General features: G+C 44.2%; 1 long non-coding RNA gene and 1 pseudogene across 1 annotated transcript; both read left to right on the top strand.

The window, feature by feature from the left end:
* Positions 1-6,474: 6,474 nt before the first annotated feature.
* On the top strand, positions 6,475-6,591 carry LOC144690237 (U2 spliceosomal RNA; annotated as a pseudogene).
* Positions 6,592-37,437: 30,846 nt separating this feature from the next.
* Positions 37,438-53,894, top strand: LOC144690155 (uncharacterized). The gene is made up of 3 exons (XR_013578776.1): positions 37,438-37,482; positions 41,097-41,166; positions 53,267-53,894. It is a non-coding gene; the product is annotated as an uncharacterized LOC144690155 (long non-coding RNA).
* Positions 53,895-72,089: the final 18,195 nt, after the last annotated feature.

Raw genomic sequence — 72,089 nt, 5'->3', positions numbered from 1 at the left:
TGTTGTGATGTCGTTTGAGGATAAATATTGGCCAGGACACCATGGGTAGAACAACTCTACTCTTCTTCAAAAATAGTGCCATATTTTGCATCTACCTGAGAGAGCAGGTGAGGTCTTGTCTCATCTGAAAGAGGGCACCTCTGACAATGCAGCACATGGTGCTGCACTAGAATGTCAACCTAGATTTTGTGCTCAAATCTCTGGAGCGAGACTTAAACCCACAACCTTCTAACTCAGAGGAAGAGTGCTACCAACTGAATGATGACTATACTTTTGGTAGCACTTGACATTCATACATTCCAGGAGGGATGGCAGGAGTGGTAGCACTGACTAACTTCTGCTTCCTAGTCCAGAGGTACTGAGGCCAGTGTCAGCAGTTAAAATCAGCCTCATAGTTTCTTCTTCATGAGCATGAATAAGCAGACATGGCCTTGATTTAATGTCTCATCTGAAAGAAGATACCTCTGAAAATGCAGCACTAAAACTCAAACGAGATGATGTATCCAGGAGTGAAATATGAAACTACACCCTTCTAATTCAGAGATAACAGTGTTACCACAGAACCAACCTAACACTTGGCAACCTTAACATCCTCAGTCTAGGGAATATAACAACTTGCATTTATATAGTGCCTTTAAAGCAGCAAAAATGTCCAAAGGAGTTTAATCTAAATTTACCGAGGAAATTTACAGCAGGGTTTGTTTTACTGAACCTAGGACTCTTCTGGTCTGTACTGCTTAAATATTCACTGCATGAACTGGGTCATTTGGAAGAGCATATACTCCAAAAGCATATGATTTTACTTAGTGCATGCTATATGCGTGGTTGAGAAAAATTGTTTCCTATCAATCTCCAGCATATCATTCACTATAAAGAAAAATTTTATGACTCCTATGCACCATGATCACTCAAGAATGACTAAGCAATATTAGCAGAAACAGCCACTGAGTGTAGATGGGTGTGTTAAAATCATTGGGTTGAATTTTGCCGTCGGCTCCCCGCCCGCCGGAGATTGGGTTGCGCCCGCCCGCCCAGTATGCAGAAAATTCTGCCCATTATTAGTTCTGGATTGACACCATTGTGACTCAATGGACACAGCACTAGGATAACATTAAAGTTGTGCTGCATTTAATAGTGAGCTGTAGACTTTTTTATATATAATCCTGCACATCTCAGATCTCAAAATCCAACCCTCCAGGTGCAAAAGATAGATGGCAGGGCAATACATTAACCTATTATATTTACATGTTTTGTAGCTTGGGGACATTCATAATATGGCTCTAAGACTGATTCCAGCATGTTTTCAGATTCACATTTGTACTGTTTCAACTTCACACTCACTGTCAATGTAATTTCCATGAAATGGCCTTATCATCGGTTTGTACAAAGGTCAAAATTTTGATACATTTTACAGGATTCATTATAATCACAAGAAAGCTACAGTCAGAGAAATACATTTTATTGATTAATTTGATGTCAATAATGAGAGATTCTTATGCAAATTTCACACTGGAATTGAATATATATTGGGAATTCTTTCAGAGTCAAAAGGGAACAACTATATGGAGCAGTCATCAGTGTTCATTAACTCCATTGCTATCAGAATTTGTTAGGGACACAGCCATGGAAGGAAGAAATTTATGTTGCTTTTGACCTTTGTACATGTCAACCATTGGGCCATTTCACAAGGGTACATCTGATTGTGAGTAATCCAGGTATGTTATTTTGTTGACCTAATTCCATGAGTTCATGCAATAGATGGTACTGAAGCCAATTGTTTAATTTTACTTTGACACAATCAAGATAATTATGAATGAGGATAGCTTCCTCCTTGCTGGCCATTTTGCCTCAAACATTTATAGCATTTCAGCTAATATGGAGCTTCACTCTGAGTATCCACTTCCAAAATTCTTGACCACCTATTACTTCCTCCTTTGCCAATCTTCATAGGCTCCCCAGTAAATCAGCTTCAGGATGATGGCCTGATTCTGAGATCAGCAGCGATGAAAGGGAGACAGAGATGTCAGTTTGAATCTGGTGCCAAGTATAGGGGATCACCAGGCACCCAGCAACAGTAATGACTTCGAGGTGGGCAAGCAGCCACTCATATTGAAGTATTCTTACAAACAGCAAACCAGGAAGTAAAATACACAGATATTCTTCACATTCAATTAAATTTTACCGAGAGCAAAGTAAGTGTCTAGGACATGCACAAGGAATTAAGGTAGAAGCTGAAATATCATAAACAAACTTCAAAAAAATATTGGACAGAATTGAATGCCTTTCATGTGGTGTGTTAGGTGGCGGGGAGGCATTTAATCGGGTGGGAGTGAGCTGGGTGGGGACCCCATTGCCTCCCTGCCTCTTCCCTAATTAAGCCCATGGCGGGAAGGCCCTTGGATGGCCTTCCCACCCCACTACTAATTGAGGGAAATGAATTAATATCCACTTAAGGGTCTCATCCTGCCGACACTGGTATTCACCTAGCAGAAAGCGGGGTCTCACCATATGGAAAGCCTGAAAAGCAAACCCTGTCGGGGTTGCTTGTGGGCTTCTAGGATGGTCCCTCAGTCAAAGGCACTCAGTGCCTAACCGAGGGACTCAACATTGGAAAAGAAAGACTTAGAGCCAACCACCTGCCCTCGCTGCTGATCCCACCAGTTCTCCCTTAATGCTGCCTCCACACCCCTAATCACCCCTCTCCTGCCACCATTCATTTGTGGCTGGGTCCATCAGTGATTCTGGGCCTCCAGTGGGTGCATTACCGGCAGCAGCTACTCCCTCTCCACTGGTGCTGCTGAGCAATAATGCGCTGCCTGCCTTGGACTGACTGGCAGCTCTCAGCGGGTGAGTCCTCCATCCCCAGGGCCCTTGATCCGGGGGAAGGCCTGCTGCTGCCCAGTTAATTGCTTGATAATTCAGTGGGCCTTCCTGAAAAGAGGCAAAACGGGTCTCTCGCTGGCTTTCCAGCTGGTGGGCAAGACCCCCGTTGCCTCCATTAAATGCCGTCCATTATTTTAAGAATGTAAAATTCTTCATCAAACGGAGAAATTTGACATTCTAAAAATATAAAATTAGTATACCAGGGCCAGAGGGGCTTTACAACAGTAATTATGAACTTAGTATGATTTTACAAACTTAGTAACGGCTCATTCAACAGGGCATAAATTTTTCAAGGGTTTTTACAAGACTAAGAGCATAAAGGGCAAGTGACTTCTACTTGATTGTGCCCTGGGAGAACATCAAGAGTGTATCCTTTGGGGAACCGTAGAATCGCTGACAGCAACTTCTGGATTTCCGCATTTAACTAGACATGTGCAGTCTCTAGAAGTTGCTGTCAGTTTCAGAGAAATAATGACGGTAAATGCTGACAGCTTCGTCATCATTACTACCACAAAATTTTGACCACCCGAGTCTCTCCACAGCCCTATTCCAACCAAGGTGAGCAGTTTTCACTGGTTATACATCCCCCACCCTCACTCTCTGTTCCGGTTATATTCCCATTGGGATTTCAGGCAAGGATAGGAGTTGGCAACGCTGTGATCTGCCCCAGTAAAAGAGACTGCTGATCCACTGATGAGACTGACATGAAAAATGATACTGAGTAAGGCACCAGGAGTCTGTGATTGAAGCACACTGCAGTATGAATCCTGATTCTAACCTTGTGGCCTGACAAGAATGGAGCATGCAATGGGTTAAAATAGGGGCACAGTATTTACCTCTTGATTCACATTGCACTGCTGCTCAGGCTTTGGGAGACATATAAATATTCACTACAGGATGGTGAGGGGCCTCATAACTATTCAAAGGTTGGGATCCAATGAAACCTTTGGGATCCCGAACACGATTTTAATCTCACGGAAGTGAGTCATGTGCTTTGCTGACGGCACCAGGCAAATTTGGCTGCAGATAGATTAGAATTAGAAGAGTCATTTGCAAGAATATCTTTTTTATTTAGTTTTACTGGTTTCCTTGGGGAAGAGGAGGAGCATGGGATCCTCATCCATGTCTCCCACAAGGAAACCATAAGTCTTCCTTCATTTCACTGATAGCAATTGCTTCACAACTACCCTGCACCTCCGCCACCTGCTCCCCCCACCCCAAACCATAGTGACTGACCTTAGTGCCGGGGACTGTTCGCTCCACTTTGGCAGTGGTCTCCAGCCACCTGAAATCCTGCCCCCACCTGTTGGGCAGGGAATGGTTCCAGCTTAGCTTGAGCAAAAAACTTGGCTTCAGGACATGGATGAAGCCTGAGGGCTAAAATGACCTAGGCTGCACACATCATGACCTGGCGAGCTTGACACTCGCCCCACTCTCACTCCTCCCCCACCCTTACCAATGGTATTATGCCACGAGCTAAAATTGGTGCTAAGATGTTGTTAACATTGCAGCTCTGGAAAGTTGATGTGGCCGGCAGAAAATGACTTTGCAATCATGCCATATCAGCAGTGATTTATTGAAGCTGACAACTTGTCCCCACTAATCATTACGTAAGGCAACTGTAGGTTATACATTAACACATCCATTCATACATAGTTCAGTAATAATTTTTTAAAATTCATTTACAGGATGTGGGCTTTGCTGGCTAGGCCAGCATTTATTGTCCATCCCTAATTGCCCTTGAGAAGGCTTGAATCGCTGCAGTCCATGTGGTGTAGGTACACCCGCATTGCTGTTAGGGAGGGAGTTCCAGGATTTTGACCCAGCGACAGTGAAGGAATGGCGATATATTTCCAAATCAGGATGGTGAGTGGCTTGGAGGGGAGCTTCCAGGTGGTGGTGTTCCCATCTAACTGCTGTCCTTGTTCTTCTAGGTGGTAGTGGTCATGGGTTTGGAAAGTGCTGTCTAAGGAGCCTTGGTGTGTTTCTACAGTGGCATGCAGGTCTTGTGACATTCAATACAGGTGTGATGACTAAAAGGCAAAATCAACTTTGTCAGTCTTCCACCCTAATTTTTATTTGGCAATATATCACACATCAAACATAGTACTGTGTGGAACTTTAAAAACTTTGGAAGAAAATTTGAAAAGACTCAAAAATAGGCTCAGGGATCATGGTACAGTATTAACCTGTGCCTGTTTTTTGCAATATCAAGTTTGTGCTACCTGCTGATTTAAATGATAGTATTATGCAGCCCAGCACTAAATGCGCTGCTGAGCAGTTGCATGTCTCAGCAGGGGGCCCAAGTTTATGTAAGTCTAGCACCACTTAAAGCAAACCTCCATTATTTGAAGCCAGCCTGCACTTCTTATAGGGGGAGGTCTGGCTACAGCAGGTGCTGAAAGTGGCTGGGGAAGAGTATCTGACCTGCAAGAAGAGCGAATATGGCAGAGTGTGCTCCAAGGGTCTCTGATGCAACACTGAAGGCCTTGCTGCAGGAGAAGGATGAGAGGAGAGAGCTCCTTTATCTACTTGGGCCCAGGAGGCCCTCCAGAGAAAGTGAAATGGCAGCGGGAGCAGATACTATCGGGGTCATGCAATCTCAGATTGGTGCCATAAAAGTGCACCTTGCTGTCATGTGTGGATACTCAAATGGCCTTGCAGGTTCTTACAGTTGTCAAGCAATCTGTCCTCCAACAGTTTACCAGGATTGCTGAGGTGTCACCCTGGGGGACTAGCAGTGGTTCTGTGGATACGAACCTGCTATTCTTTCTCAGGATAATAATGTTCTTCCTCCCACCGCCATGCCATCAATACCCCTTTTTTTGCCAGTCAGTCAGCCAGCCAACCCTGACTGCTGTCGCCCATCCCGAGCCGGTACAGTGCCAGGGAATGCTGCTGGGTGCTTGATAGGGTGTGGTGCATTGAACAGTGAGAGATGGTGGTGTTGTGTGTATGAGAAGTAAAAAAAAATGAGATGCATTCACTCACATTGGCCACTTGTGTGAGGACATTGTACTTCTGGCACTGCTGCCATGCCCTTGGGGCCAGACAATGGGTACTGGTCTCCCTTGCAACATGCTCCCATTCCCTTCTGAAGTTGGTATGTGAGAACTTCCTACCTCCCAGGGTACATTGCCTCACTCTGGAAGTCCACCTGGTTCACCAGAGCCTTCAAGGCTGTGTCATTAAATATTTCAGTCCTCTCCCTTGACTGATGTGCTAGGCTTCTTCAACTTTAGTCTTCCCAAATGATTTTCTAGCAGCCTTCAGTTCATGTGTGCAACGTTCCTTTAATAGGGAGTGAGCCTTTAAAAAAAGCAAGCTGGCTGCAGCACACGGTTTGTGAGCAACACTACTTGGCTTCCCAGCTGAGTGCAGAGGATGTTGGGAAAAGAAGCAGGATTGGATTCGCTCAGCCAGACACTACACTCCTGCAAATGAAGTGTTGGTCACCGACCTGAATGGGGATGGGCAGCTTGTGATTGATGACCCCTGTGCGCAAAAAACGTCACTGACCTATTTTTACCCTATTATTCCTACTTTTCTGCACAACATACACTGGTTTTAACATTTTCCTTTTAGTTATTTATTTAATCATGCAGGCCTTTTGGCTAAGACCAAGTGTAGTATCTGTTCTTATCAGTTTAATATCTGATAAGTCCCTTATCTGGGGACCATATATTAAATATGCACCATGCAACAATCACATATGGGATCCCACAAACACAGTGCATTCTTTAAGCAATGCCACCCATGTTGGACATTATACCATGTAACTGATCGTAGGAAAGAGAAAAAGGTTTGCATTTATAATTGTACTAGTTGAAGAAACTAAAACTTTAGGATCTTTTTTAGCACTACTCCTGTCTCTAGGCAATTTATTAAAACTTGGATAGCAATGTTCTTCTGAACTTTTGCCCTTCCTTTCACTTCGATGGAATGAAAATCTATGGGTTCTATAGCAACTGAATTATTTTTATTCATTCATGGGATGTGAGTGCCTCTGGCCAGCCTGTGTTGCCCATCCCTAGTTGCCCTTGAAGTGCTGGTGAGTTACTTTCTTGAACTGAAACAGCCTATTTGGTAAAGGTACTTCCACAGTGTTGTTAGGCCAGGAGTTCCAGGATTTTGACTCTGAGGCAATAAAGGAATGGTGATATTGTTCCGTCAGGATGGTTATCAATGGACCTGAATTCACATCTTGCTCTAATTCCTCTCCCATCTCCTTTCACACCGTCTCCAAGATTATCTTGTCCATGGCACTGACCCACTGCTCCCTCAGCTACATTTCCACTAAACTCTTGATGACCTACATTCCTTCCTGGCCATAATGCTGGCTGATGCTGCAAATGTTTTTCACTCCTCATTGTTCCACTTCCTTTCAAAGTATGGATGTTGCAATTGGTCACATCACCATGGTGTTTAGAGTGGAAAGAAGCTGCCTGCCTTAATTGTTCATTACCTCATGTGTATGGACATGTGTCTACTGGGACTCAGTTGTAACTCTCTTGCCTCTGAGCCAGAAAGTTGTGGGTTCATAATCCCACTCCAGAGCTTTGAGCACAAAATCAGGCTGACATTCCAGTGGAGTACCAAGAGAGTGCTGCAGTGTTGGAGGTGACGTCTTTCAAGTGAGGTGTAAAACCGAGGCCCTGTCTGCCCCCTCAGGTGGACATAAAAGACCCCATGGCACTTTTCAAAGAAGAAGAACTGGGGAGTTCTCCCTGGTGTCCTGGCCAATATTTATTACTGTTTTTAGTAGCTTGCTGAGTGCAAATTGCCTACTTGGGATTTCTGTTACAAGAATCCTGAGGTTGTGAAAGACATTATATAAATGTAAATCTTTCTTTCTTGAGGTGAAGACAGCTTTAGTTGTGCCTTCCGTGGACTCTCATACAGCACTTGGAAGAGCACCACGTGATGTGCTCTTAGGAGCAAACTGGATAAAATAAACGAAAAATTGTTACTTTGTCAAACGTTAGAGGCTGGAATTCAGTTCAATAATTGTGCTGGAATTGCAACTGAGAGTGAAATCTGAGTGGCTTATTAATGTCGGCACAACCCTGTGCTTGAACTATGTTCTTAAACATACTTCAGCTATTTATAATTCTATGAAATGCATCATAGACATTTTATTTTTTAAATAATCATAAACATTTTTTTTCTACTTTTTGCATAGCACATGATTGATCAGTGGAGGGAGCATAAGTAAAAAGTTAATGAAAATGACAGTGACATTAAAATAAGAAAGCTGTTTTTGCAACAGGTTCTTGTTAAATTAAGCATCATAACTTACTGATATTCTGTGTGTAGACCCAGCCAGACTCTTCCTTTTTTGAGGGGAGTATCTTTTCGTTTTCCGAACTGATTGCCAAGACACAACAAAGGCCTGAGACTTCGCTCCTACTGTGTCCTTAAAAAAATTCGAAACACTTTTTAAAATGATGTGTGTTAACTTAAAATTGCTCAATGCAGCGTAACGAAATACAATGATTATCATTGAGAACATACTTATTAGCAAACTTGCACATTCTTTGCTGTATCTATTTTATCCTTAGCTCTTTATGTACTCTATTTTAAGCTTTCACTGCAGTTCAACCTCCCAAAGACTCAGTTAGTTTTCCCAGTGGTTAATTGTGCTATTTAGACTTTTTCAGCTTAGATCTTTGGTCTCCAGTGATTTAGCTGACCTGAGCTCTGGCAATGAAATTGGCTTCAGTGCTTTAGGGGTGCATGCGGAGGTGGGGGTGCAGAAGGGTAGCAGGTTGAAACCTCTGTAACTGTTATGTGACCTGATCCTCCTCTTCCTCCTATCATCATCATTGAGTGTGATGAGGGTACACAATGAACTACTCTGCTCCCCCTCTTCATCATCATCATCTTCCTTCTCCTTGTGCCCCTCTTGCTGTAATGGGTGTGCAGGAAGCCTTTGACTCTGTCAACCTTGAAGGCTTATGGAGTATCCTCCTCAAATTTGGCTGCCTTCAGAAATTTGTCACCATCTTTCGTCTACTCCACAATGACATGTAAGCTGTGACCCTCACCAACAGAACCACCATAAACCCTATCTCAGTGAAACTGGGGTTGAACAAGGTTGTGTCATTGCACAAACTCTCTTGTCCATTTTCCTCGCTGCAATACTGCACCTTATTTCCAGCAAATTACCCAAAGGCATAGAGATAATCTACAGAACAGATGAGAAACTGGTCACCCTACACCACCTTCAATCCAAAACCAAAACCACTCCAACCTCAGCCATTGAGCTTCAGTATTGTTATGACCAGGTGAGAAAAAGTGAACTGCCTCCCCTCTATTCAGCCTCCTTGGTTGGTCACAACAAAAAAATGTTTTAAATTTCTTTCCCGAATCCAAATGTAATTTTTTTTACTATTTATGCAGCGAACAATAAGCCAATCAAACATGGTTTTCTTGAGTCAAGGAAAGAGCAAGTTTATTAGCCATTAAACCCAAGAAAAAAATAACAAAAGACACGACGTCACACATACACAGGTATCAGAAGTAAGGAAAGTTAGAGTCCAAATAAAAGTTAAAAGAATATGCAATTAGATGCCCTTTGCTTGTATTTGAGACATAGACTGTTAAATGTTGCGGCCAATTTAAGTTATCTAGTTCCTTTGAGCAGGTAGATGTAGAAAATGTTGCAATTCTTACGAGATCTCGGTTTGTTGGATTTTGGGTACACTGATTTCTGGAACTGGGTGCTGTACTTATTCCTGGGGCGGGGGGAGAGAGAGGGAGATATCTCTTAGCCTGATTCTCTGCTGAAGTCTTTTTCCAAAATCTCTCTGATGGTATCTGCTTTGACTTGGTAAAACCCAGTTCTTAAAGTCCTGCTGTAGATGTATATCCCAAAAGAATTTGATTACCATACCTGCTGTTGTCATTGTTGTAGAACAAGTTTTGATGTCTCAACTCAGGAACTTTTGACATGTTTCAAGATAGCAGAAAGCAACAGGAAATGGGGTTCTTTCATCCTCTGCAGGGATTTTGAGTGTCTATGGGTTGCATATCCTGGCTGGCTAGCAGTTCTCTGTTGTGTTAATAATATTACAGTTGATTAATGTCCAGCACTTTGTATTTTTAATATCTCCGTGTTGGGTCTCAACATTTGTAGATTACCAGAAATCTCTCTCTCGCTTCACACTCCCTTGGTGGGGTCTTGTTTGCTTTTCTCACCTTCACCTTGGAAGGTGGCCTCGCATTTTAAAGCAGTTTGTTCTCTCATTTTAAATTCCAGAATTTCAGTTGAAGGTTTTTTTTAAAAATCATTTTTTTCAAAAAAACACTGTAATTTCATGATAGTTTGCAGATGATGCATGTGTGTGCGCTCACTCAGAAACTGAGCTCCAGGTCATTGTCGACTCCTTTTCTGAAGCATATAAGAAAATGGGCCTTTCACTAAACACGCAAAAAACTAAGGTCCTCTTCCCCACAGCACAACACCTTCCCCAGTCGATTAAGAGCAATGGCAAGATCCTGGAAAATGTGGACCATTTTCTGTACCTTGGGAGCCTCTTCTTAATGAAGACAGATATGGATAGTGAAATTCACCCCCAATGTGCCAGTTCAGCCTTTGACTGACTGAGGTAAAGAGTTTTTGCAGGTCAGGATTTCAAACCCGAGGTCATAGTTTACTGGGCTAAAAGGCCCCCATGTTCCTATATGCTTCAGAGACTTGGACAACCTACAGCAGGCACCTCAGAGCCATGGAGAAGCACCACCAGTGGTGCCCTCACAATATCCTTCAAATTTGGTAGCCAGCGAGGCGGTCCAACAGCAGCATCCTCTCCCAGGCCTACTTGCCAAGCTTTGAGGTACTAATCACTCAAAACCACCTTTACTGGGTGTGACATGTCATTGGTATGCCTGACACCAGACTTCTGCAGCAATTGCTCTACTAGGAACATGTTCATGGCAGAAGAATCCCAGGAGGATAGCGGAAACACTTTAGGGATGTCCTTAAAGCATCTTTTAAAAATATTTTTTCATGGGATGTGGGCGTCGCTGGCTAGGCCAGCATTTATTGACCATCCCTAATTGCCCTTGAAAAGGTGGTGGTGAGCCACATTCTTGGAATGCTGGAGTCCGTCTGGTGTAGGTACACCCATAGTGCTGTTAGGAAAGGCATTCCAGGATTTTGACCCAGTGACAGTGAGGGAACAGCAGTATATTTCCAAGTCAGGATGGTGTGTGGCTTGGAGGTGAACTTGCAGGTGGTGGCGTTCTCATGTATCTGCTGCCCTTGTCCTTCTGAAGTAGCAGAGGTCGTGGGTTTGGAAGATGCTGTCGAAGAAGGCTTGGTGAGTTGTTACCATGCATCTTGTAGATGGTACACACTGCTGCTACTGTGCGTCAGTGGTGGAGGGAGTGGATTTTTGTGGATGTGGTGCCAATCAAGCGGGTTGCTTTGTCCTGGACAGTGTCAAGATCCTGAAGTGTTGTTGGTGGTGCACTCATCCAGGCAACTGGGGAGTATTCCATCACACGCCTGATGTGTGCCTTGTGCTCGATGCAGAATTCCCAGTTTTTGACATGCTCTTATAGCCACAGTATTTACATAGCTAGTCCAGTTCAGTTTCTAGTCAATGGTAACCCCCAGGATGTTGATAGTGGGGGATTCAGCAATGGTAATGCTATTGAATGTCAGGGGGAGATGGTTAGATTCTCTCTTGTTGGAGATGGTCATTGCCTGGGTCTTGTGTTGTGCGAATGTAACTTGCCACTTATCAGCCCAAGCCTGAAATGTTGTCCAGATCTTGCTGCATATGGACACGGACTGCTGAGGAATCATGAATGGTGCTGAACATTGTACAATCATCAGCAAACACCCCCACTTCTGATTTTATGATGGAGGAAAGGTCATTGATGAAGCAGCTGAGGATTATTGGGTTGAAGACACTACCCTGAGGAACTCCTGCAGCTATGCCCCTGGACTGATTTGATTGACCTCCAACAACCACAATCATCTTCCTTTGTGCTAAATATAACTCCAACCAGTGGAGAGTTTTCCCCCTGATTCCATTTACTCCAGTTTTGCTAGAGTTCCTTGATGCCACACTCAATCAAATGCTGCCTTAATGTCAAGGGCAGCACTCACCTCACTTGTGAAGAAGTCAGACATACCTGTCAACACATGGGAGTCCCTGGCTTGTAACTGATCAAAATGGAGAAAGCTCATTCAGAAAGGCACTAAACACATTGAGAGGCTTAGATAAAAGCAAAATACTGCAGATGCTGGAAATCTGAAATAAAAACAGAAAATGCTGGAAAAACTCATCAGGTCTGACAGCACCTGTGGAGAGAGAAACAGAGTTAACGTTCCGAGTCTGTAAGACTTCTTCAGAGCTAAAGAGAAGTAGAAAGTGATGGAATTTATACTATTTAAAAGGGTGGAGCAGGTAAAGCAGGATAGGTGGGGGTTAAGGAGAGATTGACAAAGATGTCATGGACACAAGACAAAGGGAGAGTTCAACAACTTCAGACCATGAACTCTTTCCTCCACCTTCACCCCTTTTTTAATCCCCTTTTTAAATTTATTTTTTATTTACTTATTTTTATTTTTATTAATTTATTCATTGTTTTATCCCCCCTTTTTATCAATTTTTCTATCCTTTTCCCCCAACCACCCCCCCCACCCCCAAAAGGGCCATCTGTCATTTATTCTATGTTGTTCTTTCACAGAGTGCTGACCCCTTGTTCTGCCATTCACATGTTTTGCTTTCTTACCTTTATGCCACTATCAGCACCTTTTTCTGCCCTTACCACAACCATTATCACTCCCTTTGTCTTGTGTCCATGACATCTTTGTCAATCTCTCCTCATCCCCCACCTATCGCTGACCTTCTATCCTGCTTTACCTGCTCCACCCCCTATTAAACATCACTTTCCACTCCTTTTTAGCTCTGCAGAAGAGTCATATGGACTCAAAACAATAACCCTGTTTCTCTCTCCACAGATGTTGTCAGACCTGTTGACATTTTCCAGCATTTCCAGCGGTGGCATAGTGGTATTGTCACTGGACTGGTAATCCAGAGACCCAGGGTAATGCTCTGGGGTCCTGGGTTCAAATCCTGCCATAGCAGCTGGTGGAATTTGAATCCAATAAAAAATCTGGAATTAAGTCTTATGATGACCACGAAACCATTGCCAGTTGTTGTAAAAACCCATCTGGATCACTGATATCCTTTAGGGAAGGAAAGGCTGTCCTTATCTGGTCTGGCCTACATGTGACCCCAGATCCACAATAATGTGGTTGACTTTTAAATGCCCTCTGAACAAGGGCAATTAGGGATGGGCAATAAATGCTGGCCTAGCCAGCGACGCCCATGAATGAATTTTTTTTTAATTGAGAGACTTCATTGGGAATGTGCAGAGGCAAAAATTGAAGTGTCGGAGGGATCGTGCAAACCTCCAAGCCATCAAGCCTGCCTGCCCCACATGTGGCAGAGTCTGCAGATTATGCACTGGATTTATCAACTATCTCAGAACCCATCTAACCGGAATGGAAGCAAGTCATCCTCGATCCCGAGGGCCTGCCTAAGAAGAAGGACGTGTATGTACAGCAACAGGAGGGCTGAAGGTATGAATGGGTATTACCTTCTTGATTTTAAGGGACAGATAAAGAGGGTGGAAGCTTCAGTGTCTCTAGTCTATTGCTTCATAGGGGTGCCAGGGCAACAGTATATCTGCTCAGATGCAAACCCGGTGCTAGGAGATACTGCCAGCCTCACCATCTGCCATGGTACGAACAAATGGGTGCTCATGACATGTGTGACCTTGTCCTCATAGGGAACAAGGGAATTAAATGTGGGTAGTATGCTTAAGGAATGTTGTCAAGTCCTTACTGGAGAGGATGCAGAGGTTTTTTTTTAGGATGATAGCATGGATGAGGGACTTCAGTTATGTGGAGAGAGTGGAGAAGCCAGGATTGTTCTCCTTACAGCAGAGAAGGTTGAGCGGAAACCTAATAGAGGTATTCAAAATTATGAGGAGTTTTAACAGAGCTATTAGGGGCAAATTAGTTCTTCTGGCAAGTGGGACAGTAACCAGAGGTCATAGATTAAAAATAATCAGCAAATTAACATGTGGGGAAAAGAGAATTTTTTGACACGTAGTTATGATTGGGAATGTCCAATCAGAAAGAGTGGTAGGTGTGAATTCCATAAGAACTTTCAAAAAGCAATTGGACAAATACTTGAAGAGGACATGGTTATGAGGACAATCTTGGCGTGGGGTTATTTTGGACAGCTCTTTCAAAGGGCAGGCACAGGCACATAACTGCTTTCCGTGTTGTAAGATGCTATGATTCTATATGGGTGCCAGTGAGGACATAATTGGCATGGGTGGTGGTGCTCTAGCAGTCACTATGCAGATTCCTATCTGAAGAAAGACCATTTTATGTACTGGGGTGGCACTGGCTAGCATATAACCATACCCTAAACTGAGTAATTATTGACTTCAAAATAGTTAAAAATCTGGAGAGGGAAACAAAATGATAGGAAAAGTAAAGCTAGATCAGCATTAACCTGATAATAGCTATCCAAATATATAATCACCCGTAATGGAACTTTAGCAAAAAGCCACAATTTTAACCAAGTGTAGGTGTTTTTATGTGTGCCAAATGCATCACACAGGGATTTAAAGAAGGCCTACATTGTTTGCAGTGATTCGGCAGCAGTCTTGAGTTTTTTTGGCAAAGGTTCAAAATTTTTTGTGACTGTCAGGAAATCCTTTTACTAATCCATCACAGAAAGTTAAAATAATGTTGCTTCCAGATTTTAAAAAATCAGAGTTTGAAGTGAACAGAGTATCAGTTTTCTTACCTTCATCATACCTTTAGAATGACCCAATTCAGAGTTCAGTAGGATATTATGTGGCAAGAAGCAATTGAAAAGTTTTTGCAGTCACATGCTTCGATAGATGTAGAGTCAGTAATTGAGTAGACCCTTTTAGTTGTAAATTTGTTTAACTAGAAGATGAGATTATGTTGTCTGTTCATGATGTAAATCCTATGATTTCAGTTAAGCTTTTAAGAAATGAAAACTCTCTTGGGTATTTTGGAATGAATTTGGTTGTCAGTCAATAGATGGAAAACACCATATGTTCTTTTACCTCTAATAATCTGCTTTTATGTCTCTTCCAGAACCAATTATTTTTACTTTCTTCCCCTTTAGGCTCTTCCTTTCTTTCACTTCTCTCTCTCTTTCTTCCCTCTTTCCCCACCACACCACCAACCCCCCACCTCCACAACTCCTCCTCTGTCATAGTAATATACTGCCCAGGGTCCTGATGCCCAATATTCCTTTGGATTGTGGCATCCAATTGATCTGCTATTTTGTAGGACTTTGGACCTCCAATTTCAGCCTAGCCAACTGTGAGATGTTGCTTCAGTTCAGTGACTCCTGAATGTGTGTGAACAGTGAATTCCAAGGTGGAAAAGAAACAAAAACATGGTCAAACTCATGTATCTTTTACAGATAAGTTACATCCTGTTGAGGGTGTTGCAGCCATTTACTGTCACCCACATGGGTCAGGAAATCGCTTGATATTTCAGGGACGAGTTGCTATTGGGGAGCTCCTGCTCATCTGCCAAAACCCTAGAAAAGTGATACATGGTTTATCCAGGATTTTGGGGTGTATCATCTGCTGGAGTTATAGCGGATTATCAGAAGAATCGCAGCAGAAATTCACATCAATAGTGTGTAGGGAGCTTAAAAGAAGAGGCAAGATACTTTTAAAGAATCAATTGACAGCAGGGATGCAGATTCTTGTAGTGGTCATCATAATTAGGGCAAACTTACCAGATATCCAAACGAATGTAATTCCAGGAGGTGCCAGCAGACAGCAGTCCGACTGATCTTTTTTCTGACTGGCCTGTGGCCATTGAGGCCAACTGTTGCATCCTTTGTCTTGGTAATTCAGCACAAATCAGACATTCAATGTAAACCTTGCAAAATCTGTATGATTAGGCGATATCCTGCAAAGAATTTTCTCATTAAACCACTGGGGGTGCTCTTAAGGGAATATTTATGTCTATGTACAGTGGAGTTCCTTTGAAATTGAGATGGCTCCAGGATGGTTTGCCTGGCAATGGAAAGTTGGATTTGATTCAAGCCTCTGTGGTCGACTTAGTAATCAAATGCTTGAGCGAGGCAGCTCAGCAGTACCTCAAGGCACTGTTGTTGATTGACCATCCAATTTGGCCCATTTGTGGAAATTGATGGAGTAGATCGGCCACTTGTATCTGGGATTATTGGCACTTGTCTCTAAATAATCCTGCAAACCAAAGTGCTAACAAGTAAAGTAGTGCTAGTGGATAAACAACAGGAGGCTTACCAGTATAGGAGTATATCTGATTAAATTCCAGTAATACTATTGGACATACTTGGGCTTGCCTCAGCTTTGGCTCATACCACTCTACACCTAAACGCTCTAGAACTGTGTAAGTGAAACATGTTCCTATGAAGGGATGCTCTGCTCTCTATATTGCACAAACAGGAACTGCATCTGTGTGAATTTCCCACCAGTTTGATTTGAATCTCTTACATGCGGTAATGGGGGCTTTTCAGAGCTAACCAAAAAAAATGGTTAGAATTAACTGCATTCCATTTATGTCCTGTTTGTTTATTCACTTCACCCCAATATCATACCTAGTTTGAATCAGAGTGGTTCATTTCAGCAGGCAGTCAAGAGTCAATCACAATATTGTGGATCATTTTGAAGCGTCGGCTCTCATGATGATTAAACTACACCCTCCCTGATGTGGGATGGTTTTCCGAATAACAGGAAAAATAAAGCAGCAGCCAAGAAACATGCTGACTGGGTGTTTTCTCATGCACTTCCCCAGTCGCTGTTAGTATGATAGTTTCACACGCACTTTCATTGAAATGCTTGTAAGAGGAAACATTACCAAACACATGTATGTGCTACCTGTGCACATATGTATCATACTTGTGTTTGCAATTTTTAATTTTTTTTTCCTCTTGCACTTTTCATACAGTTGGAAAAAAAAATCATTTTTCGAACCACAAATTCAACCACTGCATTGTGAATATAAAGGTAGCAGAAGGATGTTGTCCAGTTAGGCTGACACTGGCCCTAGTTTTTGGTTGCCAATTCCTTTACTTCTAGTACTGCTATTGAGAAAGGGAAGTCTGCAAGTTGAATTGGTAACTTTGACTTTTGAAAACTAATTTAAGTTACAGGGGCCCCACTTTTAATTCTGGACCTGTTTGGTTGAGTGGATAGCACTGAAACCCAGTGGTCTCTTGGCTCAGTTTTAATTTTTGTTATATCAGGTGACCTTGAACTCACTTATCCAATGGTCTATTATTTTTTTATTTGTGGGATGTGAGCATTGCTGGCAAGGCCAGCATTTATTGCCCGTCCTTAATTTCCTTTGGCCACCTTTTTGAATTGCTGCAATCCATGAGGTGTAGGTAAATTCACAATGTTTTTTTGTATAGTGGTTTGACATAACTGGTGTGCTGCACAATTTCAGCAAGCAGTTAAGAGTCAATCATAATGCTGTGGATCTGGAGTCATGTGTAGGCCAGACTGCGTAAGGATGGCAGATTTCCTCCCTTGAAGGTCACTAGTGAATCTGATGGCTTTTTACGACAATCTGGTAATTTTATTATCATTAGTGAGACAAGCATTTTATTCCCAATTTATTAATTAAATTTGAATTCCCTCAGCTGCCATAATTGGATTTGAATTCCTATCTACAGAGCATATAGTCCAGTAACATTACCACTGTGCTACTGTCCCCCAAATTATCCATTAACAATTTATGGTTAAATAAAATAAAAGGCTCCGGAATGTATTCAGAACCTTAAATAATAGAAGCTGATGTGCTAGTTTTATTTCAGTAGTAAATATTAAAGCCAGAGGAATTTTCTAATGTGATACTTAATTCACCTTGAGAATATTACTGAGGCCATGGTTTCATAATTGAACTGGTTTTATGATTTTAAAAAATTTATTCACGGGATATGGTCTTTGCTGGCTGGGCCAGCATTTATTGCCCGTTCCTAGTTGCCCTTGAGAAGGTGGTGGTGAGCTGCCTTCTTAAATTGCTGCAGTCCATGTTGTGTAGGTACACCCACAGTGCTGTTAGGAACGGAGTTCCAGGATTTTGACCCAGCGACAGTGAAGGAATGCTGATATATTTCCAAGTCAGGATGGTGAGTGACTTGGAGGGAAACTTCTAGGTGGTGGTGTACCCATCTATCCTTCTTCTCCTTCTAGATGGTAGTGATTGTGGGTTTGGAAGGTGCTGACGAAGGAGCCTTGGTGAATTCCTGCAGTGCATCTTGTAGATGGTACACACTGTTGGTGGAGGGAATGAATGTTTATGAATGTGGTGCCTATCAAGCGGGCTGCTTTGTCCTGGACGGTGTCAAGCTTCTTGAGTGTTGTGAGAGCTGCACACATCCAGGCGAGTGGGGAGTATTCCATCATACTTCTGACTTGTGCCTTGTAGATGGTGGACAGGCTTTGGGAAGTCAGGAGGTGAGCTACTCATTGCAGGATTACTAACCTCTGACCTATTCTTGTAGCCACAGTGTTTATATGGCTAGTCCAGTTCAGTTTCTGGTCAATGGTAACCCCAGGATTTTGATAGTGGGGAATTCAGTGATGGTAATGCCATTGAACATCAAGGGAGATGGTTGGATTCTCTCTTGTTGGAGATGGTCATTGCCTGACACTTGTGTGGTGCGAATGTTACTTGCCACTTGTCAGCCCAAGCCTGGATATTGTCCAGGTCTTGCTGCAATTGGAAATGGACTGCTTCAGTATCTGAGGAGTCACGAATGGTGCTGAACATTGTGCAAGCATGAGCATACATCCCCACTTCTGACCTTATGATGGAAGGAAGGTCATTGATGAAGCAGCTGAAGATGGTTGGGCCTAGGACACTACCCTAAGGAACTCCTGCAGTGATGTCCTGGAGCTGAGATGACTGACCTGCAACAACTACAGCTATCTTCCTTTGTGCTAGATATGACTCCAACCAGTGGAGAGATTTCCCCCTGATTCCCATTGACTCCAGTTTTGCTAGGGCTCCTTGATGCCAATCAGTCAAATGCTGCCTTGATGTCAGGGGCAGTCACTCTCACCTCACCTTGGGAGCTCAGCTCTTTTGTCCATGTTTGAACCAAGGCTGTAATAAGGTCAGGAGCTGAATGGCCCTGGCGGAACCCAAACTGAGCATCAGTGAGCAGGTTATTGCTAAGCAAGTGCCGCTTGATAGCTCTGCTGATGATCCCTTCCATTACTTTACTGATGATGGAGAGTAGACTGATGGGGCAGTACTTGGCCGGGTTGGATTTGTCCTGCTTTTTGTGCACAGGACATATATGGGCAATTTTCCACATAGTTGAGTAGATGCCAGTGTTGTGGCTATACTGGAACAGCTTGGCTAGGGGGCGTGGCAAGTTCTGGAGCACAAGTCTTCAGTACTATTACTGGAATATTGTCAGGGCCCATGGCCTTTGCACTATTCAGTGCCTCCAGCCGTTTCTTGATATCATGTGGAGTGAATCGAATTGGTTGAAGACTGGCATCTGTGATGCTGTGGACCTCTGGAGGAGGTCCACTTGGCACTTCTGGCTGAAAATTATAGCAAATGTTTCAGCCTTATCTTATGCACTGATGTGCAGGGCTCCTCCATCATCATTGAGGATTGGGGTATTTGTGGAGCCTCCTCCCCCAGTGAGTTGTTTAATAGTCCATCACAATTCACAACTGGATGTGGCAGGACTGCAGAGCTTAGATCTGATCTGTTGGTTGTGGGATCGCTTAGCTATGTCTATCACTTGCTGCTTATGCTGTTTGGCATGCAAGTAGTCCTGTGTTGTAACTTCACCAGGTTGACACCTCATTTTTAGGTATGCCTGATGCTGCTCTTGGCATGCCCTCCTGCACTCTCCATTGAACCAGGGTTGATCCCCTGGCTTGATGGTAATGGTGGAGTGGGGGATATGCCGGGCCATGAGGTTACAGATTGTGTTTGCGTACAATTCTGCTGCAGCTGATGACCCACAGCGCTTCATGGATGCCCAGTCTTGAGTTGCTAGATCTGTTCGAAATCTATCCCATTTAGCACGGTGTTAGTGACACACAACACGATGGAGGGTGAAGGTGTGAAGGTGGGACTTCGCCTCCACAACAACTGTGCGGTGGTCACTCCTACCAATGCTGTCCTGGACAGATGCATCTGCGGCAGGCAGGTTGGTGAGGATGAGGTCAAGTATATTTTTCCCTCTAGTTGGTTCCCTCACCACCTGCCACAGACCCAGTCTAATAGCTATGTCATTTAGGACTCGGCCAGCTCAGTCAGTAGCGGTGCTATGAGCCACCCTTGGCGATGGACAACAAAGTCCCCAACCCAGAGTACATTCTATGCCCTTGCCATCCTCAGTGCTTCTTTCAAGTGGTATTCAACATGGAGGAGCACTGATTCATCAGATGAGGGAGGGCGGTACATGGTAATCAGCAGGAGGTTTCCTTGTCCATGTTTGACCTGATGCCATGAGACTTCATGAGGTCCGGAGTCGATGTTGAGGACTCCCAGGGCAACCCCCTCCCATTGTATACCACTGTGCCCCCACCTCTACTGGGTCTGTCCTGCTAGTGGGACAGGACATACCCAGGGATGGTGATGGTGGTTTCTGGGACATTATCTGTTCCGTGGGGATGACTATGTCAGGCTGTTGCTTGACTGGTCTGTGAGACAACTCTCCCAATTTTGGCACTAGCCCCCAGATGTTAGTAAGGAGGACTTTTCAGGGTCAACAGGGCTGGGATTGCCATTGTCGTTTCTGGGCCCAGGTCAATGCCGGGTGGTCTGTTTGGTTTCATTCCTTTTTTGTGACTTTGTAGCGGTTTGATACAACCGAGTGGTTTGCTAGGCCATTTCAGAGGGTAGTTAAGAGTCAACCACACTACTGTGGTCACATGTAGGCCAGACTAGGTAAGGACGACAGATTTCCTTCCCTAAAGGACGTTAGTGAACCAGATGGGTTTTTACAACAATCGACAACGGTTTCATGATCATCATCCGACTTTTAATTACAGATTTTTATTCACTTTAAATTCCACCATCTGCTGTGGCGGGATTCGAACCCGCATCCCCGGTGCATTACCCTTGTTCTCTGGATTAAAGAAAGGAGATAGTTACTTCATGAGGTGAAGGATAACATACCATTAAGCTTGAGGTTCTCATTTCAATCAGTTGATCATTCATTATAATCATGAATACATCATCCTGAAACTTTTCTGTTAATGAAGCTTTACTTTATTGCTTGCTTTTGTTTTCAGTTAATGTTTAGGATTTAGAAATTTCCCCTTGGACTGCAATTGTTGTTTTGTTCTTTTCTAGTGTGACAAGTCTTTATGAATTTGATTCACCATAAACACCACACAGTTCAGAAACACCAGAGTTGATTCATGGCCTTTGCTGAATTAGCAAACCTTAGCTAAAGCAGCTGGTGGCAGAAGCACTGTAATCCAGGTCTTGGGAGAACTGGGCTTCTGCCCTGTTCTTATACTCCAGAAAACTGATTGGTGAAGGATAGAACTGAAGTCAATCTTTACACGCATCTATAAACATTTATTTACAGACTTGCACATTACAAGCATACACCTCCTAACCCAACAACCACAGTTTCAGCCTGTGTCCAAATGCCCTCCACCTGCATACAATTAAATGCAATTAATACACAATTAACACCCTGTTTAGGTTTGTGATGTGCAGCAAGTCTTCCTATTGGCCAGCCATACTGGGAGGCCCAGCCTCACCAATTGAAGGCTGGCCCGGGTTTGGTCACAACAGAGATTATGGAGACATTCATGAGTTGTGAAATCATAATACAATGTCACCAATTAAACCTTTACTGACCTGAAAGAGTTAAAAATTGTGGATAGAAGTATGTGTGCACAGGTGGAGAATGCATGTATCCAATAAAGTTTCCTCACACAAGCAATTCATTGAAAGTGCATATGAAACTACTGTACTAACAGGACCAGGGAAGTGAGAAATCATATTTGCAAGACTAACCATAGCTAAGAACACCCAGTGAAAAATGTGTCTCCCTTGTCAATCCAAGAAACAAATCTGGCCGGTGTTCGTCTGATGTGGCTGCCAGCTGCAGAAAGTCTTTGGTGTGGGAGCTGACAGCTAAGGAATATGAAAACAGCTTTAACTGACCTCAGCCTACCTAGGTTAGAATAAGGTACAGGGGGCAGCCAGGATTTCTGCTCCCAGTCACTGTTAATGATCCCTAATAGTCTTTGTGAGTGGGTGGCAGGCTATAACAAGATTGGATTTGATTAAGATAATTCCTGTGGCTGAATAATCTGATACCACCCTCTGCCTACTTCAAGTGTGAAGAATTGCTGCTTGGCCAACATACTGGTGAGTTGCTGGGTTCATTGATCTGAATTCCAGAAATAAGCAGTGCCTTCAGGAAAGAAAAAGGACAAAAAGGGTACAATCCTCACTCTGTGTATTTTGACAGACATTAATGACAATCGACCAGCTGAACATAAATAATTCCGGCCTTACATTTCTGAAGACATGGGGACAGGTTTTCTTTTTGTTGCACTAGGGTGTAAAGAATCAGATGTTCTGAGGGAAATCAGTTGATCGGATCAGACACTTATAATCATAGAATCGTAGAATAGTTACTGCACAGGCAGAGGCTATTCAGCCCATCGCGTACATGCCAGCTCTCTTCAAGAGCAACTCATCTAGTCTCACTCCCCACTTTTCCCCTGTAGCTCTGCAAATTTTTTTCTCTCCTGATAATTATCCCATTTCTATTTGAAATTCCTGACTGATTCTACTTCTACTACACGCTCAGGCAGTGCATTCCAGATCTTAACCACTTAGTACGTAAAACAATTTTTCTTCACGACTCTGTTGCTTCATTTGCCAAACACTTTAAATTGGTGTCCTCCGTTTCTCGATTCTTCCGCCAATGGTCACAGTTTCACTCTATCAACTCTGTCCCAACCCCTTATGATTTCCAACACAAATCAGCTCTTAATCTTCTCTTCTCCAAGATAAACAGCCCCAGCTTCTCCTTATATCCATGCAATTGAAGTTCCTCATCTCTGGAACTGTTCTCATGAATTCACATCCTTCCTAAGTTGTGGTGCCTAGAACTGACACAATACTCCAGTTGACTCTGAACCAGTGTCTTATACAGGTTTATCATAACTTCATTGCTTATGTACTCTGTACACTTTATTAAATGCACTCGCAACCTGCCTTGCCACCTTCAATGATTTGTGCACATATACCCCCAGGTCTGATTTGAGTTGGTCCAAGTCGAGTGGAATACCTGAGGTTGTGGCTGCAGCTAAGGGCAGTGCGTCCCACAAGGCATCGAAACAGTCGCTGACTAAAGTCATCAAGAAGCCGCCCAAGAAGTGGAGGAAATATTGCAAGCAGAGCTATTCCACTTATGTGTACAGGGTGCTGACCCAGGTCCACCCTTCCACCAGGATCTCATCGAAGGCCATGAGTGTTATGAACTCCTTCGTTGTCGACATTTTCAAGTGCATCACCTCTGAAGCCTTGCACCTTATTCACTACAAGTGCCACACCATCTCGGCCAGGGAGATCCAGAGCGCCGTCTGCTTCGTGCTGCCAAGGAAACTGGCCAAACATGCTGTCTCCGACGGCATGAAAGCTGTCATCAAATACACCAACTCCGTTTAGGTCGATCATTCTAAAGGTTATATCCCCAGGTCCCTCTGCTCCTGCACCTCCTTTAGAAGTGTACCTTATTTTATATTGCCTTTCCTCATTCTTCCTACTGAAGTGAATCGCTTCATACTTCTCTGCATTAAATTTCATCTGCCACTTTTCCACCCATTCCACCAGCCAGTCCACGTTCTTATGAAGCTTATCATTACCCTCTTCACAGCTCACAATGCTTCCAAGTGTTGTGTCATCCGCAAATTTAGAAATTGTGTCCTGTATACCCAAGTCTGGGTCATTAGTTTATATCAAGAAAAGCAGGTGTCCTGACACCGACTTCCGGGGAACCCCACCATATATCTTCCTCCAATCTGAAAAGCAACCATTCACAACTACTCTTTGTTTCCTGTTACTCAGCCAATTTTATATCCATGCTGCTACTGTCCCATTTTTCCCAGTACATTACATCAACCACATTACCTACATCAACCCTCCCAGTTACCTCATCAAAAAACTCAAACAATTTAGTTAAACATGATTTTCCCTTACCAAATCCATGCTGGTTTTCCTTATTATTTCACACTTGTCCAAGCGACTGTTAATTTTGTCCCGAATTATTGTTTCTAAAACCTTTTCCACCACTGAGGTTAAACTGACTGACCTGTAGTTGCTGGGCTTATCCTTGCAATTTGCAATTCTCCAGTTTGGCACCACCCCAGTATCTAAGGAGGATTGGAAGATTATGGGCAGTGCATCCACAATTTCTACTCTCACTTCACCCAGTATCCTTGGATGTATCAAATCTGCTGACTTATCAACTTTAAGCACAGCTAGCCAATCCAATAACTCCTCTTTCAATTTTTAGTCCATTTAGTGTTGCAACTACCTCCTGTTTCACTGTGACTTGGGCAGCATCCTCTCCCTTGGTAAAGGCAGATGCAAAGCACTCATTTAGTACCCCAGCGACATCCCCTGCAGGTAATTCCCCTTTTTGGCTCCTAATTGGCCTATTTTACTATGTATATACCTATAGAAGACATTTGGATTTCCTTTTATGTTAGCTACCAGTCTCCCCTTATACTCTCCCTTTGGATCTCACTTCTTTTTTCACTTCTGAACTTTCTATATCCAGTCTTGTGCTCAATAGTATTATCTACCTGACATCAGTCATATGCACCCTTTTATGGTTCATCTTAATCTCTATCTCTTTTGTCACTCAGGGAGCTCTGGATTTGTTTGCCCTACCTTCCACCGCCACACTCCCCCATCCCCCCACAGTGGGAATGTACTTTGACTGTACCTGAACCATTTAGTTATAGTTTTGCCTGCCAATCTTTGATTCCAATTTGCCTGGGTCAGATCTGTTCTTACCCCATTGAAGATGGCCCTCCCCTAATTAATTAATTTGACTCTGGATTGCTCCTTGTCCTTTTCCATAAACAACCTAAACCTTATAATACAATGATCACTGTCCCTTAAATGTTCCACACTGACACTTGGTCCCGTTGGCCCACCTCATCCCCAAGTACCTGATCCAGTGAGCCTCTCTCCTTGTTGGACTGGAAACATACTGATGTAGAAAATTCTCCTGAACACACTCTGGAAACTCTTGCCCATCTCCCCTTTACACTATTATTATCCCAGTCTATATTAGGATAATTAAACCCCCCCATTATAACTATTCTATAATTCTTGCAACTCTCTATAATTTCCTTGCAAATTTGTTCCTCCATATCTCTCCTGCTAGTTGGTGGCTTGGACATAACAGCTGCAGCTTTTGTGATGCAATGTTATGTCCAAGCTGAGTAAGAGAATGTGGAACCTGAATCAGTAGAATCAGTGGAATTAGTAACCTGAAACACTAAACTGTGAGTCTATCAAGCCTGCACCCTCAGTACATCCTTCCACAGTAATTAAGCAAGAGAAAAAGCTGAACAATTTCCACCTTTGCTATCTGAGAGATATCCTCACATCTCTTGGCAGGACAAGGTTAACAACTCAGAGGTCCAGGAGCATGCTAATTCCATCAGTATGAACTCATTGCTAAGCCAATGACATCTGCGCTGGCTCAGCTACGTTCATCAGATGGATGAAGGTGGTATACCAGAAGAACTTCTGTATGATGAACTGGCCACTGGATCACGACCTCCTGGGTGTTCTTACCTGTGATACAAGGACACCTACAAGCATGATATGAAGGTGGCAGACATTGACACTGACAACTGGGAGATAGTCGCCGATAGCCATGACTTCTCAAGACTGACTGTTTGGGAGGGCATTGGAAGAGGCAAGTGGAAACGAAAAGCTCAGCTGGCTGAGAAGAGGCCCAGAGAAAGCAGCGGTCAGTGAATTGTGTACCTTGCAATAAGTTTGATTAATTAATTGAACATTGATTATAAACTATCAAATTGATTTAATCTTACTTTGGAGTTAACTAATTTAAATAAAATTGTATTAAAATAAAAATTCAAGGCTTACCAGTTTACTCACCCAAGTGACTACTCTGCATCACTCTGGCACTGCTCCTATCTCTCCCGCCATGCTTTGTTGCTCTGTCGGTGTTTGCCATGCTGTTTTTAAAGGCTCCCATCTCCCGTTGTGCTTTGCTGCTTTTCTGTAATGATCTTCTATTCATTAATGAACAGAAAATCGGATGGGCTCCAAAATGGTCATGAGTACCTTCCCGCCCAATGTTCCTCTCTGTACTGTGCCCAGGCAATCCTTGATGCCTCAGCACAAGATCTGCCTCACTGACTTATGTCGTGGTACCATGGGAACCAGTGGACTCCAGCATTTTACTTAACTGGCGATCTCTCAAATGTAAGGCTCACCAATAAGGCATCACAAACAAAACAAACCTGTTCTCACCCTTCTTTCTAGCAGGGTTCATTGGACGTAAATCAGGAACAGGAGCCTTGCCTGTGTTTTTTTCTCTCTCAGTTGGATTAATTTTTGTGAAAACTGTTCATACAATAATTTTTTTGCAAACTCATTAACTAGTGCAGTGAAGGAGGAATGTGGACAATATTTCTCAGATTTATACCTGGAGTCATACCTAGCACAAAGGTTGTGGTTTTGGAGGCCAATCATCTCAGTACCAGGACATCACTACAATGGTTCCTCAGGGTAATGTCCTTGACCCAAACAGCTTCAGCTACTTAGTCAATGATCTTCACTCCACCATAAGGATGAAGTGTGGATGTGCACTGCCAATTGCCCAGCATTCAGTTGCATTCTCAACCCTTCAGATATTGAAGCAGCCTGTGCCCACATGCAGCAAGATCTGCAACATTCAGGCTTGGGCTGATCAGTGGCAAGTAACTTAGATGTCACACAAGTGTCAGGTAATTATCAACTCCAACCTAAGGGTCTAACCACCTCCCTTTGACAATTAACTGCATTACCATCATGAATCCCCATCATCAACATCCTGGAGTCACCATTGACCAGAAACACCATGGAATGCAGTGATTCAAACAGGCAGATCACCACCACCTTCTCAAGGAGAATTAGGGATGGACAATAAATGCTGGCTCTGCCAATGACACCTGAATGCTGTACTGGGTATTCTGTAGCAAGAAACTCACCTCCTGACTCCCCGAAGCCTTTCTTTCATCTCAAGGCCCATGTTAAAGTGTGATGGAATACTCTCTACCTGCCTGGATGCGTGCAGCTCTGACAACACTCAAGCATGAAATCATTCTGGCCAAAGCAGCCTGGTTGATTGGCACCTCGTACACCATATTAAACATTCATTCTCTCCACCAAAGGCACACTGTGACTGCAGTATGTACCATCTACAAGATGCACTGCAGCGCTGCCAAGGTTTCTTCAACAGAACCTTTCAACTTTGAACCCATCGAACCTGTACCACCGGGAAGAACAGGGCAGCAGGTGCATGGGAACATCACCACATGCAAATTTCCCCTCAAGCTGCACATCATCCTAGCTTGGAAATACATCACGTCTGGGTCAAAATCCTGAAACTTCCTAACTGCACTTTGGGTGTACCTGCACCACATGGGCTGCAGTGGTTCAAGCAGGCAGATCACCACCATCTTCTCAAGGAGAATTAGGGATGGACAATAAATGTTGGCTCTGCCAATGACACATTCCTCGAATGAATAATAAAAAATAAGCCTCACTTGTTAAAGAGATAACCTCGCAAAAATGCATCTTTTAAGATCCGTTACAAGATTTGTTAACGTAATCGTTGATTATGTCAGGGACTATGAGGCAAAATTTGATGTGGATAAAGTGCATTAAAGCACATTAGCATTGAAATCAATCATAGTGCTACTTCTGTCACTACTGCTAAGATCAACTAATTCAGCAAAGTTAAGGAATTGGTTCCACACTAAATGTTAATTCACAAACTGAGCCACTTTGGGGGCTGCATTACAATTTTCTCCATAGGCACAGAACAGGCATTTAATGTCCAGACTCCCCAAAGCCATGATTGGTCCTTCTAGAAAGAACGTTTTCAACATACAACCCAAGGGGGTGTTTGTTTGTTTTAATTGCGGCCAGAATTATGCAGTTATTTCAAGTTTTGCCTTTTACTCCAAAGACAACAGTAAGCACAGATGGTAGGAATTACCATTTCCTGTTTGAGGGCTGGTAAATATCATAAGTGAAATGGGCTCAAGCAATCTCCATCCATTGAGCAAAACTGCCCTCACATTTGGAAAATGGAACAAAAGTAATGACTAACAGAGGGTAGGCTTCAGGGCACTGGAATGTTTTTTTTCTATTTGGAGGACTGAAGTTGGCCTGATAAGTCTAGTACTTTGAAGTCGCAAATGTGTTACAGTCCCTGATGCCTTCTGGTTCAATTACCTGGGTGGCAATACTGTTTTCATTCTTCAGTAATTTGATAATTACCCGCAGAAAGCTAAAAGTAATAGGCAAAATGTTCAATCTGCTTGGATGTTTATACTGGCACCCTGGGTTAGGAAGGGCACGGTTGAATGGTCATACTGACACCTTAGATTAGGAAGGGGAAAAGCTCTTGATTACTATGCTGCAGGGAGTCCGTGTTTGAACATTGCATGAGGATCGAAGCGAGCTTGCCTGTATTAACCTCATTGCTGAAATATTGAAATGCACTGTCAGGACTTACACACGAATATTTACTACTGGGGGTGAGGAACAAGAGGGTGATGAGCATCTGTGGAAAAGTACCCCAGCAAAGAATCAAAACTTTCTGGAGAGGAGAGGAAAGAACATCAATGGCAATGATTGTAAACAAGTTAAATACCATAATATCAATTGAGTAACCCTCATGTACTGGCTATTCTTTTGGATAGCATGAAGCAGAACACAGGGTACAATAATGCTTTCTAGGCTTTGAATCTGCTGCTTCCCTTTCCTCTTTCTCAAAAAACAAAACCTACTTGCAGCCTTTCCCTAGCCGAGCTTGAACCCCTGTCTCTTTCTAGCTTCTCTCCTATATTTTCCTCTATGGTGGTATTGTGGTATTATCACTAGACTAGTTTTCTAGAGACCAAGGGTAATGCTCTGGGGACCCAGGTTCAGATCCAACAACAGCAGATGGTGAAATTTGTATCTAATAAAAATCTGGAATTTAAAGTCTGATGACACTAGCCTGATCATCTCCTACAGCAATCCTGGATCTGAGGCAATTGACCTCCAAAAACTACAACCATCTTCCTTTGTGTTAGGTATGACACCAAACAGTGAAGAGTTTTCCCCCTGATTCTCATTGACTTTGGTTTTTCTAGGCCTCCTTGATGCCACACTCAGTCAAATGCTACCTTCATGTCATCTCTTGAGTTCAGTTTTCCTGTCAGTGTTTGGACCAAGGCTGTAATAAGGTCAGGAGCTGAATGGCCCTGGCAGAACCCAAGCTGAGCATCAGTGAGCAGGTTATTGCTGAGTAAGTGCAGTTTGATAGCACTATCAATGACAACTTCCATCACTTTGCTGATGATTGAGAGTAGGCTGATGGGGGAGTAATTGACCGGGTTTGATATGTCCTGCTTTTCGTGAACAGGGCAATTCTCCACATTGGCAGGCAGCTGCCAGTATTACAGCTGTACTGGAACAGCTTGGCTGGGGGTGCAGCTAGTTCTGGAGCACAAGTCTTCAGTACTATTGCCAGAATGTTGTCAGGACCCATAGCATTTGTAGAATCCAGTGCCTTCAGGTGTTTCTTGATAACACGTAGAGTGAATCGAACTGGCTGAAGTCTGGCATCTGTGACGCTGGGGACCTCAGGAAGAGGCTGAGATGGATTATCCATTTGGCATTTCTGGCTGAATGGTTGCAAGTGTTTCAGCCTTGTCTTTTGTACTGATTTGCTGGGCTCCCCCATCATTGAGGCTGGAGATATTTGTGGAGCTTCTTCCTTCTGTTAGTTGTTTAATTGTCCAGATGTAGCAGGACTGCAGAGCTCAGATCTGATCCATTGGTTGTGGGATTGCTTAGCTCTGTCTATCGCATGCTGCTTTCACTGTTGGAATGCAAGTAGTCCTGTGTTGCAGCTTCACCAGGTTGACATCTCATTTTTTGGTATGCCTGGTGCTGCTCTTAGCATGCTTTGTACTCTTCATTGAACCAGGGTTAATCCCTGGCTTGATGGTAATGGTAGAATGGGGTTCTGCTGAGCCATAAGGTTACAGATTGTGATTGAATACAATTATGCTGCTGCTGATGGCCCACAGCACCTCATGGATGCCCGGTGTTGCTAGACCTGTTCGAAGTGTATCCCATTTACCACAGTGGTAATACCACACAGCACAATGGAGGGTTTCTTCAATGTGAAGACAGAATTTCATCTCCACAAGGACTGTGCAGTGGTCACTCTATCAATACCGGACATCTGCAACAGGTAGATTGATGAGGACGAGGTCAAATAGGTTTTTCCCTCTTCTTAGTTCCCTCTCCATCTTCCGCAGACCCAGTCTAGCAGCTATGTCCTTTAGAACTTGGCCAGCTCAGTCACTAGTGCTACCGAGCCACTCTTGGTAATGGGCATTTAAGCCCCCCACCCAGAATACATTCTGTTCCCTTGCCAACCTCAGTGCTTTCTCCAATTGGTGTTCAACATGGAGGAGTACTGATTCATCAACTGAGGTTGCGGGGTGGGGGGTGGCAGTCGGCGGTAATCAGCAGAAGAATTCCTTGCTCATGTTTGACTTGATGCCATGAGACTTACTGGGGTCCGGAGGACTCACAGGACAATTCCTCCTGACTGCATACCACTGTGCTGACACCTCTGGTGTGTCTGTCCTGCTGGTGGGACAGGGCATACCCAGGGATGGTGATGGTTGTGTCTGTAAGGCATGATTCGGTGAGTTTGACTACGTCAGGCTGTTGCTTGACTAGCCTGTGGGACAGCTCTCATGATGTTATTAAGGAAGACTTTTCAGGGTCAACAGGGCTTGATTTGCCGTTAACGTTTCGAGTCCGCATGACTCTTCAACAGAACTAAGGAAAAATAGAAAAGGGGTGAAATATAAGCTGGTTTAAGTGGGGGGTGGAACAAGAAGAGCTGGATAGAAGGCCAGTGATAGGTGGAGATAACCAAAAGATGTCACAGACAAAAGGACAAAGAGGTGTTGAAGGTGGTGATATTATCTAAAGGAATGTGCTAATTAAGGGTAGAAAGCAGGACGAGCAAGGTACAGATAGCCCTAGTAGGGGTGGGGTGGGGTGAAGGAATCGAAAAAGGCTAAAAGGTAGAGATAAAACAATGGATGGAAATACATTTAAAAATAATGGAAATGGGTGGGAAAAGAAAAATCTATATAAATTATTGGAAAAAACAAAAAGTAGGGGGAAAATCGGAAAGGGGGTGGGGATGGAGGAGAGAGTTCATGATCTAAAATTGTTGAACTCAATATTCAGTCCGGAAGGCTGTAAAGTGCACAGTCTGAGGCTGAGCGTCAACTCGCAGACACTTCCTCCTACCTCTCCCTGGACCATGACCCCACCACTGAACATCAAGCCATTGTTTCCAGGACTGTTACTGACCTCATCTCCTCTGGAGATCTTCCTTCCACAGCTTCCAACCTGATAGTCTCCCAACCTTGGACGGCCCGCTTCTACCTCCTACCCAAAATCCACAAACAGGATTGTCCCGGAAGACCGATCATGTCAGCCTGTTCCTGCCCCACGGAACTCATTTCTTGCTATCTTGACTCCATTCTCTCTCCCCTTGTCCAGTACTTTCCCACCTACATCCGTGATTCCTCTGACACCCTGCATCCTATCAACAATTTCCAGTTCCCAACTGCCTCCTCTTCACCATGGATGTCCAAACCCTCTACACCTCCATCCCCCACCAGGATGGTCTGATAGCTCTCCTCTTCTTCCTCGAACAGAGGCCCGAACAATCCCCATCCACCACTACTCTACTCCGTCTGGCTGAACTTGTTCTCACACTGAACAATTTCTACTTAAACTCCTCTCACTTCCTCCAAATAAAAGGTGTGGCTATGGGTACCCACATGGGCCCCAGCTATGCCTGTCTCTTTATGGGGTATGTGGAACATTCCTTATTCCAGTCCTACTCCAGCCCCCTCCCACAACTCTCTCTCCGGTACATTGATGATTACTTCGGTGCTGCTTCATGCTCTCGTCTGGACCTGGAAAAATTTATTAATTTTGCTTCCAATTTCCACCCCTCCATCATTTTCACATGGTCCATCTCTGACACTTCCCTTCTCTTCCTTGACCTCTCTGTCTCAATTTCTGGTGATAGACTGTCCACCAATATCCATTACAAGCCTACCGACTCCCACAGCTACCTCGACTACAGCTCCTCACACCCCGCTTCCTGTAAGGACTCCATCCCATTCTCTCAGTTCCTTCGCCTCCGTCGCATCTGTTCTGATGATGCCACTTTCAAAAACAGTTCCTCTGACATTTCTTCCTTAACCGAGATTTTCCACCCATGGTGGTTGACCGTGTCCGGCCCATCTCCCGCACATCCGCCCTCACACCTTCCTCTCCCTCCCAGAACCATGATAGGGTCCCCCTTGTCCTCACTTATCACCCCACCAGCCTCCGCATTCAAAGGATCATCCTCCGCCATTTCCGCCAACTCCAGCATGATGCCACCACGAAACGCATCTTCCCTTCACCCCCCATGGTGGCATTCCGCAGGGATCGTTCCCTCCGGGACACCCTGGTCCACTCCTCCATCACCCCCTACACCTCAGCCCCCTCCCACGGCACCTTCCCATGCAACCGCAGAAGATGCAACACCTGCCCCTTCACTTCCCCTCTCCTCACCGTCCAAGGGCCCAAACACTCATTTCAAGTGAAGCAGCATTTCACTTGCACTTCCCTCAACTTAGTCTACTGCATTCGTTGCTCCCAATGCGGTTTCCTCTACATTGGAGAGACCAAACGCAGACTGGGTGACCGCTTTGCAGAACACCTTCGGTCTGTCTGCAAGCATTACCCAGACCTCCCTGTCGCTTGCCATTTCAACACACCACCCTGCTCTCATGCCCACATGTCCATCCTTGGCTTGCTGCATTGTTCCAGTGAAGCTCAACGCAAACTGGAGGAACAGCACCTCATCTTCCTACTAGGCACTTTACAGCCTTCCGGACTGAATATTGAGTTCAACAATTTTAGATCATGAACTCTCTCCTCCATCCCCACCCCCTTTCCGATTTTCCCCGTCCTTTTTGTTTTTTCCAATAATTTATATAGATTTTTCTTTTCCCATCTATTTCCATTATTTTTAAACGTATTTCCATCCATTGTTTTATCTCTTCCTTTTAGCCTTTTTCGGTTCCTTCACCCGACCCCACCCCCACTAGGGCTATCTGTACCTTGCTCGTCTTGCTTTCTACCCTTAATTAGCACATTCCTTTAGATAATATCACCACCTTCAACACCTCTTTGTCCTTTTGTCTATGACATCTTTTGGTTATCTCCACCTATCACTGGCCCTCTATCCAGCTCTTCTTGTCCCATCCCACCCCCCTTATCCCAGCTTATATTTCACCCCTTTTCTATTTTTCCTTAGTTCTGTTGAAGAGTCATGCAGATTCTAAATGTTAACTGTGCTCCTCTCCACAGATGCTGCCAGACCTGCCGAGTTTTTCCAGGTATTTTTGTTTTTGTTTTGGATTTCCAGCATCCGCAGTTTTTTGCTTTTATCTTTGATTTGCCGTTGTCATTTCCAGTGCCTAGGCTCATGCTGGTTGGTCCATCTGGTTTTATTCCTTTTAGGAATAGTAGCATTTTTGGTGCAACTGAGTACAAATGGTTCCCCAGGCCATTTAGTGTTCAACTACATTGCTGTGAGTCTGGAGTCACATGGATGCCAGGCCAGGTAAGGACAGCAGAATTCCTTCTCTACAGGGCATTAGTGACCCAGATTTGTTTTATGACAATCAATTCATGGTCACCATTACTAAGACTAGCTTTAAATTCCAGATTTATTAATTAAACTTCAACCAGCTGCTGCAGTGGCATTTGAACCTGTGTCCCAAAGCATTAGTCAGGGCCTCTGGATTACTAGTCCAGTGATATCACCACTATGTCACGGCCTTCCCCATTGATCACCAAAGCCATATCAGGGAATGATTGCTAAAGACATTTGACCTGAAGCTACAATGGGATATTAATGTGCAAAAACTTCAGCATTCATCTGGAATTCATCCCTCAAATATTTTAAAGAAGAAATAAATTTGTGAAAGCCAAAATAGAGCGAGTGCTGCACTATCTAAGGTGCTGCATTTCAAATGAGACACGAGACTGAGGCCCCCACTGCCCTCTAAGCTGGTGTGAAATATCCTATAGCACTACTTGAAGGACAACAAGAAATTTCTCTCGATGTCCTGGCTAACACTTATTCCTCGAAATATCACTGAAAACAGATTATCTTGTTATTATCTCAATCGCTGTCTCTAGGATCTTGCTGTGTGCAAACTGGCTCTTGTGTTTCCTCCATTACAACAGTGACTCCACTTCAAAAGTACTTCATAGGCAGAGGCCTCCGGAGGTGCCGAGGAATAGCTCAGCTTTCTGGAGGCGGCCTCCTGGCAGTAGACTGGGGTGGGGTAGTGGGGGTTAGGTGGCGGCAGCACACCAGGCAGGCTTTGAGGCATTCTCTGCTGCTTCAGACCACAAGACGTAGGAGCAGAAGTAGGCCATTCGGCCTATCGAGTCTGCTCCACCATTCAATAAGATCATGGCTGATCTGATAATCCTCAACTCCACTTTCCTGCCTTTACCCCATAACCCTTGATTCCCTTACTGATTAAAAATCTGTCTATCTCAGCCCTGAATATACCTAACGACCGAGCCTCTACAGCCCTCTGCGGTAAAGAATTCCACAGATTGACTACCCTCTGAGAGAAGAAATTCCTCCTGATCCCTGTTTTAAATGGGCTCTGAGATTATGGCATCTGGCCCTAGACTCTCCCACAAGGGGAAACAACCTCTCAGCATCTACCCTGTCAAGCCCCCTAAGAATCTTATATGTTTCAATAAGTTCGCTTCTCATTCTTCTAAACTCCAATGAGTACAGGCCCAACCGACTCAATCTCTCCTCATAAGGAAATCCTTCCATCCCCAGGATCAACCTAGTGAACCTTCTCTGGACTACCTCCATTGCCAGTATATCTTTCCCTAAATAAGGGGACCAAAACTGTTCACAGTATTCTAGGTGTGGTCTAACTAGTGCCTTGTATAGTTTTAGCAAGACATCCCTATTTTTATATTCTATTCCCTTTGAAATAAAGGCCAACATTCCATTTGCTTTTCCTATTACCTGCTGAACTTGTATGTTAGCTTTTTGGGATTCATGCACAAGGACTCACAAATCCCTCTGTGCTGCAGTTTTCTTCAGTCTTTCTCCATTTAAATAATATTCAGCTCCTCTAATCTTCCTGCAAAAGTGCATAACCTCACGTTTTCCCACATTATATTCCATCTGCCACATTTTAGTCCACTCACTTATCCTGCCTATATCATTCTGTAGACTCTTTGTGTCATCCTCACCACTTGCATTCCCACCTATTTTTGTGTCATCCACATACTTGGTGATAGTACATTCATTTCCCTCATCCAAGTCATTAATATATATTGTAAATAATTGTGGCCCCAGCACTGATCCCTGTGGCACTCCACTAATTACAGGCTGCCATTCTGAAAATGCCCCATGTACCCCAACCCTCTGTTGTCTATTAGTTAGCCAGTCCTCTATCCATGCTAATATACTACCTCCACCACCATGGGCTCTTATCTTATGAAGTAGCCCTATATGTGGTTGCAGCCATAGGCCATCCTGTTGTGGGGTTCTCCTCTACAATGGTGGCCTGGCTGCTAAAGGTATTTTTTATTTTAAAGTTTAAAAATTGGAAGGAGGGCATCTTCATCTCTCTTTTAACTGAAAATGCAGCCCTGCTGTTTCTTTAGTGCTGGAGGAAGCTTCAATAGCCAGCCCACTGTCTTTAATTGGTCAATCTGGGGAAAATTACAGCTGGGTGACTGCTCCCCAGTCCTCTGGCCACCCTGACCTCAGGGTTGCGATGCCTGCAGGGGAAATCCTACTCCAGATTTTCCTGCCAGGCATATGTGAACTCCCAATTGAAGGTGCAAAAAGCAATGATGAGCCCACCATCAATGCTAAAAATAAGCAGTGCAGGAGAAAAGGCACTGAGTTGGGCTCGGGGTAGGGGGTAAGAATGGTGGATGGAAGTGCAGACGTGAAGCTCTAGCTGTCACCAAAAAGAGATTTAGTTCCACATGTTTTTAAGGGAGGTATTTTCTATTTTGTTACTGAGCTTATTGTCAAATGTTGCACATCCCACTTCTCTAGGCAGAAGATGAACAGCAAACTTGGATCCAATGAAGAAAATACAGTAAAACATAGACATACCTTTACTAAATAAGTGATGGTCCTAAAGGAATTTAGCAACAAGTAGCCAATGATGTTGGCTAACTGTTTTGGATTAGAAGTTGGATTTTGAGAAAATGACATGTTGTATATAATAACCCTATTTAATGCTCGATCTATAAAAGATTTTGCCACTACTGTATTCAAAGAAAAAATGGAAACTGAACACTTGCTCTCTGGTTCTGCTTAATTGTGCGGAATAGGACAAATACACTGCAATTTAATAGATTTAATTAGAATTACTATTTTTGTGCTCTGCGAAATATGCTTTTTGGGTGACATTAACATCAATGGAAAGTAATTGTGCAAAATAAGCAATTTAGCTGACTATTATTTAAAATGTTAGGAGGCAGCCTATTCATATGTCATGGCTCCATAACATTTAAAGCGAGTAGTTTCAACATCACATCTGATTAATGACTTCAGTTACCAAACCCAGAATCTCATCCCATTCTTACGGGGAGTAGAACCACATGTTAGCTTAGTAATAGTATGCTATCCTGGAGCCTATTATTTATTTACTAGTTTCAAAACTAGAAACATGTGGCAATGGTTAGTGCCTTAATTTTTTTTAAGCTGTTACATATTTGGAAAAAAGACGTATGAAATGTGAACTGACTAATCAATTTCTGCAGTTTTTCATGTGTTTATTCAGTCTTTTTGACAGTGCAACTGGGTTTGATTCCACCCCATTTACACCAGAAAAAACCCACGTTGTTAATGAACCAGGAGAAAGTATGTAGTCATTTGATATATAATGAACACAAGGCTACACAAAGATCTCAATGTTAGCTTGTGCTTTACTTGTGAATTTATTACCTGCTTAAACTTACAATTTAGAAATCCATATTTGGTTACTAAATGTCAATCATTTGTGGTCCGATTATCTGGGCTGTTTAAGAACTGCCCACAAGGCTCTTCACTAGATCACCAAAATGGAAGCTCTTACAGTGACCAACTGGCACTCTTGAGTGTAAGTACACATGATCATATATAATTTCCTTGAATGAGACAGAGATATTTGGACATGATCTGAGAAAGGAAAAGGTCTTATTCCACCTTTTCCCCTTCATGTCGGGGTTTAGCACAAGAACAACATAACTGTCGGCCAAGTTTAACATTGCCAAAAATTTCCACCATCTGCCGCTGTCTGATATTTGTCCAAAAGTTTTCAAACAGTGTTTTGTTTTCTTGCTAGCCTAGAACACTTCCTATTGTATGATGAAGGTTAATGTAGATGCCAGATGGACCACCATCGTCTACGATTATGATATATGGCATAGTGAGTTGCAAGCATCAACTTCTTTTAACATTAGATCTGGGTGTCAGGAAATGCCTCTTTATTTCAGACAACAGATCTCCCTCAAACAGTATGATGTCTACTACATATACAGACAAGCATACAGATTTCCCCTCCCCCTCCCCCACCCCCACCTGTTTAGCTCTTAGCAGCACTTGTGTTGTTGTGTCTTGTACTCAAAACACCCAGGCACAACAAAGCAGATCTTTCATAAAGTAGTGCAGACATGTGCCAAACCATGCCACAACAAAGTGAAAGAACTGAAATGCTTTCAGTGAGAGAGAGAAATAGGGCCTGCTTGTTTCAGCTCTTACTGTGCATTTAGCAAAGAATAAACCGGACAGTAAGAGAATTACATTTCTGTCACCCAATCATCCTAAAAATGTTTCATTACTGTCAAACAAATCCACATGACATTATTAAACAACTTTCTTCATGAAAGTGGATCTATTTCAAAACAATAAAACTAATAATCCTACTTCAGCATCAATTGCATATTGATAGAATATTTCTATAATTGAAAATGATTCATTTGTAAAGTGGCTATATATGCAGATCTGGTGGTACACTGGGTAGTGTCCCTGCCCCTAGACCAGTCATTCTAGGTTCGAGTCCCACCCATGCAGGACTTGATGGCCAAGGAAACTGTGTTCATAATGGAGACAAATAGATATCAACCTACAAATCTTTCCAACACACACAAATGCTAGGTGGTATGAGTGGGAGAGCTTCCTGCTCAGTCATGTGATGGAAAGAAAGTTGGAGCCTCTATCATAGCTCCAGGCTACAACATGCATGCTGTCACAGTGACTTAGACTCCTTGAGTGCACTGTAATACAACACCAACAAGTGGTTATATTTCACTGAATCCTTTTCCAGGAGCCTACATGGTAAACCCTCCAGCATAATATAACTGCCATTAAAACTCCATCTCTTCATTTCCAAATTTTGTTTTCACAGTAGCAAGTTATATTAATATAGCGCCTTTAAGTAATAAGATATCCCAAGGTGCTCCACAGAAGAATTATAAAGCAAAGTTTGACACTAAGCCACAAGAGGTAGGTTTTAAGGATTATCTTAAAAGAGAAAAGAGAGGAAGCGAGATGGGGGGATTTAAGGTGGAGAAGTCTAGACCTTAGGGCCTATGGCAGCTGTAGGCATGATCACCAATAATGGAGCAATTAAAATTGGGGCTGCTCATGAGGCCAAAATTAGATGAGTGCAAACACTTTAGGGTTTGTGGAACTGGAGGAGATTACAGAGATAAGGGCCATGCAGTGATTTGAAGACAAGCATGAGAATTTTAAAATCAAGGCACTGCTTGACATAGAACCAGTGTGCGTCACTGAGCACAGGGGTGATGGGTGAACAGGACTTCATGTGAGTTAGGACATCGGAAGCAGAATTTTTGATGATCTCAAGTTTATGGAAGGAAGTTGGGAGTGATTGGAATAGTCAAATCAAGAGGTAATAAATGCATCGATATGGGTTTCAGCAGCAGATGCGCTAATACAGGAATAATAATGGGATATGGCCAAGTAGTCCAGTAGATTATGAGATTGAATGATAAATTTGATTGGCTTCCCAACTTGCCTAACCTTTTTGGGAGTTTCCATAGATCCAAGCAGTTACCTCTTCTTCTCCAGGTATCATCTTTGATTATTTGAGGGTCGCCAAAACAGGGCTTATGCCATGATCTTACTATGGGGCAGGGCAAGGAGGCAGGCCCCAAGTCTTCTTCAGCTGGCGCAGGGATCGAATTCCATGTCATTAATGTTATTCTTAACCAAACTCTGCATTTAGTCAACTGAGTTAACCAGTCCCCCAACCAGATATTAAATGGGACTTGACATGGTAGGAGAGCACTCAAATTCAGGAGGTAAACAATAGATGTCACCTTTTAATAACCAATATTAGAGTAGCACAGATGGTGATGTTCACAGTCAAGATTAATTTCCTGCAAACCTCACCTGTCCTTCCCAAACTTTTTTTTATTCATTCCTGGGATGTGGACGTCAGCATTTGTTCTCACCCCCAACTGCCCTACAGAAGGTGATGGTGAGCTGCCTTCTTGAACTGCTGCTGTCCATCTGGTGTTGGTAAACCTACAGTGCTTGTAGGGAGGGAGTTGCAGGATTTTGACTCAGCGACAGAAGAAAATGTGATATAGTTCCAAGTCAGGATGGTGTGTGGCTTGGAGGGGAACTTGCAGGTGGTGGTGTTCCCATGTGCCTGTTGCCATTGCCAATTCACTGAATGTAAGTGGAAAGGTGGAGATTGAAGGTTAGATGGCAGCCATTTTTGGCCAGAGGGATAGGAAACATTAGTCTTCAACTAAGAAGCCCCAGCGGCCTGACCTCAGAGGTCCATCTAGATCAAGTGAAATTTTCAAGACTGAGATTGCTAGATTTTTGTTTGGGAACAGAATCTAGGGATTTGCAGTAAAGGCAAATAAATTGAGGCACAGACCAACCATAATCTAATTGAATGGTGGATGGCATGAGGTGCTGGACAGCCTAATCCTGGCCCTATCTACCTTTGAAAATTTTTTGAGCCACAGCAGGACCTGGAACCACTAGGTCAGGTAGGAGATGGTTTCAATACAGCTCAGTTTTCCATTATGCCTTTTCATGAGTGTTGCTTTGTTGGAGGTGCTGAATTTGGATGAGATGTTAAACCGAGGTCCCACCTGCCCCCTCGGGTTGATGTAAAAGATTACATGGTTCTATTTATGAGAAGAGCAGGAGAGTTATCCCCGGCGTCCTGACCAACATTTATCCCTCAATCAAAATCACAAAAACAAGCTATTTAGTCCATTATCACACTGCTGTTTTTGGGAGTCTGCTGTCAGCGGATAGGCTGCTCTGTTTCCTACACTACGATAGTGACTTCAAAAGCACTTCATTGACTGTAAAGCACTTTGAGACTTCTGGTAGCCATGAAAAGCAATATATAAATGCAAGTCTTTCTTTCTTTCTCTGTCAGTTATTTTGATCCCAGGTCCAGAAGATCATTAGCATTGCCTCAGTAAACATTTCCATTCTTCCACACCCTCATACCTTCTCATAGTGTTGTAATTGGGACTGCCCAAACTCATTCATTTGCGACTTTTATGGTAATCAGAGAAAGGAGACTTTCATCCCAATTATCTAGCTTGGATTCAATCCAGGGCAATGCTGAACTCCCTGCCCCATGCAATACAAATGATGTCTGATAAAATACGAAAGGTTACTTAAGGTTGAGCAAATTTTGAAGGCATTACTACATTACTTTTCTTTGTCTTACAGAACAGTGATGTCAGTCAACTTTGACCGTAGTTAAACCATTCACACTGGCATCTCCAGAGGACTATGTTAAGTGACAATTTTTAAAAAAACTTTTTCATTCCACACAGTCTGATGCCCTGGAGTCATTTGATATCACAGTAATAAAGCCCCATTATTATAATATTAATAAATTGGTAAAATTATGAAAATTTAGTTTTTTTTCATTCACTCATGGGATGTGGGCATTGCTGGCATTATTGCCCATCTCCAATTGTCCTCATTCAGAGGGCTTTTTTTTTTAAGAGTCAATCACATTGCTGTGGGTCTGGAGTACATGTAGGTCAAGATGGCAGATTTCTTTCCCTAAAGGGCATCAGTGAACCAGATGGGTTTTTACAACAATTAGCAATGGTTTCATGGTCATCATCAGACTTTTAATTCCAGATTTTCATTGGATTCAAATTTCACCATCTGCTCCCCAGAGCATCACCCTGGGTCTCTAGAATACTAATCCAGCGATAATAACACCATGCCACCACCTCTCCTTAAAGCTATTCAAAAATCATTTTTCGTCTCCTTTCTTTCAGGTATCATTTTCTTTTTTTTAAACTTTTTTTTCCCATTTTTCCACAACTTTCCCTCCTCCTGAAGTTGACATATTCCAGGATGTGACTTTATTGGGGCTGGTAGCCATGCAGTGCCCTCTGTTCCAAGCCCTGCACCTAACATACCCAACCACACCAACATCCATTTATATAGTTCCTCTAGCATAGTAACATGTCCCAAGAAGCTTCACATGAGCATTATCAAACAAAATTTGGTATCCAGCCACATAAAGAGATATTAGGACAAATGAACAAAGGCTTTTTTTTCTTAATTCTTTGGGGGATACGGGCAATACTGATAAGGACAATATTTGTTGCCCATCCCTGATTGCACTTGAACTGAAGGCAGTTAAGAGTAAACCAGATTGCTGGGTCTGGAGCAGGGTGATCAACGCCCAGCAAAAAATTTAAGGGACACTTTGACATTTGGGGGGGTTGGGGGGGGCGGCGAATGTGTGAGATTGGTGGTGTGGGGGCTGCTGCTGGACCTGTAAGAGCAGGGGATTGGGTGTGGGGGAGGAGTGAGGGGTCTACTCACTATCAGCACATCCGTTCAGCCGCAGGACATCCCAGAACTCAAGCTACTTACGTGCCAGGCCCAAGGCGTGCACAGAAACAAAGGGCAAAATCATCCCAGATTTGCACAAAGTGTGGTAGCAGACGGGGAAAAGGACGTTTTCCTGCCATATGGTCCCATTATTGGCGCATCCCGCCTCATTAATAATGCATTCCCGGGAAACACACTGGATCACTGGCAGGGCAGCCTCTGATTTGCCCACCTCGCCGTCACCTCAATCCTTCAGTAATCAGGGTGCCATATTTAAAGGGCACCCCTGCACAGAGCTAGTTCTCTCTACAGGATCAGAAGCTGCTGCAAAGTCATGGCTGCCAAAGGGAGGAAACATGCTGCCCCCAAATTTAGCAATGCCTCCCCCTGGCAGTGGAGGCCCGCTGTGAAGTCCTCTACCCCTGCTTTGGTGAAGACCAGCAAGCAAGGTCACCAATCCAGCATGGGAGGTGATGGCAGCAGTGGTCAGCGCCAGCATCCTGCAGAAGAGGACAGCCACCCAGTGCCGAAAGAGGATGGAATGATCTCCATTCTGCCAGGGTAAGTCACTCTTCTCATCACTCAACTCACACTCACAAACCCATCACACATCCACAGGGATCTCACTCACTGCCAGCTCAAGGGATATCACCACTCACTCCCTCACATACACCTTCATCTGCCCTGCAGATCGTGTCCTCATCCTGTCCATGGCATCACCCACACATGCCATGCATCCTTTTCATCTGTCTTCATGCAGGACAAGCTGGCACGCAACAAAAAGGAGGGGCTGCAGACTGGTGGAGGAATGCCCGACATCGAGATCCTCACAGACTTTGAAAATAGAGTCATCAAGCTGGCTGGTGACAATCTGGACAATCTGTGCTGACAGTGAGGTCGTCGGAGCTCAACCAAGTGAGGATCCAGCAGTGCAACATCCTTCAGACAACCATGCTGTGAGTAGGTTCCCCTGTTGCACAATTCCCTGAAATGCACTAATTATCTCTCCTTGCTTTTGCAGGCACATCTGGGAAGCCGCTGAGGGGGTCCATGAGCTAGGTCCTCAACTCAGGCCCCGAAGACAACTCGGAAGAAGAATCTGATAACAGCCTCATTGAAGACCTGTCACAGCGCTCACCCACACCCTCCATCAGCATAGAAACACACACCTCGGTGGAACCTAGTTCTAGAGTAGCCTCAGGGTCACAATCTGGTGAGCACATAGCACTGTCTGATCCACAGCAGGTGGCGACAGGGACTTCCCAGTTTTCCAAAACTCAGAGGACTGCTGGAGGCCGGAAACATGCTGAGTCCGAATCAGATGACGAGCCTCTGGACTCTGTCATACCTCAGTTGCTGCAGATGCAAAGGCAAGCTCGGGAACACCAGGAAGTGATGTCCTTTGCACTCCTCAAATTGCAAGCCACAACGGAGGAGCTCGTCCTCCTTCAGTCTGGGGTGAGAGTGCCAACATGCCAACGCACTGAGGTCAACATTGGCAGGATGGCAGCCACTGTAGAGACCTTGGTCCTGGACATCAGTCCTGCATTGCTGCGCAGGCTGACTCCATTGCTGATGCCATAGTTGGCCTCTAACAGTGTCAACGCGAGAGGGGTGCGGGGCAGCTCGATCTCACTCCAGCTTCCCCTTCTCCTCAAAGAGTCAGCCAGGGGTCCTTGGACATCCTTAGAGAGGAGGACCAGCAGCTCGACACCCCAGGGCCATCCACCCAGGCAACTCCAGGAATGTCCGGCCAATCCAAATCCCCTCTTCTTGTGATCCCAGTAGCTGCAGTTCTACAGACCAAGGAGGGTGCACCTGACTTAAAGTTTCACGGCTGCATCTCCATGATATATCCCTGATCACAGAGTGCAAGCGAGCTGCCCTCAGCCAGACAGGAATCAGACGTTCACAGAGGCAATGTGTAGGTCTATGGAGTGTCTTTATTGCATGTCATCAGCATCCTCTGAATCTTGCGACTATTAGGGCCTCCGCTGCGTCTCCATGACATGAGCCTGAGCACTGAATATTCACAGATGCAAAGAAAGGATGTCAGAACTGTACTCACTGCATCTCGACATCATCCTCCACGAATATTGTGGCTATTAAGGACTCATGAACGCGTCTGACCTGTCTGGCCAGTGCGATGGCCTCATCGCTGGCATCTTTGCCTTCAAGGACCTCATCACCCTCACTCCTTTTGCTTCTCCTCATCAGAGGACACGTGCAGCTCTTCCATCTCCTCCTCAGCCAGGTCCACCGCCCGTTGCAGCGTCAGGTTGTGTAATTCACATCAAGTTACAATGATACGCGACACCCGCGGCGGACTGTATTGCAGTGCCCCACCAGACCTGCCGAGGCACCGGAACCTCATTTTCATCGTTTGCTCCACCAAAGTCCGGGTTGCAGCACGAGCCTCGTTATACTGTCGCTCTGCTGTAGTCCAAGGCCGCCGCACAGGCTTCATCAGACTTGTCCTCTATGGGTAGCCCTTGTCCCCAAGGAGCCAACCCTGCAACATCTCTGGACCGTGGAAGATGTCAGGAATCTGAGACCTTCTAAGGATGTGGGAGTCACCGGCATGTCGGGGCTATCACCTCAGAATGAAGGCAGATGGATTCCTCCATTGTCCCTTGCAATCTGAGGAGTGCACCAGACATCCTTTCCTGATGTTCCCATGATTGCCTTTGCAGCTCCAACAACTGATTGAGGACCGAGCCCAGAGGCTCTTCAAAGACTCAGACTCAGCAGATTCCTTAATATCCTAGTGTGGCAACCTCGGTTGTGCCTGTCTCTGCCTGCTGTGGAACAGACTGTGTGCTGTGCTCACCACATTGTGATCCTGAGACTGCTCTACATCTAGGTCCCACCAAGGTGTGTGTCGCTGCGCTGTTGGAGGGTGTAGATGAGTGCCTTAACGAGTTTTCAATGGTGCTGCCCTCAGAGTCGTCATCCAAGGTGCTCTTGGCACAGGGATCGGGGTCAAGGTTGCCTGAGGGGTGACGTGTCAGATGTGCCTAGGAAAGTGGAGATTATTAGTGCTTGACAGCTACATTACACACAGAGCAGTAGACTCAGAGTAGCATTGGCAGAGGGATGATGTGTTACGGGATCCTCACGTGGATGTTGCCACTGATCTCACCATCGCCACAGGAACAATCCACATCCTCTCCGGCCAGCTCCAACGCGCGACTCTCAAACAGAGTGAGGACTTGATGTCCAGCATTTCAGCCCCGGTCTGGGACCTCTCCCGTTGATTGTGATTGTGCGCAATCTTGTCCTACATAAAGATAGATGGAGAGAGTGTGAGCAAGACGCATGCCAGGCCAAAAGAGAGGGATGTCAGGCGCGCGTGTGTGCTAAGTGGAGCCATAGACTGAATGAGGAGGCGATCACCAAAGGAGATGAGGCCAGGTGGAGATGTGAGAGTGTGTGTGAGAGAGTGAGCGGTGATGTCCCTTGAACTGGCAGTGAGTAAGATGCCAGTGAATGTGTGGTAACCTTGTGAATGTGTGAGTTTAGCATGATAAGGTGGTTGCCTTACCCTGGTGGCATGGATGAGATCATTTGTCCTTTTCCTGCACTGGATGGCCGATCTCTTGTGTGCAGCATTGGCACTGACCACCATTTCGACCACCTCCCAAGCTGGAGTGGTGAGACTGATGAACTTACTGTGGCCAGAGCTGGGGTGGAGGACATAGCGCCAGGTCTCCACAGTATCCAGAAGGCTTCCCAGGGATGTGCCACTGAATTAGGAGGTTACAATCTTATTGGCTTTTTGGGCCATGTCTTAATCGGAGAAGTCCTTGAGAAGCGTGCGCGCGTGGCTGCAATTTAAATATGGCGCCCGGAGTGAGGAAACAGTGTCGATGGCAAATTGGAGGCTGGCTGCCAGCAATCCGATGTGTTTCCTGTGACTGCATAATTTATGAGGTGGGAAGAGGACAATACAGCGTGAAAATCCATCATTGCGGCCGGGGGGGGGTAAAATCTTTTTTCACGCCTGCTACCGCATTTAGTGCAAATCTGGGACAATTCCGCCCTTACTGTAATGCAGTGACCAGAACTGTATGTAGTGCTAAAGTTGTGATATAACTAGTCCTCCAAACAGTTCTGGTACAACTTCCCTGCTCTTATATTTTATGCCTTGGCTAATGAAGGAAAGTATCCCGTATGTCTTCTGAACCGCCTTACCTACCTGCCCTGCTACCTTCAGGGACCTGCGAACATGCACTACAAGGTTCCAATTTTTGTGTATTCCTTGCCTTTTTTGCCCTCCTCAAATGCATAACTTCAGGTTGAATTGTATTTGCCGCTCCCCTGCCTACCTGCCCGTTCTTTTGATATTTTTCTGCAGTTTACTGCTTTCTTCCTCACTATCAATCACACTGCCAATTTTCGTATCACCTACAAATTTCATAGTCATGCCCCCTATATTTAAGTCTAAATCATTGTTCTTTAAACTACAAAAAGCAATGGACCCATTATTGGGACCCCTTTAGAAACATCCCTTTTGGTCACAAAACGTCTATCAATCATTATCCTTTGCTTTCTGTCACTGAGCCAATTTTGGATCCAATTTTTTGCTTTTGCCTGCATCCCATGTGCTTTTAATGTTTTGAGCAGCCTACCAAGTGGCACCTTATCAAAAGCTTTGCTAAAATCCAGGTAGACTACATAAAAAGTGCTATCCTCATTGACCCTCCTTGTCATCTTCTCAAAACTTTCCATCAAGTTAGAGCCAACATGTAGTGACTTAGAAACAAAAAACTACTGCGGATGCTGGAAATCCAAAACAAAAACAGAATTCCCTGGAAAAACTCAGCAGGTCTGGCAGCATCGGCGGAGAAGAAAAGAGTTGACGTTTCAAGTCCTCATGACCCTTCAGCAGAACTGAGTAAAGTTAGGAGAGGGGTGAAATATAAGCTGGTTTAAGGTGGGGGGAGAGAAGTTGGGGGGTGGGGGGTGGGGTGTGGTAGTAGGGACAAGCAAGCAGTGATAGGAGCAGATAATCAAAAGATGTCACAGACAAAGGAACAAAGATGTGTTAAAGATGGTGATATTATCTAAAAGAATGTGCTAATTAAGAATGGATGGCAGGACACTCAAGGTACAGCTCTAGTGGGGGTGGGGTGGAAAGACTGACAGGGCATTACAGATTTAAAAATAATGGAAATAGGTGGGAAAAGAAAAATCTATATAAATTATTGGAAAAAACAAAAGGGAGGGGGAAGAAACGGAACGGGGTGGGGATGGGGGAGGGAGTTCAAGATCTAAAGTTGTTGAATTCAATATTCAGTCCGGAAGGCTGTAAAGTGCCTAGTCGGAAGATGAGGTGCTGTTCCTCCAGTTTGCGTTGGGCTTCACTGGAACAATGCAGCAAGCCAAGGACAGACATGTGGGCAAGAGAGCAGTAGACATGCATTCGTTGCTCCCAATGCGGTCTCCTCTACATTGGAGAGACCAGATGTAAACTGGGCGACCGCTTTGCAGAACACCTGCGGTCTGTCCGCAAGAAAGACCCAAACCTCCCTGTCGCTTGCCATTTTAACACTCCAGCCTGCTCTCTTGCCCACATATCTGTCCTTGTCTTGCTGCATTGTTCCAGTGAAGCCCAACGCAAACTGGAGGAACAGCACCTCATCTTCCGACTAGGCACTTTACAGCCTTCCGGACTGAATATTGAATTCAACAACTTTAGATCTTGAACTCCCTCCCCCATCCCCACCCCGTTCCGTTTCTTCCCCCTCCCTTTTGTTTTTTCCAATAATTTATATAGATTTTTCTTTTCCCACCTATTTCCATTATTTTTAAATCTGTAATGCCCTGTCAGTCTTTCCACCCCACCCCCACTAGAGCTGTACCTTGAGTGTCCTGCCATCCATTCTTAATTAGCACATTCTCTTAGATAATATCACCACCTTTAACAAGTCTTTGTTCCTTTGTCTGTGACATCTTTTGATTATCTGCTCCTATCACTGCTTGCTTGTCCCTACTACCACACCCCACCCCCCACCCCCCAACTTCTCTCCCCCCACCTTAAACCAGCTTATATTTCACCCCTCTCCTAACTCTACTCAGTTCTGCTGAAGGGTCATGAGTACTCGAAACGTCAACTCTTTTCTTCTCCGCCGATGCTGCCAGACCTGCTGAGTTTTTCCAGGTAATTCTGTTTTTGATGTAGTGACTTAGACCTGTTGGTGGTTACAGTCTTGAATGGGAGTTGACAAATGATGGAAGGAAGTCAGAGAAGGGTGAGGTAAAATTCCTCCCATAGCTGTCTTTTTGACTAAGTCCTCCCTCAACTTCAGCTGCCATCAATGATCCTTTCACCCTTTCTCTGCACTTGATAAGTAATTGGCATTTGTAACTCATTAGCCTGTATACCGAAATCCCAAGGTTTCTTGTCTTACTGTCAAAGGGCTTCTGTTTTCCTAGTGAAATTCAAGGAGCCTTTCCTAGCAGTCAGCTCCAATTACTTGTTTGTGAGGAAAGAAAAATATTCTTTCATGTAACAAAAATGTATTTATGGTAGTAGACAGCGAAAGACCCAACCCTGCTATTAGATGACGTTCTGGTGATTTTTCTTTCTCATTCCTTGCATACACCACAGAGCAGCAAGGGATATTAAAAATACATCGTTCCAAAGTGATTCAGCTGGTTATGACACAAATATTGGGAAGGCCTTGTTAAAGATATGAAAAGAAGCTATTGTGGTCTTTGTGTGATCAAAACTGGGTCACCGTGATTATAAATGATGTTGTCACTGACAGTATTTTTCATTTGGGCTTGCCTATAGCTGTGAAAGCACTCACACTGTTCAAGTGATTACAAGCAACGAAGGACACACTACCACCTGCAATTTAGAATCAAAACTTTATTTTTATTTTGTGTAGTGGGTTTGCTTAGACAGAAGTAGAGGCAGAAATTTAACTCCCAGTAATGGGTGGGCTGGGAGCGGGTAGTGGGTAAAAGGTATTGACTCTTAAAATGGGAGTGCAATCCAGCTTCAGTGCACCCACTTCCGGGTTTAAAAGCATGTTCGGATGCTAATGAGAAACCTATTCGCAAAAGTCAGGAATGTCCTAATTGGAAGTGGACAAGATGCTTATTGGTGTAATTAAATGTAGGTAAATGTAAATGACCCAGAAGGAAAAACCAGTACAACTTGGAAATGATTGGTACTGGTCCAAACTGGAGTTCCACTTTAAGGTATACATGACCAGTCGGACCATTCACTTCTCACGGTTTACTCTTTTATCCTTTGGGAGGTATTTTAAAATTATTTTTAGCTTGGCTCCAAATTTTGCTCAAGAAACGCGGATTTCCTGGGGCTTGGGAAACTTACCATGGAGAAGGAGATGAGTTGGAGCAGCAGTTCATGTGGAGATTTTAACTTGTCATTGGCTCACCTGAATAAAACCACACTTGTCGCTATCTCAGTTCCTGCTGGCAAATGTCTGGCAAAGAGTTCTTGTGTGGATTTCAACCTTTCAGCTTTTTTCAACCTTTGAAGATTTCAAATTGACAAGATTAGGATGCAAGGCTCTTTGGATGAGTTTGGAAGCATGACAGAAGAGGAAAACCATCGCCATCCACAACAATGACGGTGTGCTGTCGTGGGATCAGCACGTGCATAAGAGAGAAGTTTTCAGATGGAGGAGGATGAAAGGGCTCAGCACTCACTTCTGAAGAGAACATAGAGGAGGAAGAAGAGCAGGAGGAGGAGGATGAAGCTGGGTGATCCATTGCCAGATCAGCTGCCAGGAATACCTTAATATCGCAAAAGTTTGACAAACATATCCAGTGAAATTCTGTGATCTGCCCCCACCAAAAGAACTAACCCCCACCAACAGAACTAACCCCCACCCCCACTTCCTTTGCACTAAACATCTCTTCATCGACCCATTGTTTACTTGCCCAGTGGGTCCCTGCATGTATGAACATTTGTCATGAAACAAGTGAGAGTGTGAGTTGGAGCTTGTGATGCAATGATTGGCAAGGTGTGGATAATCAATAAATTTAAAGTGGCATGATAAAAAAAAGGCAACTCAGCAACATAACATTTCATCAAATACCAATGTGCACACTCGTAAGTGAATTATAAATTCTTCAACATTTGAAGCAGTCCATGTCCAAATGCAGCAACACCTGGACAATGTCCAGGCTTGGGAGAACAAGTGGCAAGTAACATTTACACCACATAAGTGCCAGGCAATGACCATCTTCTACAAGAGAGAGTCTATCTCTTCTTGACATTCAATGGCATTACCATCGCTGAATCCCCCACTATCAACATCCTGAGCATTATTATTGACCAGAAACTGAACTGGACTAGCCATATAAATACTGTGGCTTCAAGAGCAGGTCAAAGGCAATGAATCCTGTGGTGACTAACTCACCTCCTGACTCCAAAAGCCTGTCCACAGGGCACAAATCAGGAGTGTGATGGAATGCTCTCCACTTGCCTGGATGAGTGCAACTCCAACAACACTCAAGAAGCTTGACATCATCCAGGACAAAGCAGCCCGCTTGATTGGCACCCCATCCACAAACATTCACTTCCTCCACCACTGATGCACAGTGGCAGCAGTATGTACCATCTACAAGATGCACTGCAGGAACTCACCAAGGCTCCTTGGACAACACCTTCCAAACACATAACCACTACCATCTAGAAGGACAAGGGCAGCAGACACATGGGAACACCACCACCTGGAAGTTCCCCTCCAAGCCAGTCACCATCCTGACTTGGAAATATATCACTGTTCCTTCACTGTCGCTGGGTCAAAATCCTGGAACTGCACCCCCCACCCAACAGCACAATGGGTGTACCTACACCACATGGATTGCAGTGGTTCAAGAAGGCAGTTCACTACCACCTTCCCAAGGGCAATTTGGGATGGGCAATAAATGCTGGCCTAGCCAGCGACGCCCACATCCCATGAATGGTCATGGCCAGCATGGACTCATTTGCAAATCATGCTTGAAACTTCCTGCTCTCTCAATGGTAGATACTCTCACTAATCAATATACTGGTAATCCACTAGTGAACAAGTTGGGCTCATCCATGCCCTCCACTATTTTGGAGAACCTGCATGGATTACCTGTTAGTATGTGGCTAAGCTGCTAATGCACCTCTAGGATTCTTTTCCTCACTGATAGCCCTGGATGTTTAGCATCTGTGTTCAGCTGAGCAAAGCTTGGAAAGGATTATGCGCCCCCTTCCCCCACGCCCCCTTCTCCCCGCCATCCCACCTAATGCAGACTCTACCCATCCGTTTCTGTCACCAGTATCTGTTCGTGATCACTTGGGAGGTGTGAATCACCAGGTACTAACCTAATTGCCTAAGGAGGGCCCACTGAATTGTGAATATCTGCTTTGCTGCATGGCAGTATGTCTTTTGATGGTGTATCCATAGAAGGAATGAGGTTCTCTGCGGAATCATCCTCATTGATGTCCTTCAACACTTGCCATATGCATGAGGCTCTGGAAGAAAAAAAGAAAGGGAGATGATTTAGTTGTGACAAGGTCACAACCTTGGTAATCACCATACTTGGTCTGCTCATAGCTCAGTCATGATTAAATAGAATCAGCATATGTGCGCAGAAATATTTGTAACTTTCTCACTTGCCTATCTCTCTATCTCTGTGTGAGAGAAATGCAGATGTGCCACTTATCCCAGGGTATCCTCCTCCATCAGTGATCTGGACTATTTGTGGTGGCCCACCTCAGTTCTCTCCTACTCTATTATTTTTCACCCCCTTCTACAAAGGGTGAAACAACATGTGAGTGAATGAAAGTGAGGTATTCATCCGATGGAGGCAGTGCATTTGGTAAAGGTGGCTAGGAGATGCATTTGCCAGTCATGCTTGAAACTTCAAGCATCACTTTACATAAGTATTGCAGTGAATGTCAACAATGGATAGGTAAATGTGATATGGGGCAGAATTTTACATCCTGCAGGTAGGCATGCGCCCGACCCGATTGGGCGTAAAATAGTGCGCAGTGACGTCAGGCGAGCGTCCCGACGTCATCACGCACTCACGCAATATTTCGATCAGCGGGCGCACACGAGAGAGAATTATGAGGCCTATTAAGGTCCTTAATCAATGAATTAAAAGCAATTTTTTGCTGCCCGTCCAATCTTACGGTTGGTGGGCGGGCGAATCAGCCAGGCGGCCTTTGGATTTTTTACGAACCCTTATCCACGGGTAGGATGAGGTTTCCAACAGTAATTTTTTTAAAAATTAAAATTCTGCTATTGTTACTGAGTTCTACGTCGAGACATGTTTTTGATATTTTTTAAATCTTTCTTTTTGATTGTACAATTCTTCAGCTCCCTGAGGCAGCTCCCTGCCTTCAGGGAACTGTCAGTGCGCGCTCCCCCGCGCATGCGTAGACTTTTGCTCTTGCACCCCTCCTGCCCCCACCCCAGCAGCGCTGAGCTTCTCAGCGTGCATTTCACCCTGGCTGGCATGAAATCGCGGTCAGGGGCCGATTGCAGGCGGCGGAGCGTTTCCTGGCCGCTCCAAGGCCTGTCCGCCGCACCCGCCTGACGACCGGAAAATCCTGCCCATGATGCAGTACATAGAAAGTGAAGGCTGGGTGCTGCTGAAAATTGAGTGGGTGTGAGAAGTGATTGATGGAAAGCACTTAGCAAGACAAAGTGAAAGGGTCGGGGAGTGGTAGGTTTGAAACACAGGATGCAGTTGAATGTATGCATTTCTCTTGACCTAGTTAGGTCATTAAACTGCTTCCTACTTTGTATCCATAACCTGGGAACCATGCTTCTGCTGCTCACTTCCTCAGCTATCTCCAACCATGCCTTGTTGGTGAGAGTAGCAGGTTTCTTCCTCCCATTGCTGGGGAAAAGTAGGCCCCTCTTGCTCCTGACTGTATCCAGCAGTAATTTCAGCAATGCATCATTAAATCTGAGTGCTGCCCATATCTTATATCCACCATACATCCTGAATACCTCCAATTCCCATTTGTGCTCTGTCCCTTTAAATCATCTCCCTTTCTTTTTATCTTCCAGAGCCCTCATGCACACAGCAAGTGTTGAAGGACATCTATGAGGACGATTCCACAGAGAACCTCACTCCTTCGGCAGGTGCACCATCAAAGGGCATACAAATGCAGCTGAGCCCATGTATGTGTGTGTGCATCATGCTCACCTTGCAGCTGAGATGTGTAATCCTGAAGTCAAAATTAATTGGCACAATTGAGTTGAGATCGCAGATTATGACCAGCTCTGTTGATTTCTGTGTTTTCGCCATGAAAATCCAAACCCCTCCTCTGCACGGAAGCTGTCTTCAGGATTATATTGGAGTCAAGGTAACTTTCAAGCATCAGTGTTCACCTTGGGCCACTTAAGCAGTACATATTATCCCAAAGTTTTTAAATTGTCACAGAGAGACCAATGAAAATCCTTTAGGTCATATTCTATCTAAACAATTATTGCATTTAAAATCCCACCTTGCAGGAATAACTACTGCGTTATTAGCTCAATGTTTAAAAGACTGTTATCATCAGGATTTTGGGCTTAGAGAAAATAATTTTATGTAAACCACAAAATTCCAGCATCCAAGCAGTGGCCGAAACAGTGTATTTTCAAAATCATTATGATTTCAAGATCACACAATTTATACGGATATTGTTTTGTGAAAGAACATTTAAGAAACCTTGTATTATTTGCTTATAAACATATGATGGACTGACTTAAAACTATCATTGTATCAGTTATGTGCAACATCGTTGTGATAAAAACAACAATTGGCTATTCTCATTCCCAAACAAAATAAGATTAACCATACAGTTTCATTGAGACAGTGGCGGTAATTTAATGAGCCCGGCTCTCCTGGTGGGAAACTGGATGCAACACTGGGTTTATACCCATCCTAAATTTGCAGTTGATCAGGAATAATATTGGGTGTGGCATAAAACTGTCATTCCCAGCCGATCCCATGCATTTCCCATTCCTGAGTTAGATTAAAATTATCTCAATATTCCTTTGGCCAGTTCAGAAATAGGAAAGGTCAGTTGTGCTTACAGCCCACCATTCTGCATTGTTCATTGCTGCTAACTTAAGCTGTAACATTGCCCAACTTCCCACCATCTCAGCTCATCTGCTGCTGACACCCTCATCCATGCCTTTGTTATCTCTAGACTCGACCATTTCAATGGACCCCTGGCTGCTCTTCCACATTCTTCTCGCTGTAAACTTGAGGTCATCCAAAACTTTGCTGCCTGTGTCTTAACTTGCACCAAGTCCCATTCACCTTTCACCCCTGTGCTCACTGACCCACATTGGCTCCCAGTCAAGCAAGGTCTTGATTTTAAAATTCTCATCCTTGTTTTCAAATCCCTCCATGATCATGCCCCTCCCTATCTCTGTAATCTCCCCCAACTCCACAACCATCCGAGATATCTGCGCTCATCTAATTCTGGCCTCCTGTGCATCGCCACTTACAATTTCTCCACCATTGGTGGCCATGGTTGCATAGGCCCATGCTCTAACATTCCCCGCCTACACTTCTCTGCTGCTCTATCTACTTTTCTTCCTTTAAGACATTTGTTAAACTTACCTCTTTGACCAGGTTTTTGGTCATCGGACCTAATGTCTCCTTGTGACTCAGTGTCATACTTTGCTTGAAAAATTTCCTGTGAAGCGCATTAGGATGTTTCATTATGTTAAAGGTGCTATATAAATATTAGTTGTTGTTTTTGCTGTTGTTCCTAAATCAGGTAACTGCCTCCATAACTGATCATTAGTAATATAGGCCTTGAAATTGAATAATCCCGTTTTTTGGGCCCGGGGTCACAATTTACACCCTGCCTATGCCTGCTCAGGTTGAGTTGGGCAATAGACAAATTTGCCATACCCACGTCATCTGAAAGGTTATAGCATATACCTCTGTAGCACCCATGCTGCTCTCCTCTCTGTGCTCAGCAGGCAGTATTGTTTGGAAACTGTGAGTTACAGCCAGCATTCCCTTCATAAAAGCAGGCTTTCCCTCTTGCACAGAAGAAAGTTGGGGCAAATTAAAACATCAGAAAATTGACCACTAGGGCTGAGAGAGGGTTCCAGAATAACGGATGTGTTGCTGGAGGCTTTAGTGGTGGATGTGGGCAGGCAGATCCTCAAGGATCGTCCTCAGAAGAGAATGGAGCAGTTGGCCAGGGAGGTTAACTCCCGGGCTCTGGACCCAAGAGCTTGGCAGCATTGTCACATGAGGTCTAATGATCTCACACAGATGGTCAAGGTCAGTGAATGCATCTTCGTATGTTATCCCCTACTCACTACAACACCAACTTCTTACACTGCTCAATGTACCATGCTCCCATTAGTTACCCAGGAGCACTCCCTGGGGCTCAGGATTTATACCCAACATCCAGATACTCACCCTCACACATCTACCAATGTTGCCAAGCTAACACCCTGCTCTTACTGCGCCCACATGCCTCCAGCTATTTAACAATGGCAGGCACCCAAACACAGCGCTACATAATCACTAACATTCTGCCCTCCCTTTTTGCAGGATAAAGTGGCATAAATAGAAAGGAGCAGAGCAGAGACAATACCTCCTGAACCTTACAGAGGAGATGGTTCTCTGTATCATGCGGCCAGCTGTGATGGGGCACCTGGCATCCAGTGTCACTGAGAACATTGAGGATGATGGTATGTTCCTGCCTTATGTCCTTTCTGAACTCCCAGCTTACCCTCACCCTGCTCTATGGCTTGATGAGCAAGCTGCTGATGATGTGGATGTGGACCTCTTACTTTAGACCCCAACAAACTTCCCTCACATCAACCTTTCCCTTCTGATTCCTGCTTATAGACACCCAAGAACTGCCATCTGCCCAGCCACAGCAGCCCAAGGAAGAAGTGAGAGAGAACAACAGCACAGCACTGATGAAGGGGCCCTGCCCTTTGTCTGACACTCACAATGCCAGCTCAGGGATTGGTATTGCAGATACCCTGAAGGCTAATATAGAAGTTAGCATGTGTTGAGTCATTCGGGAACGCTTGCACTTCAGCCAGGCCAAGGGCAAATGGTTGTTCGCTTGCCAGCATACCAGAGGTCATAGACATGTTGGACAGCAGAGCACTCAAAATAAGGGTCTTGATGGGATGGCATACAAGAGAGTGCTAATGGGCGTACACACTGAGATGCTGGGTGGATTGGCAGATCTAACAGTCAGCTTCCTGTCAATGACCAAGGAGAATGGAAGAGTCTGGCTCCTACTTGACAGGGGGCATCACGCAGAGCCTACCCTCTCAGCAGCCTCTGCTGCATTTCCCTATCATGCTGCAGACCCAGAGGCACTGCCCCTGCTGCCCCCATACCTTTTGCAGCTTTTGTATGGATAGGTCCCTCCATTCTGCCCTCCCTGTGAGGATAGGGCAACACTCTGCAGCAAAATCCAGGAGCTCAACACAAAAGACCTCCGGAAACATTCCAGAGAACTTCTAGACACTTTGCAATTGGAAATGTAGCCAAAAACGTCCTTACCTTCAATTTGGGTGCCTGACCCTTTAAGGAATTCTGTTGTAAGGGTCCATCTTGCAGCCTCCCGCTGGATCTTTGAAGATGGATGAATAAATCTGTGTAGTCTGAATTTGGAATCCTGGCATCACATCAGTTGGTTGTCTGTGTGACACACAGATAATGCCAATTTAAAGTCTTCCAGTGCACAGGGGATGCACCTGTGTCTGCCCTCCCTCTATGGCAATATCACGTGGGCTGCACAGGAGGCATCCAGCAATGCATCACCCTCAGGGAAGTGGCAGTCAGCCTCCATATAGCTGTCTGAAGTGATCAAATTTTCTGCCTAAAATTCAAGAAGCAAAACAAAGCCACAAGACCTGGATGATATGATCTCTGGTCTTTGCTGAACTGCTGCATCTCAACAGATAGTGGTAAAGAGTCTACTGGTGACCTAAGTACAAGCTTGGGTTTCTGTTTGTCATCATTAACTAGCATCTCCCATTGTGGAGTACCTTTGTCTGGGCAATAGGACACAGGAATGGGCTTGGCTCAATGGTCAGATAGCCTGTTGAAAGCTTGGGTCACTTTGATGGGGTGCCACAGGATGGATGGAACCCTTGAAATCATATCGCACAAGTCAGCACCTCCAGGAGGTGGGAAAGAAAATTGGAGAAAAATATTTCAAAAAGATAACTTCTAGGTTTAAATAGAACAGAATCAGGATTCATGAATTAGGGCAGCAATAGTAAAATACTGTGAATGCTGGAAATCCGAAATAGGAACAGAAAATGCAAGGAAAACTCAGCAGGTCTCGCAGCGTCTGCAGTGTGAGAAGCAGAGTTAATATTTTAGACCTTTCATCTGAACATCTTGAATGGACAACTAATGCTGCTTACAACCAGACACTTATTAGCTATAATGTTACTGAGAGCACTGGGACTTGAGAATGTTTTGCCTTCCTCATGACATGACGAGGAATTTCCTTGTATCAGGATTACATGCAAATATTTACAGTATAATTTACACAAATTGACTAACAGAACATTAGGGATCCTGAGGGTAGCTGAGGACGGAACGTGCATAATAGCTATGCCACTGATTGCTCTGATCCCCAGAAAACAAATTCTCTGGGCTCCATGCCAGTGATACAGGCACTGACTAGTAGACATCTGACTAGTGAGCTTTGAAATGCCCTGTTCCTGACCTTTTGACTAGTTTATGATTATTCTTCTTACCCCATCCCAGCTAATTAGTGTGGCCGCAAGAGGAGTGGAATAAGGCCTCGTGAACCCTGTTTACACATTGCTGTTCCGAGACACATTGCAGTAATTGACTGGGGGAGGAAGAAATAACAAAAGAATCTAGAAACATGTGAAAACACCTCCTAACATCCTTAAATTGCAAAATACAGGCAGTGTGTGCAACTTTTCTCTCTTCACATTTTCCGCTCCTGCTTTTAGTGAAGGTGCTGACTATTGTTTGAACAATGAGAAGACCAAAGTCATTGTCTTTGCACCAACCGGCAACACCCACCTCCAACCCATACATTCTGATTCCCTCCCCCTCTCTGACCATTGAACCAGGTTGAACCAGACTTTTCCCAACCTTGTTGCCCTAATTGACTAAAAGGTGAGCTTCTGAACTCATATCCATCACAAATGATTACCTACTTCACCTTTTGTAACATTGTCCATCTCTGAGTATAGAGAGGGTTGTAGAATCAGAGGAGATTACAGAGATAGGGATGGGTGAGGGCATGGAAGGATTTGAAAACAACAATGGGGGGTTTTATAATTGAGGCTGGATGGGAACCAACTTAGGTCAACAAGCACAGGGGTAATTGGTGAAGGAATTTGGTATGAGTTAGAGTTTGGTCAGCAATATTTTGGATGAAAACAGACCCATTGGCCTCCTTTTGTGTTGGACACTTCTATGGTTCCAAGGTTCTTGGAGATCATTTTAACTTTACTCACCAGCAAAAATGGCTGATAGAACTGGCTGGCCATTTTACACCTCAACTGAGAAGAAAATCGGGAGGGATGTAAACCAGGCGGCCAATTTACAATCACCTGCGTTTTGCCCAACTATGAAAGTTTAGGAATCCTATCAGGTTTAGCCTTAAAGATCAGGCAGAGAGAGAGGTTAAACCCGTGCCTGTTGCATAAATATTTTTGTGGGAGCCAAACAGAACGTCTTAAGTCTTGCCAACATTGAGCTGGAAAAGTAAGGGTTTGCTTCTTCGATGACCTTTGCAGCTGAAGTCAGTGATGGGTAAGAGAGATCCAGACTGATCTCCCAGTGCCCCCTGGTCTGCTGGTGCTAATATTATGTAGACTTGGAAACAATATAGACTCGTGCCCATGGCTTCTAGGTTTTGTATTGATGGTGCCTTTAGTTAATAAGGTACTGGGAATTTGCCTAGAAGGAAGAGTCTGGTGGCTTTCCTTCAAGAGGGAGCCTATAAGGACGATAGCTTTATTTACTTTAGTTGGATGGGCCACCAGCATTAGATAATTCAGTAATTTGGCTTTGGAATTACTACCAGATGAAGGGTTGGGAGTCGCTGGACCTAGATCCACTCTGGACCCGGTACGAATGCAGCTTTTGATATCCACACACACATTCTTTGCAGCAGGGTCATTAGATAGTGATCAATAGCTGACGTAAACCCTCCTTGGCCTAAGGGTGCTATTCAATTATCCCTACACTTCATTATTTTGGGCAGTCAGGGATTAATAATGTCTCAGTTTCATGACACCCATCTTTCCAACACTAAAGGAATAGGGAAAACTTGAAACAATGTTCTGAATATTCTCTTCACCAATTTATTAACAACACAAAGTAAACTCCTAACAACAAGTAAAATGTTAAGATAATGTCTTGTCTAAGCGCAAAACTAAAAAGGGTAGGAAAAAAATAATTAAAGCAATTATTCTAATTTGTTAACTAAGGTTCACCTCTGCTCCAACAATGCAAAGAAGTCCTTTTGTAAGGTCCTTGAGATTTAACCAATAAAAGACTTCAGGTCATAGATACCAGCAGCATTTGAATCAACTAGTATTGTCCAAGTTCACAGTAGATTCCAGGCTTTGCTTTTGTTGTACTGCTACACCTGCACTTGAATCAAAGCGTGTAATTTTTAACCTAACCTCTACAAGTATTGTTGTTTACTGTCATGTTGGAGACAGCTTCACTGATATGAAAGAATGTGCTTAATGTAGCGTTAACATACAGGTCAGCTGGGGCAATCCACCATATAGTTTCCCACTATCTATGCTCTTCAACATCTAGCTTTCCTATTGTGCAATTCTTGGCACTTTTCCCTAAATGCAGTAAAGGAATGATTACAAAATAACGGCAGCAGACAATACCTTTGAAATGATAGCCTTTTGAACAATAGAGGTTGAATCACAGGTTAATGTTTGATTCAAACTCAGAAATAACTGCCCTGAACAGTATGATTTCTAGCCAACATTTGGAATTCTGTAAAGGAATTCATGCGGTCACATCGAATGCATCACATTGGAATCAGCTGTGAGTTGGGTGACATAAGGTAAAATGGTACAGTACCTACTGTCAGTTGTGCACACAATGTATGCACACACAGCTAAACTTATACATCAATTTAATGCAGTACTGAAGGAGTGCAGAACTATTGGAAGTGTTCTCTTTCAGTAGGCACTATTCAAAGAAAAGAGGGATGTTCTTCGGTTGCCCAAGCCAATATTTATTCCTCAGCCAACACCTAACAATCAAACATTATTTGATTACTGTTTGTGGGAGCCTGTTGTGAGCAAATTAGCTACCATGTGTTCCTATATTACAACAGTGACTACACTTTGAAAGTACTTCATTGGTTTAAAGTACCTTGGGATGTCCTGAGTTTGTGAAAGGTGCTGTATAAATGCAGGTCTTTTTTTATAACAACTTCCAGTTCCTTAGAGCCCTGCACATACTGGTAGATGCCTCAAAGTACTTTTCATTGAGGAGGGAAAATAGTTACTGAAGAAAGGAAGAAAGTGGAGATGACGGTGAGGACAGAGTGTGGAGTTTTAGGCAGGCATTTGAAAGTAGAGAGGAAGATGGCAAGTGGAGGATTTTGCTCGGGAGCTCCAAAGAGACAAACCATAAGCCCTGATATTTACAGGAAGGTGGAGGAACATGTCTGTGAGCAAGAAACGCGGAAATGTCAGGCGGTCCTGCAAAAGTTAACAGTAGAACCTCATTAACATTTTATTTCTGTTCCCCAGCTGGCTGCCAGTCATATTGAGAGGCTGGGTGGCTGCTTGGCGGGAAAGCTGGTGATAGATGGTCTGCCAAGTTAGGGCCCAGCGTTTTAAGATTGGGGGGAAGGTGGCGGGGAGGCAGACTTGAAGAATGGGAGGGAGGGAGAGATTGCAGCCAAAGTTTTGCTTGAATGCCCAGGGGAAGCGCTCCTCCTCCTCCTGGCCCACAAGCAGTGCTAAAAAAAGGCACTTACTTGCTCCTTCCTGCTTTTAGCTGCCTGGTTTCCAAGGTTCTGGGAAAACCAGCCACTAAACGTTAAACTCAAATGGTTCCTAAAATACGAGGAACAGAACCTCATTGAAATATTACAGTGAGAGAGCTGCTTGGAAGCACTAAAAACCTCTGCTATTAAATCTGATATAGGTGCATTCAAAGTGGGCTAGGATCAGGATTTCATACGTTTACAACTTAACCCCCACCCCCAAGTCACCCCACCGACATCGCCACCCTCACCGCAGCCCCCCCAAACCCCGCCCCACTGACCTTCTCCTACTTGTTATGGGAGGATTTAAAATTTCCCCAAATAAAGTTTGAATGAGCAGACATTAATGGTGGAGTGGAGACAGTGAGAAAGGTGGAGCAACCCACTCTCAGAGGTGCAAAAAATGCACTAGTTACTCAACCTGCCAACAAACCACAGGTGGCAAAAGTCAGCGATGTTTAAAGAGAGCTTCAGCTGCCCTCAGGTCAAATGCTGGAAAATTCCAGCAGACGTTTTACTTCCACTTGTGGTTTTTGGCTACAGATGATTTCAAGGTACAGTTAAGTGCCCTTGGAACATTGTGCTTTCTTAAACAGCTCCTGGCAATGCACTCTTTTCATCACGAGGTGTCTTTGGCAAGATGAGAAGGAAGAGGTGAATTTTGAGGAAGGAGCAAACAGAGTTTCAAGAGAGCAAATAAAAGAAGGTACTCTCAGAGAAAATCTGGCCCTGTCAATAAAGAACTATAAATGTACGTACTATCCTGAACAGCAATGCTTTGGATGCTTCTGTTAGGAGGCTGCCACCATGCCTGGAATAAGAACTGCAACCAACTGCTGCAGCCACCACACATTACCTGTTGCAATGAAAGTCACTGCAGCTGTCAACTTCTTTATCTTGGGCCTCTTCCAGGCTGTCACCAAGAATATCCATAGCAGTTCATACTTCCACTACGCTGGTTTTAATGCTGGTGCCTGGAAGGTCAAGAACAGTGCACCTTCAGGAGTGTTCTCCACCTCATCGCATATTGTAGCAAGGCCCAAGGTATCTGGTGAACCTAGAAAGGGAGGAGAGGGAAAACAGTTAGTAGTTAATGGCACGATGAAGATGTATCAGGTGAGTAGCAGTGCAATGCAGCACCAGATTATGGTCATGCACAGTGCGTGAGTGAGAGAGTTATGCATAAAGAGAGAATGGGAGAATGTCCAAATATCCTGCTGTGCTTGGCCTCCAATCTCACCATCTCCAATGCTGTGTTCTCTCTCTGCCAACTATTCCATTGGCTGTCTCTTCGAACTAGGAAGGGTCCCCTCCTGTCCTTGTTCTCCCCCTTCTGTTGTGTGTAAGTTTCTCCTGCAGGATGAGTGGAAGTGGGTCGTGTGTGCACTGTTGAAGGATTGTGAAGATAGTGAGGATTAGAGTGTAGATAATGCAAGAAAAAAGCATGAGAAAGTATAGTGCGGAAGTAGTTGTAAGGGCAGTAGAAGATTCTGGGTGTGCAAATACAAACAGAAGGAAGTGCAGTGAAATGCTCCATTGCGATTGGAGGGCAGCCTGGGAAGAGGAGAAGGAAGGGTTATTAGTGCTGAGGTGGCTAATGACTGGGGAGCAGATAAGATAGATGTGATGAGGATCAAATCATATGTTGGCAGTCCTTAAGAGGCTGTTACATTCCTGCGCTGTTGGCAGGTCCTGGGTGTGAGGCTGCTAAGATTCAACATAGAAAATAGGAGCAGGAGTAGGCCATTCGGCCCTTCAAGCCTGCTCCGCCATTCATTATGAGCATGGCTGATCATCCAACTCAATAACCTGCTCCCGCTTTCTCCCCATATCCTTTGATCCCATTCACACCAAGAGCTATATCTAACTCCTTCTTGGCCTCTACTACTTTCTGTGGTAGTGAATTCCACAGGCTCACCACTCTGGGTGAAGAAATTTCTCCTTATCTCAGTCCTAAATGGTCTACCCCGTATCCTCAGACTGTGACCCCTGGTTCTGTACTCCCCACCATTGGGAATATCCTTCCTGCATCTACCCTGTCTAGTCCTGTTAGAATTTTATAGGTTTCTATGAGATCCCCCCTCATTCTTCTGAACTCCAGCAAATATAATCCTAACCGACTCAACCTCTCCTCATTTGTCAGTCCCGCCATCCCAGGAACCAGTCTGGTAAACCTTCGCTGCACTCCCTCTATAGCAAGAACATCCTTCCTCAGATAAGGAGACCAAAACTGCACACAATATTCCAGGTGTGGTCTCACCAAGGCCCTGTAAAATTGCAGCAAGACATCCCTGCTCCTGTACTTGAACCCTCTCGCTATGAAGGCCAATATACCAATTGCCTTCTTTACCACCTGCTGCACCTGAATGCTTACCTTCAGCAACTGATTACGAGGACACCCAGGTCTCGTTGCACATTCCCCTCTCTCAATTTATAGCCATTCAGATAATAATCTGCCTTCCTGTTTTTGCTACCAAAGTGGATAACTTCACATTTATCCACATTATGCTGCATCTGCCATGCATTTGCCCACTCACTCAGTTTGTCCAAATCACACTGAAGCATCTCTGCATCCTCCTCATAGCTCACCCTCCCACCCAGCTTTGTGTCATCTGCAAATTTGGAGATATTACATTTAGTTCCCTCATCTAAATCATTAATATATATCGTGAATAGCTGGGGTCCCAGCAGTGATCCCTGCAGTACCCCACTAGTTACTGCCTGCCATTCAGAAAAAGACCCGTTTATTCCTACTCTTTGTTTCCTGCCAATCAATTTTCTATCCTTCTCAATACACTACCCCCAATCCCATGCGCTTTAATTTTACACATTAATCTCTTATGTGGGACTTTGTCAAAAGCCTTCTGAAAGTCCAAATAAACCACATCCACTGGCTCCCCCTCATCAACTCTACTAGTTACATCCTCAAAAAATTCCAGTAGATTTGTCAAGCATGATTTCCCTTTCATAAATCCATGCTGACTCTGTCCGATTCTGCCACTGTTTTCCACATGCTCAGCTATTAAATCTTTTATAATGGACTCTAGAATTTTCCCCACTACCGACGTCAGGCTATAATTCCCTGTTTTCTCTCTACCTCCCTTTTTAAATAGTGGGGTTACATTAACTACCCTCCAATCTGTAGGAACTGTTCCAGGGTCTATGGAATCTCGGAAGATGACCACCAATGCATCCACTATTTCTAGGGCTACTTCCTTAAGTACTCTGGGATGTAGATTATCAGGCTCCGGGGATTTATCGGCCTTCAATCCCATCAATTTCGCCAACACCATTTCCTACTAATACTGATTTCTTTCAGTTCCCCCCTCTCACTAAACCCTGTGTTCCCCAACACTTCTGGTATGTTATTTTAGTCCTCCTTTGTGAAGACAGAACCAAAGTATGTATTTAGTTGGTCAGCCATTTCTTTGTTCCGCATTATAAATTCCCCTGTTTCTGACTGTAAGGGACCTACATTTTGTCTTCACCAATCTTTTTCCCTTCACATACCTATAGAAACTTTTACAGTCAGTGTTTATGTTTCCCGCAAGCTTACACTCGTATTCTATTTTCCCTTCTTAATCAATCCCCTGCTCCTTCTTTGCTGAATTCTAATCTGCTCCCAATCCTCAGGTCTTTTTTTTTCTGGCCAATTTGTATGCCTCTTCCTTGGATCTAATACTATCTCTAATTTTTCTTGTAAGCCATGGTTTGGCCACCTTTCCTGCGCCAGACAGGAATAAACAATTGTTGCAGTTCACCCATGCGCTCTTTGAATGTTTGCCATTGCCTATCCACTGTCATCCCTTTAAGTAACGTTTCACAATCCATCATAGCCAACTTGCACCTCATACCATCGTAGTTTCCTTTATTACGATGCAGGACCCTAGTCTCAGAATCAACTACGTCACTCTCCATCTTGATGAAGAATTCTATCATATTATGGTCGCTCATCCCCAAGGGACCTTGCACAACTAGATTGCCAATTATTCCTTTCTCATTACACAATACCCAGTCTAGGATGGCCTGTTCTCTACGTATTGGTCCAGAAAACCATCCCGTATACACTCCAGGAATTCCTCCTCTACACTATTGTTACTAATTTGATTTGCCCAATCTATACGCAGATTAAAGTCACCCATAATTACAGATGTCCCTTTATTGCATGCTTCTCTAATTTCCTGTTTAATGCCATTCCCAACAGCAGCACTATAGTTTGGGGGTCTATATACAACCCCCACGAACATTTTTTGCCTCTTAGTGTATGGGTCAGCTCTACCCATACAGATTCCACATCGTCTGAGCTAATAGCTTTCCTCACTATTGCGTTAATTTCCTCTTTAACCAGCAATGCAACTCCACTGCCTTTTCCCTTTTGTCTGTCCTTCCTAAACACTGAATGCCCCTGGATGTTCAGTTTCCATCCCCTGGTCACCCTGCAGCCATCTCTCCGTAATCCTGACTATATCATACCTGTTTACATCTATTTGAGTGCTTAATTCATCCACTTTATTGTGAATGTTCCTTGCATTAAGTCACAAAGCCTTAAGGCTTGTCTTTTTAGCATTACTTGTCCTGTTCCCACTACTTTTCACTGAGGCCCTGTTTGATTCTTGCCCTTGATTTCTCTGCCTATCACTTTTCATATTCCCCTTTCTCTCTCTTGTTCTTGTCCTTGATTCCCCCCTCTCTGACTCCTTGCCTGGGTTCCCATCCCCCTGCCATTTTAGTTTAAACCCTCCTCAACCACCCTAGCAAATAATCCCCCTTGGACATCAGTCCCGGTCCTGCCCAGGTGTAACCCGCCCAGTTTGTACTGGTCCTACCTCCCCCAGAACCGGTCCCAATGTCCCAGGAATCTGAAACCCTCGCCCTCGCACCATCTCTTCAGCCACGTATTCATCCGATATATCCTGCTATTCCTACTCTGGCTAGAATGTGGTACTGGTAGTAATCCTGAGATCACTACCTTTGCGGTCCTACTTTTCAACTTACTTCCTAACTCCCTAAAAAGGTCTGCCACCTCTCTCTATTGTTGTTGGCAAATTTACTGGGGTACCCAATACCCAAAGCGAAGAGGACCTTCTTCTTGCTGCTTACTTGCTGTATCTGTACAACCATTGAATCTCCAGAATGTCTGAAGGCCCTGAATGAAATAATTCCGTCAGCAGATTCAGAAATTGCCACATACCAGCATTGAAAACTGCACCTCCCTTTTAAGAAGTCCACATTGTCTTTAGTGCAAGGCTTTGCTGGAAACATTATTCTCCCAATCAGTGAGTGCCCAGCGGAATTGTGATGCCTACTGGCCAGTTGCCAATTACCTTCAAATGAGGCCTGACCATGGAAATACTGCCTCATCCACACCACAATCAATTACCGCTTCCCCGCAAAATTGACCTCACTGATTTTCCGGATCTCCCAATATATAGAAAGAAAGAACTTATATTTATATAGCACCTATCAAGGACAACGCAAAGCACTTCACAGCCAGTGAGTTACTTTTGAGGCCTAGAATGACCAATGGTCTGGTGGGATATTAACACCAGACCGCTGCATATCTTTTAAAACTGCCATGGGGTGGTGAGTAATGATAGTTAACATGCACCTAACAGACAAATGGGGCCTTATAAACACATCACAGCCTAACTCTCCAACACTTTGAATCAAATTGAATGGTGAATATGCAAGGAGAAGCTGGGAATTTGAAGAGAGGAGGTGCAGAGAGCTGGCTTAACAGTTTATTGAAAAACATAATTGCACATGATTACTCAGGGCAAGGCTGCATTCTCTAATTAACAACTCAAAGGCACATACAGATACTCTTGTCTGATTGAAAGCAAGGCGGCTGCTTAGATTTGCAATAAAACTCACTGCACGGTTCGCCTGCTGTCTGTACTGCACCCAGCCATGACGTATAGCTTGCTTACTAGCTTCTATGTGTGAAGAATTCTCATTGGCAGGCTGTCAGTACCAAAGGAACTGTAACCAAGCATTAGTCACCCATGACCTTTCGCAGACAAGGGAGACAATAAGAAGGGAAAAAGGTGTACTAGCTCTTTGATAGAGTTTACATGCAGGTGAGATTTAAATAATCTGGTGCGTGAAGAAATCTTGCCCCTTGTATTCTCTGTACTGAAGATATTTTATTTTGCTTGCAGAAGAGACTGATATGAGTAATAAATGGGTTGTGTACTTATCACGGTGACCGCCCTTCTTTACTCCTAAACTGCTACCAATCACATGATACACAGCCCAAGGACAAAGACTGGAGCTAAGTACCATAATCTCTAAGTACATACAATTTACTGACTGATAGCAATCTCAGCTGCAAACAAAGTTGATTCTCTTCAAAATAAATGGTGTGAGAAACATATTTTTCAAGGTAGATTGTTTCAGCTCATACCTATTCTTAGTTAACTGCCCTTTCACATTTCCAATGCCTGAGTAGTATCTGCTGATTCCAAACCTACCCCCTTTAAATGGTGCAGCGAAATTCAGCAACAATACACAAACTGCACATTCAATCTTCAGATTGCACAGTTTTGATGAAGGTAACTTTAATTTTACTGTGCGTGTGTGAGTCTCACCCAAGCACAGCTAGTAAGTCACATTTGAAATGTTGGCATTCTACGTGCTAACTTCCCCTGATATCAAATAAAGGCCCACACAGGCCAGTAATGTGGAACATGAGCATAGCTAAAATGAAAGACATAGTCCACATGATACAGCAGAATTTATGTTCCATGGCAATTTCAGTCAGGGGCAAGAAACAAAGCAGGAATGTGCTATTGCTTTTAACAGCAGGAGTGTCGGGTTGCTTATGCTAATCAACATCACAGATTCGTGGATTATGTCTACTCAGTCGCAAGTTTCTGCCATGGGTCTTCATGTGATTGAACAGGCTGATTCTCGACCCGCAGGTCTTTGGACACATGGGGCAGGACGTCCCACTGCTTCCTTTTCTTCTCTGCCATCGCTCTGCTTTATCAATAAGAAGTTGTGACTCAAGGTATGATACAGCTTGATGGACAGTTGCTGCCATTTTGAACAATTCTGAACAAGCTGCTCCCAATCATTAATGCCAATGCTGCTGCGCTTCATGGAGAGCTTCAGATCGAGTGTCTTTGAAGCATTTTCTTTGTCCTTTCCTGGAAAGTTGGCCATTTTAGAGCTGAAACAGGACCTGGTGGTTTTCAGCCATTCAAACAGTGTCCAGTCCATGGAAATTGATTTTGCAGGAGTTTTACCTGAATGCTTGCTGGCTTCAAGAAGGACACTAGCGTTTGTTTGACGCTCTTCCCATTGAACCCAAAGGATGCGGCGGAGGTACTGCTGATGGAATTTCTCTGGCGCTCATATATAGCACTGATACACAGTTGAGGTCTCAGTGAAGTCCGGGATTGTGATGATGACAACTGCTCTGTACACTAGAGCTTTGGTTTATTTGTGGAAGTCTTTCTTGTCAAACTCTCGCTACTGTAGTTTGTAGAAGGCTGAGCTGATGCAACTGATCCAGTGTTGGATCTCTGTCATTGGTGGCCTTTTGAGAGAGGTGGCTGCCAAGGTATGGGAAGTGCTGAACATATTTCAGAGTCTCTCCTTCAACACACATGGGAGGTGGAATATTTGGCTGATCAAGTCTGCATTGATATATAAGTTTTGTTTTGGCAGCATTCAAGGACAGGCTGAGTTTCTTTTATGCAGAATTGAACAGATTGAGTGTCTTGCAAATCTGATGCAGAGTGGACAATGACACTGCAGTCATCTGCAAACTGTAGAACATGTACTTTTTTAGTGGTCAGTTTAGTTTTGGCACAGAGGCGACTGAGGTTAAAAGGTTTTCCACCAAGACAGTATTTAATGCTGACACCAGCGGGGAGTTTTTCTTTGCTGCAGTGAAAAACCGCTGCCAGGTACATTGTAAGTAGTATGGGAGCTACCACACAGGGTTGCTTGACCTCAATCCGGATTTTGAAGGCATCTCTTTCACACTCAAGATAGTCAGCCATGTCATCATGAAGCAATTGCAGGATTGTGATGAAGTTTCTTGGCTTCTAAACCATTGAAGCACAATCCACAGAGCTTCGCAATTTACTGAGTCAAATGCTTTGGTTAGGTTGACTGATGTGATGAAGCATTCCTGGCGTTTTTCTCAACATTTTTCTTGGACTTGCCTGGCAACAAAGATCCTCTGGAAGGCCTAAAGCCACACTGTGCTCCTGGGGCGATTTCCTCAGCCATAGGAAGTAGATGATTCAGGAGAATTCGTGTCAGGATTTTCCCTGCTGTGGACAAGAGAGAAATACCTTGATAGTTCCGACAGTATGATCTATCTCCCTTCTTAACAGTTACAATTGTTGTTTTATGAAGTCAAGGGGGTAGGGGGTGGTTGGGGGAGGCCGGGGTGGGGGGGCGGGAGATTTCTTTTTCTGCCCAAATCCAAAGGGTGAGTGCATGGTATCTTGATGTGAGCAAACATCTGTCAGTTTTGAAGATTTCAGTTGGAATACCATCAGGTATTCCAAAGTAGACCTTGTTGTTTTTCATCTGTTTGATTGCTTAAAAAACTCTCCCATCTGGTTTACCGATGGATTTTAGGGACATCTGTTTTCTTCTTTCATGGAATGCGGGCATCACTAGAAAGGCCAGCATTTGTTGCCCAATCTCTAATTGCCCTTGTTAAATGGCTTGCTAGGCTATTTCAGAAGGCAATTAAGAGGCAAGCACATTGCTCTGGGTCTGAAGTCACACCTACACCAGATTGAGTAAGGATGGCAGTTTCCTTCTCTAAATGGCATTAATGAACTAGATGGGATTTTACAACAATTGATGATAGTTGTCATCGTCACCATTACTGAGACTAGCTTTATTAATTCAATTTAAATCCCACCAGCTGATGTCGTGTAATTTGAACCCATGTTCCCAGAGCATTAGCTTGGACTCTGTATTACTTGTCCAGTGACATTGCAACTACTATTTTGTTTGAGCCCATTCTGAAATTGAGTTGGATGTGCGAAGGTTTTCCAGATTGGTCATGAGCTGCACTTGGAATTCTTGTCTTCGGTCAGGCTGTTTCAAGGCTGAGACATTGATCTTCTTCCTCTTGGACTTTTGGGCCTTGCGATGTTTGGTGCCAAGTGGATGTTCACCATTGATTGAATATGTCAATGATCTGTTCAACAGGCATGGATACCCTGCATGGATTGAGTGATACAGACATCACTTGGATCTTTGACTCGAACAATAACATAATCCAGGAGGTGCCAGTGCTTTGATCTAGGATACGTCCATATGGTTTTGTATTTGTCCTTCTGGTAGAAGAGGTGTAGGTTGTAATGAGGCCATGTTGAACACACATTGTCAGCAGGAGAACACCATTTGCATTGGTTTGTCCCACCCCATTTTTCCCAATGGTTCCACTCAAGATATTGGAGTCTGTCATTAAACTCCCCCAGAAAAATTAGCCATGATCTTTTGAATGGTGGAGTGTGCTCAAAGGGCTGAATGGCCTACTCCTGCTCCAATCTGTTATATTCTTATGTTCATTTGGAGTTATGCATATGGAATATCTGATGAGGATTCGTCCTGATGGTGCCACATTGGCACGACATTATTAGTGACTATGCATGCTACGGCTTTGATCTGACTGATTCTCCATTTTAAAAGTGTTCCCAACAATTCTTTCAACAAACATCCCAGAAGTGGAATGGGACTGCATGACAATATATTGGTCATGTATTCAGTAATTCTGCAACTGCATGATTATTTGCATCAAATCTCACTTGTTATTTCAGAAGAAAATAAATGTGTTGCCTATTGTTACAACCCCTGCAATTACTGATGCTTCAGGCTCATTGAGTATGACTTTACACCTTTAAGTACTTTGTTTGCAGATGCAACTGCTATGCTGTTTGAATATGCCAGCAGGCTTTTCAGGGTTAACCCTTCTGGATAATGTTCCATTATTTTAAAAAGTACGACAGCCAAAGGAACAACAATGAGTACACCAATGTTGCAGAAATGCAGTCATTTAACATTGCTTCCCTTGATGGTTCAGTTTTACAAATGCATTAAAAATTTTGAAACAGAGTCATTCAAACCAACAAGACCTTAGATTTCACTTCAAACCCTGGACTGTGCTGAATTAGCTCAATTCTGCTGCGATAGCTACCTTTTGACCTTAATCATACCTAGCCTATAGGCAGCAGAGGGGAAATCAGCAAGGGCTTCCACCTCTGGTTGCTATCAATGACATCTATTGGAAAATGAGAGCTTATCGAGAGTGAAGATAATGGGCGGAATCGTCCCAGATTTGCACTAAGTGCAGTAGTGGCAGGAAAAATGACGTTTTTCTTGCCAGCCACAATGGGGGCTTCTCACACCCTATCGGCCCAAACCCACCGCATTAATTATGCATTCCCAGGAAACACACCGTTTCGATGGCGGGCGGGCTCTCATTTGCCCATCACTTCACTGCTTCATCACGCTGGGCGCCACATTTCACGTACAGCCGTGTGCACACCACTCAGTGCTTCCAGCCCAGGACTGCTGCAAAGAAGACATGACCCCAAAAGGCAAGAAAACTGCAGCCCCAGGTTTAGTGATGCGTCCCTTGTGCACCTTTTGGACACTATGGATGCCTGCTGTGATGTCCTCTGCCTTCGCTTTGGCCACAGGAGGGGATGGAACATTACCACTCCAGCTTGGTAGGCGATGGTAGTGGTGATCAATGCCAACGTTGCACAGAAGAGGTTGGCCATCCAATGCAGATAGAGGATGAACGACCTCAAGGTAGGTAAACAAACCCTGAAGTCCTGAGTGACATGCAGCCCGCCAAGTGCACACCTTATATATGCTGTTGTGAAACATTTCGGCGT

Source organism: Cetorhinus maximus, chromosome 14 (assembly GCF_964194155.1).
Source record: "Cetorhinus maximus chromosome 14, sCetMax3.hap1.1, whole genome shotgun sequence".
Lineage (NCBI taxonomy): Eukaryota > Metazoa > Chordata > Chondrichthyes > Lamniformes > Cetorhinidae > Cetorhinus > Cetorhinus maximus.
The sequence above is the reverse complement of the archived record's forward strand: the minus strand, read 5'-3'. Positions and strand labels throughout refer to the sequence as shown.